This window comes from Arabidopsis lyrata (assembly GCF_000004255.2).
Source record: "Arabidopsis lyrata subsp. lyrata unplaced genomic scaffold ARALYscaffold_6, whole genome shotgun sequence".
NCBI classification, from domain to species: domain Eukaryota; kingdom Viridiplantae; phylum Streptophyta; class Magnoliopsida; order Brassicales; family Brassicaceae; genus Arabidopsis; species Arabidopsis lyrata.
Genome location: NW_003302550.1, coordinates 19,315,140 through 19,387,228, shown reverse-complemented (window position 1 = coordinate 19,387,228; position 72,089 = coordinate 19,315,140). Strand labels below are relative to the sequence as shown.

Sequence of the window (72,089 nt, the reverse complement as noted above, 5' to 3'; positions counted from 1 at the left end):
ATTTGTACGTTTTAGTCTTACACTGATGCGTTGTTATTGTATTTTATAAAATAAAGGTCACATTATCTTTATTTTGGTTAGAGCATTTGAATCCAGAGAATAGAATATCTCAAAACGTGTCTTGTATTTTTGTGTAGGTGTTCGTACGGGACTTTGTACCGAGTGCATTGGCATTTCTGATGAATGGAGAACCAGATATAGTGAAAAACTTCTTGCTCAAGACACTTCAGCTACAAGGTTGGGAGAAACGGGTTGACCGATTCAAGCTCGGGGAAGGAGTTATGCCAGCGAGTTTCAAGGTGCTTCATGATCCAGTCCGTAAAACCGACACGATTGTTGCCGATTTTGGAGAAAGCGCTATAGGAAGAGTAGCACCGGTGGATTCAGGATTCTGGTGGATAATACTTCTCCGTGCTTACACGAAATCTACCGGAGATTTGACTCTTTCTGAGACACCAGAGTGTCAGAGGGGGATGAGGCTTATACTCTCACTCTGCTTATCTGAAGGGTTTGACACTTTCCCTACGCTGCTTTGTGCTGACGGTTGTTCTATGGTTGATAGGAGAATGGTAAGAACTACCTTCTAGCAAACTAGCAAAAATCATTTTTCACACTAAAACCAAATATTGATTTGTACTTTGTAGGGTGTTTATGGATATCCGATAGAGATTCAAGCTCTGTTTTTCATGGCGCTGAGATGCGCCTTATCGATGCTTAAACCTGACGAGGAAGGTAGAGAGTTCATAGAAAGGATTGTGAAGAGACTTCACGCCCTGAGTTTCCATATGCGCAGTTACTTTTGGCTCGACTTTCAGCAACTCAATGATATCTACAGGTTAGTAAGCAACCTCAAAATGATCTTGAATATGTATAATATATAATTTTACGTGACTATAATGATAAAATCTCTTTTAAGGTACAAGACGGAGGAATACTCACACACGGCGGTGAACAAATTCAACGTGATGCCGGACTCGATACCAGATTGGGTTTTCGACTTCATGCCTCTCCGTGGAGGATATTTTGTCGGCAATGTAAGCCCGGCCCGTATGGATTTCAGGTGGTTTTCCTTAGGAAATTGTGTCTCCATCCTCTCTTCTCTAGCAACTCCGGATCAGTCAATGGCCATTATGGACCTACTCGAGCACCGTTGGGAGGAGCTAGTTGGCGAGATGCCGCTCAAGATATGTTACCCTTGCATTGAGAGCCACGAGTGGCGGATTGTCACTGGTTGTGATCCTAAGAACACTAGGTGGAGCTACCACAACGGCGGATCTTGGCCAGGTTAGCATTCTTTGTTATAAACTAAAGACATTATGTGAAACGCTTGGTCCTTATCACTATCTTTATGTATGCAGTATTGTTGTGGACGCTGACAGCGGCATGCATCAAGACAGGCAGGCCTCAAATCGCGAGACGTGCGATTGATCTAATTGAGTCACGGCTACACCGAGATTGCTGGCCGGAATACTATGATGGTAAGCAAGGAAGATACGTTGGAAAACAGGCCAGGAAATACCAGACTTGGTCAATCGCGGGTTACTTGGTTGCGAAGATGATGCTTGAAGATCCTTCACATATCGGAATGATCTCTCTTGAAGAAGACAAACAGATGAAACCAGTTATCAAGAGATCTGCTTCTTGGACTTGCTGATTTTTGTTTTCTTGCTTTTCTTGTTTTGTATTATAAATTTCATTTTGTGACATCGCCGTTAATCAAGATTAAGAGTTGCAAAAGACCTTTAATCAGCCAGAGAATAGTTCTGTTGCACTTCTCTTTGATCCAACTATGATTTATTTTAACTTGAGGCTTAATATAATCTCTTTCTAGATCAAAGAATAAATCTTGAAACATATAATCCGACTAGATTACGATCCTACATATCAATTTATGACTATTATTTAGTCTTAGAAAGTTAAGAAATTTTTGCCTTTAAATTGAAACATCTGAGATCAATAATCTTGAAACATCTGAAAATTGTAATCTTTGTTTTTCTAAAAAAATAACTTTTAGGTAAAGCCCAAATGTTTTGCTCAAAAAAAAAAAAAAAGAAAAAAAAAAGGTAAAGCCTAATGTCATCAAACATAATTAAGTAGATAAAACCTTAAGAAATCAAATTAAATTTTATTCGGGAACTGAATAGAGTTTTAATCTATTTGGCGTATCGTCTCAAATGGGAACTCTCTTTGGGTTAAGTGGATTCAAACATATCTCCTAAAACAGAACTCAATCTGGTCCATTGGCAACAGTAGCACATCGGGTTCTTGGTTATGGAAGAAATTGATCAAATACAGAGACATGGCTAAACAGTTTTGCAAAGTGGAAGTCGGTAATGGGGAGACTACATCCTTTTGGTATGATAACTGGTCGTCTCTAGGCAGGTTGGTGGAGACTGTTGGCGCTCGGGGTTATATAGATATGGGGATTAGCAAGTCAAGCTCTTTGGCGGCTGCCTGGACAAACCGGAGACGTAGAAGACACAGAGTTGATCATTTAAACGCTATTGAAGAAGCTTTGCACCTGCAGCGTCAGAAGCGAAATGACAGGGATGACAAAGCTCTTTGGCGAGGGAAGAAGGATATTTTTCGACCCAAATTCTCAACCAAAGATACGTGGAATCATATCCGTACAACATCTAACACAGTCTCTTGGCACAGAGGAGTTTGGTTTGCTCATGCAACACCAAAGTACTCATTTTGTGTATGGTTGGCAGCTCATAATCGACTCTCGACGGGTGCACGTATGGTAAAGTAGAATCAAGGGGCGTCAGGTACCTGCATCTTCTGTCAGAATCATTTGGAAACAAGAGATCACCTTTTTTTCTCTTGTCAGTACGGGTCTCTAGTTTGGACAGCCCTCGCAAAGGAACTCTTGAAATCTAACTTCACCACAGATTGGTCTCTCATTCTAGACTGTCTCTCAAACCAGCACCTTGACCGAGTGGAGGCTTTCCTCATCAAATATGTGTTCCAAGCCGCAGTTTACACGATTTGGAGAGAAAGAAATCAAAGAAGACATGGGGAGGACTCGCAACTGGCGGACAGACTCATCATTTGGATTGATAAGCAAGTAAGGAACCAAATATCGTCAATCCGTAAAGGAGATAAGCGATATGAGGCAGCCTACCAAGCCTGGATCACAGCTCACAGCTAAATTGTTTTTTTTTTCTTTAGAAAGTTTAAGCTCTTATTAGCATATGTATCTCAGAAACCCGACGCACAAGTTGCAAAACCGTTGTATTTTTTCTTTTGAATATAATTTAACATTACATTCAAAAAAAAAAAAGAATAGAGTTTTACTCTATACCTATGGAACTCAGAACTATCAATGCATATTGAATTTAAAGAGCTTATATACATGAGAAGTGGAGACAACACTCTAGTCTTCTAAATTGAAATTTACAAATCTCTTAAGAAAAAGGACTTGCCTTGAGAAAATTTATCACAAAAGATAAGGGAAAGTTACTTAGATGTCATACAAATTAGGTGAAATGACCAGAAACATACATATTTTTTTTTTATTACTATCATATCTCGGATATATTTTGTATACCCAGCGTGTCTCTGTTAAATATTATAGAAAATAACGTAATTACAAAAAATGTCATTGCCACGACAGACAAACCGCGTCGCCACGTCCAAAATTGCTTACGTGTATTAATGAACTCAGCCGTAACAGCTGAGTTACGGTATGTTGCGGCTGATTTAAGGAAAATGGCTGAGTTATGAAAAAACGGCTGACTTACGAGTATAACCAAGCCTAGAGTTACGGCTGACTTAATGAAATTTGTCTGAGTTATGAGAAAACGGCTGACTTTCGAGCATAACCCAGCCTAAGTTACGGCTGAGGTTTTACCCGATGGTTGATTTATCAAAATTTGGGCTGAGTTATTGCTTTGACACGGCTGAATTAACTTTCTCCGATTGGCTAAGTTATCAAAGACGGCTTAGTTATGGAATGTCGTTACGGCTGATTTATGTTCGAGTGTCATAAATCAGCCGTAATGTGCTGGATTAACGGAAAACTCGGTCTAATTACGGCTGACTTAGTAGCAAAAGATTAATTACCAGAATAACATGTAATTACGGCCGACTTATTAAACGATACGGCTGAGTTAAAGATTTTCAGTTGAGTACGACATTAAACGGCTGAATTTGGCAGTCGTTTTTTCGTTTTTTTAATTACTGTAATAATATTAATGATGCGACTGACTTAAAGTTTTGTTTGATGGCTGGTTTAATTAGGCTGATTTACATGTTCGTTTGGTGGCTTACTTGCCACTTCATCAATTAAAAAATGACGTCGGATACGACATTCCATGTCATCATTCTATGTCATCATCATAAAAAAAATACGTCGAAGGATGTTCTTCACTATGTTGTTCTTCATTTGTGCTTTTCACATGACCAGAACTTAAATTTTGAATATTCAATTCGTCATCGTCTTCGTCTTCCTCATTCTTCTTCATTTTCGTTCATCTTTCTCCTAATATGATTGATCCGGTTCCGGTAATTGGGTAAAGAAACACAAATATGTATTTAACACCGACGATAGAGGGTGTAGAGTTGTGCAGATAGATGAGGAAACAACGCACGACAAGCTTGTGAAGTTGGTTCTTGTGATAAGTCAGCCGTGAAACATTATAATTCAGCCGTAATATCTAAATTTACGCAACCTTTCGTCTTCCGTGAAACATTATAACTCAGCCGTGACATATAAATTTGCCGCGAAACAATAAGTTACGTAACCTTTCTCTTTTTACGTAACTCAATTGTGGCTTTAATTTTCTCTCTCTTAATGACGTGGATTAAACTAATTTTTCATTAATCATTTCTTAATTAAAAAAACATAAAAAATCTCAATTAAAAAAAACTAATCAAGGGTGGTAATTATAATTACATAAAGACAGTAAACATATGAGTAATTTTTAGAAAATGTATGATATGCTAGTAATATTTCAACATTTTTATAACATCTAGGTAAATATTTCAAAAGATAATGTTGAATCTTTTAGCAAGATCCTAAAACCATGTCAGCTTTTAAATTGGGTTTCGCATTGGTATTTCTCATGATATAATGTAGCCTCTCATTATGCAAAATCATGATTCAAATATTTGTATGAAAGAACAGCAAAATTCACAATAAATACAATATAGAAAATTAAGTTGTCGAGGCTGCAAAATATTGTTAAAGAGAAGCAACAACCTGCTCAACAATCTCTAGCTCTTGATCGCCATTTATTAGGAGAGTCATCACTAAGGAGTTAGCAATGCTTGAAGGAAGGTAGACAAAACTTATACAAAAGAATTGCAAGGAGGGAATCTTAAATAAGTTCTCATTATTTTTTTTCGGTCTCGTCCAACCAATTATAGAACCTTATTGAAGCATTCTTATTAAAACAAATAGAAATCATTTTTTTTTTAAACAATTCGAAAAAAGGTTAGAGACAAGCCCACTAAGAGACAAGAATAATAAGTAAGCGAGTCTTAAAGACACATTCACTAGGGGACACACATACAACAATAAACAACCTACCCAAGCCCTAGCAAATCACCTGTTTCAAATGAACCAAAGCCCACCTCGAGCAACAAGACATGTGGTCAAAAAGACATGTGATCAAGAAGACATGTGAGCGATGGGTTGAATGATCATGTATTGGTTGACAAAGCTCAGAATACATGTGGTAACAAGAGACAAAGCTACTGAGTACGCCATCCAATTACTTCCACCAATAAGACCTTCTAGCCTAAATATACGAGAGGTAAAGTAATGCACTTGCAGCACAAACCACCAAAGCAGTCTCGTTATATTATAATATAGCTTATAAATTATTAGAGTGTCCTCATAAATCATAATCAAGTAGCTTAAAAAATATGTTTTTTTCATATACTATAAAAATTCAAAAATAATAGTAATATAAATAAACCCCACATATACCAACTATATGAAATCATTGGTCTACTAAAGACATATGGAACTTTGAGCTATGTTATCATTGGTCTAAAATAAGAAACGATATTTTTTTGACATATGGATACTCTATTGGTCTTTGTTTGTTCGATTAAAGAAAAGGTGAATTTAAATGTGAATATATAATGAGTATTTGTTTTGTTTTAGAATATGCAGTGGTATATACCACAAGAAACTAGGGAATCCTGATGATATTAATGCCCTCTGTAGGGATGTGACCGATTTGATGCCGAAACAACGTGGCGAAGATGCTCATGTCATCCCTTGGGACACCTGTATGAAATGGGTCGACAATGTCTGTGACCATGTAAGTTCACACACTCGAATCTCTCCTGGGTTGTTGAGCTTTCAGTTGTACTGATCAATGAGCTTTCAGTTTATACCCTCTGAGAAGATGCATGAGCCTTGTTGGAACAACTTATCACTTAGAGAGAGAGAGAGTAGTAAATAAACGAGTATTAAAGACACATTCACGAGGAGACACACAACAATAAACAACATACTCAAGCCCTAGCTAACAAAGCAGTAAGACATGTAATGAAAAAGATATGTCATCAAGAAGACATGTGAGCAGTGGATTGAATAATCATGAATTCATTTACATAACTCATCAGAATGCATGTGGTAGCAAGAGCGAAAGCTTGGGAGTACGCCATCCAAATAATTTCACCAATAAGACCTTCTAGCCTAAATATACGAGAGTTAAAGTAGTCTCTTTATATTTTAATAAATTTTATAAATTACTAGAGTGTCCTCATAAATCACAATCAAGTTTAGCATTGTCCACCTTATCTTGTTAAAACCATGAAGATTATCACATAAATGTCTTATCCATTTTGTAAATGTAGCTTTTCGTTTCTTGTTTGGTATCCACATATAAATTTACTATGAATATGACTAATATTAAGTGTGTACATACCATGTACAAAAGAATTAATTTAACTTAGTTGGTTGTAAGCCTTGTATGTGTTATATTGCATAAGTTAGTCAACAAGCTAATTAAACTTCTAAAAGAGCGTACAAAACTAGAATTTTGTAAATAAATTTTGAGGCGATTACGCAATGACAGGTTAATCATGTGCCGAGGAGGAAAATTGTCGAATAAAAGGATTTGTCAATTTGGTTAGTGTTTATTTGGAAAAAAACGTTTGAAAAAGTGAGAAAGAAATATGATTTCTTGTTGATTAAACTGTGAGAGATGATATGTGATATTTGATGAGGAGAGACACATCACCAATCCGGGGTTAATTTTTAATAACCAATCATATGGCAATAGGCCGTTATTTGACGCAATTGTGCATGTGTTAAGCAAATTGTGTTGTTGTAAAAAAACAATCAAATTGTTGGCAAAGTAGTTGTATCTTGTTAGGAACTTACATTTATATTCCTAAAGACTAAATACTAAAAAAAAGAATTTAAGTTTGTGAAAAAAATAAAAGATGTAAATATACCTTAGGTCATGGTCATTGAACATTTGTTGAACAAGGACATTATGCACCTGAGAGGCTGAGATATATGCATGATGCATCATATTGGTTTTGTCGTTGTCTTGATCATTGAACATTTGTTGGAGAGTTGATGTGGTATTGTTTGCGAAAGCACCGAATAAAATTACAGTCGTATAGTAGACCCTCTCCATTGGGGCTATTTTTTTTTGTATGAATGTAAAATTGTATCCATAAAAATATTTGTTTTACAATAAATGTAACATTAAAATAAAAAAAAATTGGGGCTATTTATGTAGTACAATGAACCTTTTAATCCTCAAAACTCTTTAAAGCCTATTAGTTTGTTAAAAATGAATAAAATGAAGATTTGACCCGTACGGAAGCAGCGGATTAATGATGTTTTGAATTTTTTGGATTCAAATCCATCCTATCATATAACCATGTCTTGCAATATAACTCTCCCGTGTTATTTTAACTATTTATATATGTTCAAATGTTCTTAATATTATAAAAAATTTATGATTTTAAAATTATAAATTATAAAATTTAAAACTTCTTGAAAACTCGTCACACCACATAACCCCGTCTCGCAATATAACCCGACCCGTGTTATTGTAAGTCTTTATATATGTTCAAATGTTCATAATATTATAAACTTTTTATTGATTTTAAATATATGAATTATATTATTTAAAACTTTTTCAAAGTCTAAAATTTAATATTTCCAGTAAAATTAAGCAGTTAAACTAAAAACTGAATTAAGCGGTATACAAAGTTACAAACTTTTAAATTTGGATGTTTGTTAAGTTAAGCTTCATGTTCATTCGAATTTGAATTTTATTTTGATCTTATTTATAATATGATTCTGAATAATTGCCTAAATATTTTAGCCAATATGAGACGTTGAATACAAACATTTTTCATCAATTGGGTAATATATACCCGTATTAAAAAATTTTAATCACAATTTATGTAGAAAAAATAATTGAGATTTTTTTTTTTTAACTTTATGTATTATATGATGACTCAAAATTGTTAAAAGAAAGTTCAAACAAAGATGATAGGTGAATTGTAATTTTAAATTTTAACCAAATCTTCTATATATATATACTAGGGGAGGTCCCCGCGCCCAGCGCGGGGTTGTATGTTGATTAAGACCAGAATTAATAATCAATATTTAGGGTTATCAAGTTAGGGATATTTATTGATTTAATTTTGTCAAGAGTCTAATTTTTATAACGACATTAATATAGAATTATGGTAAAACCCTATAACTTTTGATATATATTATTAGTAATCAACAATTAATAGTGTTTTTGAATCACAAACAATTATTAGTGTTTATATCTTGATATATATAATAGAATTAAATATAAAAAATCTATATATTTAAACCAACAATATATTAGCAACGCCCCGACGGCCGCCACTGTCCATGGGTTCCCACGTCCAGTCTCGGTCTTTAGGCCCATCTTCTTTGTTTTGTCGTACTCTTGATTTTATGACATATTCATGCTTACTCGTTTCTTTCATATTAGCAACGCCCCGACCGCCACTGTCCGTGGGCTCCCCACGTCCAGTTTCGGTCTTTAGGCCCATCTTCTTTGTTTTGTCGTACTCTTGATTTTATGATATATTCATGCTTACTCGTTTCTTTCATATTTGTAATGCCACGACCGCCACTGTCCGTGGGTTCCCACGTCCAGTTTCGTTCTTTGAGCACATCTTCTTGGTTTTGTAGTACTCTTGGTTTTATGACATATTCATGCTTCCTCGTTTCTTTCATATCTGTAACGCTCCGACCGCCACTGTCCGTGGGTTCCCCACGTCCAGTTTCGGTCTTTAATTTGGGCCCATCTTCCTGGTTTTTGTTGTATTCTTGATTTTATGACATATTCATGCTTTTAGATTGTATGTCGCTGGAGTTTTTCGTAGTTGGAAACAAATAATTGAAAAATATAATCTCTTACCATATCTCTTACCTATCAAGTCATCTTGCTCTCTGAAGTAGTTATGTACGTAAAATTTCAATGGTATAGAAACAGGCATCTCCTTTGTATATATCGTGTCATATTTATCGTCCCTATTGTAGTATCTTTGTCTCTACCTTCGCCATTGGTCGTTGCGTAACCCTTCAGTTGATCTCTTGTTTATAAAACCCATATAAAAAGTTGTAAGAGAAATATCATTTTCTTAACTGTATCGTATATGTATTTGTAGTATATTGATCTGAGATTGCAAAGATGTATGCCTATCAAGAAGCTCTTAGCAAAGTAAACACTGAAGATAGGTACTAAAAATGAGAGGGTTACAGAGAACAAGTATCTATCCCTTAGAAACCACTATGTGCAACTGAGAATAATTCATATATGTACATACATACACATGTATACAACGTATTGAAGCTTTTAAATTTAAATATCGAATGCTACAAAACTGGAAAATTGCTTGTGGAGAAAGCAATATGAACATGGCCACATATATAACAAATAACCGATTATGCTTGTCGTAGATCATTCTCTTTCAAACCAAAAGTTTTACCTAAACAACATATCAAGTGACTCACAAGAGATACATAAGAGCCATATCCTAAAAATATCCGGCAAAGCAAAAACGCTCCAGGTTCGAGAAGGAAGTCATTGGAAAATTTGAGTATATACCAAACTGGAGAGTAATTCGGCTACAAAGAGAGATGTGTTGGCTTTGAAGAAAAAGCTATGTGATGTTCTACCTTTTATTTATGAATTTTATGCTATGAATATATGTTTTTGTTAGGGTTCAACTTCAGTCTCCGGATTAGAGACTTATATTCATCCGACAAACAATTCGATGTCACAATCAACGCTATAAAATTGGTGGGTTCTCTCTATTAACAAACAAAAAAAATTTCTGGGGTATATATATTTTTTTTGTTTTGTTAGATCCATACGACGAAGAACATGACGAAGAACACCAAAAATTCTCATCAATCCGGTACGTTTGATCTTATTTTTATTAGTTTAACAATTACGGTTATGTCCGAATCTGAAATAACCATGGCTCCAGACTCCTTCACACCATGGCCACATATCACCGGAGTGGAGACGATTTCAAATTCGGAGCTTCTCTTCGCATATAAAATCATACATATGGTCTCTTTGTTTCGGGTTCCCTCTACAATAATTAGTACATATTACAAAACTGAGCTACAAAAGAGCACATTGGATTTTGGTAAACATCAAGATTGCTTCCTACCTTCCAAGAAACATGATAGACTAATTCACATCCAAGACCAAACATTAGCCGCCACATAAAGCCTGAATCAAATTAAACGATCTTAGGATGCTCTTCATAATCCGTAAGTTAAAGAGACTTGCATTAATATTGCAAATTAGACTCTAGAGGTCCACAATGGTTAATCGGAGTGTATCAAAGACGGCGAATAAAGCATGAATTAGAATATCAGCAGAGGAAGCACACAAATATTCAATAAACGTAATCAATCACTGAGAATAGCATGGACCCAACTTTTGAAAGATTCATAAAAAAGGAAGATTTTTCCTATGCAACAATATTCAAACAATGAGAAGATCAATGATTGATGACTAACCATACAACCGCATCAAAGCCATAAACAGAAACGAAAGTACTAAAGAGCCACAACAGCAGTGATACGACATTTGTTTCCTCACACTGGAAACAATGACGTGCTTCCATAAATCCAATCTAGTTTTTATGGAAAACAAACCTGCATTCATAATAAACACTACTATTAATTAATATTTTTTATGCAAGAATTAAATGGCAGTATAAAAAATTCAATGGTTAGTGCCGAAAAAAAAAGCAAGGATTAGTTATGATATCAAATCAAAATTAAATATCAAGCAAGGTATTTACATAAAATTAAGGCAGTGGAGGATCTAAGAATTTCTTATATGACAATATCTACAACTAAACAAAGAAAATTTATATATTTTTAAAACAGAATCATTATTTGTTTTTTGGTAAGATTAAAACCGAATCATTATCATATTAGTAAAATTATCATTTCTTTATTATTATCCACGTTAATTTAAAAGTTTAAGGGAATATCTGCTTTTTTCTCATAAAAGGATGGAATAATAACATAACTCTTTTAGATTTATAACTATATTTGACATTATCTTATTAAATCTATTAAGATAAATATATTTCTTTTTGAAAAATATAAATAAAATGATAATATAATTATTATAGATTTACAATTATATTATTATCCATGTCAAAATTTTAAAACATTTTACTTTTTTCTCACATACTCTAATGGGAAATTAGAGTTATCTTGTGATTAAAATACTAAACAAACAAAACTAACCGAAACAAAACAAAAGTCTTCCTTTCAAAATCATTAACGTGACGGATTGCTGACTGATTAAGTTGAAGTTTTAGGCATTTAAAGATCTAGAAAGATGATTAAGGTTAAACATTTTTATTTATTTTAAACAACGTTTGAATGTTGACAAAAAAAGAAGAAGAGAGTGTTGGGACCATCGGGAGAGACAACGTTGAGCAGCTGCGAAAGAAGCCAACGTTGTCTATTATATTCCTCACAGTGTTTGATTTGACTTTTGATGACATTACACTCCTGTCCACTTGTTGTCTCGAAAGTTCATGCAATGGAAAATTATTAAACAAAACAATTTACTTTTATGTATAAATCCTAGGGAAGAACCGATCAAGCTAAGATCAATGGTTGTGGTTTTAGTACCGTATACTTCTCAAATATACCCGTTGAATAACGGAAATCCGCAAGACGGGGAGGAGACGAAGTCAACCTAGCTGGCAAAGGAGCTAACCCAGCTCCTTTGGTCTTATTTATGGTCATATGTATTTAGCAAAATATGGTATACAAACCGAACCAATCAACAACAAAACCTGGTTTTAAATTGTTGTATATTTCTCAAAAGTCAAAACCCATAATAACCAATGGAACAGAAGAAGCTAATGCAGAGCATACTTACGCTTGGAGTAAAGAGTGATGCAAGCTTCCATTGGCACACCCGAAAATGCATCAGAGCATGGAAAGAAACCTAAAAACCAATAAATTAAACAATAATTAAATCTTAGTGCATGGAAAACGAATCCTATACATACCAAAGTCCGAATCTCAGTGCCTTAGAATGACCTCGATACCAAAAACTTTAAGTTACTACTTCCATATATGTAATATTTTAGTTTGGGGAGAGAGATTGGCAACGAAGAGTAATTCCTGAATTTAACAGCCAAGTTTGTTATCCCGAATCTAAAGAGAGGAATACTTAAAATGTATTAACGACAAAAATTAGCCTCCTCTGAAGATTCATCCCTGAAATAAGTCATCTTTCTGACTTTGTGGCAACTGTGTTATCAAAAGTTGAGTGTTTCTTCTAAAAAAGACATATTTGAAAATAATAAGAACATGTACCTCAACAAAATCGGGAGGTACCTCATCTTTTTACAACAAAAAGAAACATACCAAACCATCGATGATTACCTTCTCAAAAGTTGAAACCAAACTTTTTGATTATAAAAATTGATTAGTGGTGAAAATAGTGAAACCATAAATACAAAAAAAAAAAAAATCAAATTTGTACATATAAACTATAAGATCACCTGTTTATTCATTGAATTAGGTCCAAATTTTCCATACACCAGTTCACATCGTCCCCTCCATACATCCACCCTACAATAAAAAGAAAAATTAAAATTAGGTAGAAGCAAAAAAAAGTTTGAAAAAAAAGAACAAAAAAAACAAGGGTTAGTTATGATCTGAAATTGAATACCATGAGCAAGGTATTTATATTGAATAGGAGGTTGTGCATGATTTAGGGTTTCTAAATTTTTCGACGATAAATACAAAAAAAGAAAAGAAAATTTACATATTTTAATAAGCAAATCACTATCATAATAATAAATATTTGTAAAACTGCCATTTATTCATTGTTATCCATGTTTATTTAAAATAATATTTACTTTTTTCCGTAAAAATATGGAATAATAACAACTATTTTAGATTTACTACTATATTGATACTATCTTATAAAATATATTAAAATTTAAGGGAAAATTCATTTCTGTTTCAAAAATAAGGCGGAACAATAATATAATTTTTGATTTACAATAGATAGACATGCATGGTATCCATATGCGTCATGTCACGCTGATCCATATTTTTTTCCAAAACTCGATCTAATTGCTATTATGTGCAAAAATCACCGCCGTTCACGTTCATGTTCACGTTAGCACTCCATACCTTAATTCACACGTAAACCTTTCTGCCTATCTCTGACTTCAGCTCTCTCATCTTCGAGTCTCCCCAAGAAAGTTTTTACACCACACCAACATTTCATTCGTCAAAATTAAATCGAGTTTGCACAAGGTTACAACCGATTAATAGGTGGTCTTCTACCTTCTATTTACGATTTTATGCTATGAATATATGTTTTTGTTAGGGTTCAAGTCAATCTCCGGATTAGAGACTTATAATCATCCGACGAACAATACGATGGCGTGATAACCGTTTCTAAATTGGTGGGTTCTCTTTCATTGATCTACATATTATTTTTTTTGTTCGTTTTTTTTTTCAAATATTTAGATTGAAACGACGACGAACACGACGATCATACCAAAAAATTTCATCTATTCCGGTACGTTTGATCTTTATTTTAATTAGTTTAACAATTAATAGCCGTTTATGATTAATTTCGGATATCTAAATCTTATTAATTTGAGTAAGGTTAGAATAGTAATTTTTTATGTTTATATTAATGCTCCGATTAATAATTTTCGGATATTTGACATTATCATCTTAAATATATCAATATTATAATAAATATTTTCCTTTTCCGATTTTTTTTTTTTGGTATAATTCCTTTTCCGATAAATTATGAAACGGATCTGTTTACACAAAAGGTAAAAAAGAAAAAAAAAAAAAAAAAAAAAACAAACCCATCAACCGTCTCCATTCACACGTTTCTTCATTATGATCACGAATTCACGTTCATGGAAGCTTCATCATACATTAACACTTACAAGTTTCTTCGTCGAGTTTTTATCCAAGGTTTCTTCGTCAACTCTGTATCCAAAGGTAATAAATATTTGTTCTTTTCATTGGTTAGAATTATATGGTGCAAGATAGTATTGACGTCTTAAAGACATAACATGGGCAAGATACTATGAGACGCTTGACTATTCTGCTTCGACAGATCAACAGGTGAAATTCTATCACTAAATTATTAGATCTCTGTTATTGCTATGAATATATGGTTTATGTTAGGATTTCAAGTTTTGCCTTCGTTTAGAAGAATTATATTCACACGACGAAGAACACGATGAATTCGATTAAAGCTTCCTAACTGGTACTTCGTTGTTCCTTTTTTTTTTTTTTGGTTAATTATCATGTTTATTGTTTCCAAAATTATTTTTTCCTAGTTAATTCCGAAATTCAATTTAATTTTTCCAAAATTAATTAGATTTCATTAAGGGTAATTAAGGGTAATTAAGTAATTACGTAAAATCAAGGACTCAACAAGAGCCGAGAGTCCGACACGTCAGCAAATATTGTTATTTAAATTTTAACCAAATCTTCTATATATATATATATATATATATATATATATATATATATATATATATAAGATTTTGAAGTAAACTTTGTATCGGATCGGGTACCAAAAATCTCGGATAAATTTTTATACCACCAGATACAAAATGTATTTCAAAAATACTAGTATAGATAATATTTTTACATTATTTAAGAAAATAATAAATACAAATTTATATATGCATTGTATCACAAAAATATTGTATCATAATATTTTTATAATATGCATTGTATCACTGCTTGTCGAGATGATTAGCGGCTGATCCTTCGGATCTGGGATGGCTAGATGTGGAGAACGGCGGTTGGGGGTTTGTTTGAGCCAGCGACTCTAATCGTTGCCGCCTTTGGTTTTCGTCTGACCGGATTGAACTATGACCGTCACGGAGGAAGCTTGTGTCGGGAACGGCGCCGGAGATGAGGGTTCGTTCTAGGTTTCTGGTTGCTAGGTCGGGACTAGATTAAGCGGGTCGGTCGTCTATGGCTATTATCTTTTCTGGGAGAGGAGTTTCAGGTCGGCTCCATCGTTGACTTCGGGTTTGTGGCGGGAATCGATAACTCCGGCCATGTCGCTTGAGTCACTGCGGAGTAGCAAAGAAGGGCCTCTTGTTATCGCCGGAGCTTGGAGGTGGTGCCGGTGCTGCCGAATTCCACCCGGGGCAGATCTCCGATCTGGTGCTGTTTCGGTTTGCTTCTTCCTTTTTGGGCCGATGGGCCCGTGTAATACCCACCATCGTTAAGCCCATTTTGGATAATTAATATAAGCAGTTAAAAAAAAAAAAAAAAAAATTTGCAGACCGCATGTACATATGTTAGCACATCCTCGCATGCAAGATGTCATTCTTTCTCCCCCTTTTCTTTAGCTACAAGTCTCATAAATTAGCTTTGAAAGATGGTTTGGAACAGTAGATCTTTTAAATGCATAGCATTTCAAAAAAAATAACTTTGTTTTAATATTTATTTACAAGATTTACTATTAGAAAATAGTTACCAACATATTCAATTAACAAAGAATACAATAGTTTTCCGACCAAAAAAAAAATAGAATACAATAGTTTTTCAAACTACAAATTCAGAATCTGAGTCATTTTTTCTTCCATTTTGCTCAATCTTTGTAACCAAAACGTTATATTTTAACATATACTAGATTTTAACTCGCGGTACACCGTGAGATGATTTATTTTTCAAAGTTAGTATATATAAAATTTTGCAAATTGTATCTTATTTTATAGTTTATAAATGTTATTAAGTAACGATATACCACGAGTCTACGGGACAATTGTTAATAAACTGAGGATTTAACCCATATTAAAACGGCATGTTAATGATATTTTAAAATTTTATATATATTAGTTCAAACCCGTCTGCCATATAAACCCGTTCCGAAATATAATCCATCTCGTAATTTCTTAGTCCGTCCCGTGATTTGTTTCTAAAAGTAGTGATTTTAAAATTTTATAATTATATATTATATATAAAAGTTTACAAATTGTATCATTCTCTAAGACATTTATATTTTAATAAACTGAAGATTTTATCAGTATTGAAGCGGCATATTAATAATATGTTAAAATTTTATAAATTTTACTTCAAACTCGTCCACCATATAACTCCGTTCTGAAATATCACATGTCCTGTAATTTTTTAACTCCTCTCTTGATTTGTTTTCTAAGAGTAGTAATTTTAAAAATTTAACGATTATTTATTATATATAAAAGTTTGAAAATTGTATCATTTTCTAAGACATTTATATTTTATAATTTATAATTGTTATTAAGTAACAATATACCACGAGACAATTTTTGGTTCTATACAATCTTTTTTAAATGAGACTGATTTGATATGTCTAATATTGGTGGTATTAAATTTTTTTTAAGGATTTAATCTGTATTGAAGAGGGGGATTAAAGATATTTTAATTTTTTATTATTGTTGATTCAAAAACATTTACCGCCAAACCCGTCTCTCCAAAAAACTCATTTATTTTATTAATACTAGGTTGTTTAGCCGCGAGTATCGCGGCTTATTGCATAATTGTTATGTTTTGGGTAAACAATAAGAAAGTTTTAAAAATATAAAAATAAGACAAAATTACATATTAAACAATATTTTCAATAAAAGATAACTTTTACCTTTTTCTCTCTTTTTCATATTTCACATAATTTAAGTAATAGTGATAGATTTATTTTTTTAACTACTAATTCAAATTACCAATTATATAACGGTTTTTGGTAAATTTATTTTGCTGGAAACATAATTATATCAACTACAACTTTTTAGAAATAGATATACTGATATTTATAAAATTATATGTTAGATCACAAAACTAAATATATTTACTATGATTATATTAAAACAAATGTAAGAAAAAAGGTTTATTCTTACAAAATTTATTTCATTAAAAGACCACATAATTTTAGAAAATATATACATGAATATGTAAGGAAATAATCAAAACTCCATAGTAGAGAATAAGAATGCTATCATTTCTTATAAAATAATATGAAATTCAATCTAAAGTTTTTTTAAAAAGAAACCCATGGATAGAAGGTTTTTTTTTTGTAATTAAAATTAAAATTAAAATTCTAGTGCTAGATTTCATACTAATGGTTCATGTTTATAGGATTAAATAAAAAAAAATTGTTTTAATTATAGTTTTTTTCTTTCTATATTTCCCTTGTAACACCCCGGTTTCAGGAATATAGTGGTGCATGCGGAGAAGTTTATAAGAATTGATTTGACCACATATGTCACAAAAGTGCACTTATCTTTTTGGTCAACCGTCATGAGAGAACTCCACAGTTAAGCATGCTTGGGCTGGAATAGTTTTAGGATGGGTGACCTTCCGGGAAGTGATTGTCGGAACTGTGTAAGTGAAGACAAAACACAAGGAAAGATCATGTGGTGTTTTGTAGGGTCGGTAAACAAGTCTTTAAAGCCTCCCAGACGTAGCGGACCGGCTGTTGGACAGGGGTGGGCCCATGGGCCCGAGAAGAGAACGTGGAGTCCACTGGTAGGGACGGTCGCGGAGTTACAAGTGGTATCAGGGCCGAACCAAGACGAGTGTGGAGTCAAGAGTGCTCACGTCGTAGGGGATGACGGTCTTGGTGCGCAACGTCCAACGAGGACGTTGCGATCTGTTAGTGGGGGTGAATTGTAACACCCCGGTTTCAGGAATATGGTGGTGCATGCGGAGAGGTTTATAAGAATTGATTTGGCCATCTATGTCACCAAAGTGCACTTATCTTTTCGGTCAAACGTCCTGAGAAAACTCCACAGTTAAGCGTGCTTGAGCATGAGCAATTTGAGGATGGGTGACCTTCCGAGAAGTGATTGTCGGAACTATGTGAGTGAGGACAAAACACAGGGAAATATCATGTGGTAGTTTGTAGGGTCTGTAAACAAGTCTTTAAAGCCTCCCGGATGTAGCGGACCGGCCGTCGGACAGGGGTGGGCCCATGGATCCGAGAGAGGATGTGGAGCCCACTGGTAGGGGCGGTCGGGGCGTTACAAATTGTATCAGAACCCAACCCAGGCTGAGTGTGGAGTCAAGAGGGCTAACACCGCTGGGGTTGATGGTTGTAGTGCGCAACGAGGACGTTGCAATCTATTAGTGGGGATGAATTGTAACACCCCGGTTTCAAGAATATGGTGGTGCCTGCAGAGAGGTTTATAAGAATTGATTTGGCCACCTATGTCACAAAAGTGCACTTATCTTTTCGGTCAACCATCATGAGAGAACTCCACAGTTAAGCGTGCTTGGGCTTGAGTAGTTTCAGGATGGGTGACCTTCCGGAAAGTGATTGTCAGAACTGTGTAAGGGAGGACAAAACACAGAGAAAGATCATGTGGTGATTTGTAGGGTCGGTAAACAAGTCTTGAAAACCTCCCGGACATAGCAGACTGGCCGTCCGACAGAGGTGGGCCCATGGACCCGAGAGAGGACATGGGGCCTACTGGTAGGGACGGTCGGGGAGTTACATCACTCCATTCAAGTATGAGTGCTATGTTTCATTCTAATTTTCTACTAACTAAATATAATTTTCATTAAACATATGATGTCATATTTTTTCAATCTAAAGGACGAAATTTGTTTTAAAAAAAGAACTGTTTTGAAAAACACTTAAACCTCAAATTTTAAATAAAATAAATATTATAATAATCTTAATAGAATTATCTATTGGATCACATAAACTAAATATAATGACACATATATTAAAACTGAATTACAAAAATTTATTCAAGATAAGAAAGAGGTAAGAAAATATTTGGTAAATGTATTAGAACAATTTATTATTTTATATATTGAATAACTAAAAAAAATACATGAATATATTAGAAAATAATCAAATATCCAACGTAAATAATGGAAATGGATCTTTTCAACTTTATTCCCTTGTTGTGTGATGATTAGAATTGAAATTTTTAATCTTCCATCACCAATAAATCTCACTACAAGAAAACAGTCGTTTTACGACTACGACAATAGTCACTACTTAGTCATAAAACTGGATAATACGACTAGGTTACGACTAATACCCGTAGTCGTAAATATTTAGTCGCTAAAATAAATAGTCGTAAATTTAGTCGCCTTTTAACGACAAACATACGACTAATATATATGAATCATATATTAGTCACTCATTAGTCGTAACATTTGATGACTATTTGGCGACTATGTTACGATTAATCAACACTCATATAAGGTCTGTTTAGTGCAGTCGTATACATAGTCGTTAATTTGTAGTGACTAAATGGCATCTATTTTACGACTATAAATGCGACTATTGTAAGACAGTCATTACTTAGTCGTTAATAAAAGCGACTATATTGCGACTAATATACGACTTTTTTATGACTAATTGGCGACTATTGTTGCGACTAATATAAGAATTTGGCATTTCGGATTTTGTTTTCAAATTGTTTGGATTCCGATTTTGTTTCATTTCCGATTTTGTTTTGAAATTGTTTGGATTCCGATTTTGTTTCATTTCTAAGTTTGATTCCATAACCCAAACAACATTAATCTAAAACCAAATAAAAAAAAAGAACTCCAAATCAAATAAAAGCCAAAACACATACAAAAGTACATCATTCACTATCAAAGTACACATACACACCATTCACAATCAAAGACACTTATCAAAAACTGAGAGAGTGATAAAGTTTTTGTTCATGATAAAAGAGAGATGAAAGGGAGAAACCTATGGATCATTTTGAGGAAGAGGCGAGAGAGGGTCTGTGGTTTCTTGAGGAGCTGAATGAGTGGCCATGAAGTCCAGGAAGTGCGGATCGGTTTGCCGCAGATACTTCTCTACCAAAGACAAGTGCGCGAGCTTCTCCTTTTGCTCAGCCGCCACTCGGGTTTGCTCAGCTTTACGGGCAGCTTCCTCAAGATCTCTCTTTTCATTATATGCTGCCTGCTCTTCTATCTTGCGTTGAGCTTCCTTCAGCTGTTCTTGCAGATCCAGAAAGGATGTAGATGAAGATGAAGACTGTCCATAGCGCTTGCGCTTGCCAAGAGTCTCTTTGAGGCTTCCAATTCCATACGGAATTCCTCTAGAATCTACCTCAGTGGACTGTAAAAAAGTAAGAGAACAGCTGAGATTAGAGAATGAGAATTGAACTCCAGATTATATAAATGTAATTTGGAAAATTGAAACTTAACCTGCAGAAAGATGGTGGTGCAGTCCTCTGCTGTGAGCTCCCGGGGACGTGACTCGCCATCTGAAACACTCGAAGCATCTGCCTCTAGCTGAGACAACCTCAGTTCCAAATTCTGCTGGTATGTTGTTGCTATTTTCTCCGCCTTCCGATCAACATACGTACCATCTGGCCTAGTATGGGTCTTGATGAAAACCTCACCAAGACTGACCGCTCTTCCCAGTTGCTCTTCCTGCATTGTAACCAAATAACATGTGTTAACCAGTCATAATGAAAAGATAAATAAATAACAGATATATGAAGTCACTGACCATTTCATCTTTGATTTGTTGAAACGACTTAGGGCCTGAGAAATGAACGTGAGGACCAAGTCCGCCACGGTCAGACTTGCGAGCTTTTGAATATGTTTCACTCCTCTTCTTCGCTTCTTCAGTGTCCCAGTAGGTGCACATTGTTTCCCAGAGAGTGTCACCAATCCATGGAGGTCGCTCTCGACTTGTCCTCGCTCCGCTAACCATATCTTTCATCCGGCGCTGACATATATCCTCAAAATAATATTGCACGGTGCCTGTTATCAAGGGATCCCAATGGTGTGTTTTCTACAAAAAAAAAAGAATTGTAAGTGATATTAAAAACAAGAAAAGTACTCTATATTAGAAGGATAAAGACAGAGAAAGAAAACAGTACCGCGAATTCGAGAAAGTATCTCTCTCTTCTGTCCACAGGCACCAAAGTAAAGCTATAGTAGGGAGCATCAAATTTGCCAGTCCAAACTTTAGTAATCTTCCGAACTAGTGCATTCCCATGGTCACGAGTAAACCTCCATAAATATGAAACAATCAAAGAAGAAAAGAGGTTAATATAGTATATGAAACTTAAAAATAAACAAGGATACAACAAGTCCATATATTTCAAGTTCATCACCCACCAAAGAACAAGATACAACAAGTCCACACAAAAGTCTGCAACAAGTCGACATTATTCAAGATTATTACCCATCAGAGAAAAAGAAACAACTAGTCCACACAAAATTTAACTATGCAACAGGTCTGACGAATAAGTCAAGTAAATTAGCCATCATAGAACAAGAAACAACAACTCTATAAACCATAAAATAAAGGCAGAATAAGAAGTAAGCAAGAATCATACCATGAGGTGTTTTCCACGGGTTCGGGACAGAGCACGGTGGTCCACTGTTCCCTACCAGGCACACTAAGCAACACATTCAATGCCCGCAGCGAGTCCTCCTGCAGCTCTGGCAACTCGTGAGGAATCTCGTCCTGGAAGTTGTTGCCTTGCGAGGAAGTCGTGTGGGGATGAGCCTCACTATGAGCCGGAGAATCCTGAACAATTGGTGAGGTTGGAGCCTCTTGCTGAGGAGTCGCTTGAGGCTGTGGGTTGTTCTCCACTTCTTCTGAGTGAGTCGCATCAACTCCACGTGGTTGAGTTCCGGAGTTCTGGAATAGTTGCTGAGGCGGTGGATAGTCCCGGACTGTCGTTGCCTGAGCTTGTAAATTAGCAGGTGGTACTTGAGGAGACTGCGTCGGAGGCACTTGGACCGCCGGAGTGAAGTTGTACTGACTGGGTAGACTATTAGGTCGTAGACCAGGCGTCGTCCCTACGACTCTCTGAGAAACGTTAGGCACGTTTCTTCTCCTTCTTCCTCGGCCACCCATATGAGAGATCTGAGAGAACTGGGGAAGAAGATGGAAGTAAATCGATCGATTTCAGTGAGAACTGGGGAAGAAGAAGAAGAAGATCGAAGTAAATCGATCGATTGGGGAAGAAATCGATCGAACAGAGAAAGAAAAAATTAGGGTTTTCAGAGAGAATTGGGGAAGAAGAAGAAGATCGAAAGAGGCAAAATGAGGAAAATTAGGGTTGTGTCGTTTTTGTTCGGGCGGTTCCGTCTACTGATGGGCTTGGACCGAGTAAATTGGCCCATTAAATTGATTTTAGTCGCTACTTAGACGTCAATTAGTCGCATAAGTTAATATATATTCTGGGTTGTGTGTTATTGGGCTTGGACCGAGTAATTGGCTCATTTCATTTTTTTTAGTCGCTATTTAGACGTCAATTAGTCGCATAATGTGATATATAGTCGTTTAAAAGACGGTAAAATGTCGCATTTTTATTTAAAACATAATAAACATAAGTAGATAACCTTAACATATAAACAAAATTAATATCATACAAAGAAACACAAGTACGAACATATAGAAAATATTTAGTAAGGTTCATCGGATTCTGGTTCTTCCTCATCAGAAGACGATAAATTGCATCGGAATTCATCTTCTGGTTCAGCATCGCAGACATCGTAATCGAGGACTATTGGGTTTGATCTCTCTACCGGATTGTCTAGTACAAGATCTTCAATTGTAGTCATCAAAACAGCATCATCATTTTCTGTTTGCAAAAGAGTCGGATCATTGGTTTCATATTCTCCTGAAATGTTTCCTCTTGGATTCACTTTTAGAACATTGAGCCAAATTTGCTTCGGTTTCTTTGTATATGGATATGGAATATAACAAACTTGATCTGCTTGAGAGGCTGTAGACATAAAAATTTGCATGAGATTTATAGATATATATATATATATATATATATATATATGATATCAAGAATAAATGGTTGGTATACATAAGTACATACCTAGAATAAATGGCTCGTATTTATTGTATTTTCTCGATGATAGAACGTCTACTACGCCACCATTTCTCCTCCGAGTACCTCGACCGATTTTAGGGTCATACCAGTTACACTTAAAAAGAGTGATCCTCAAATTGACCATGCCTTCATACTGGAGTTCAATAATATCCGTTAAGGTTCCATAGAAATCTGCCTCATCTGATGCATCCGTGTAATTTTCACCTTTAACACACACACCATAATTACATGTCTTTCGTCCAGCTCCGTGCTTCTGCGTATGAAACAAATAACCTCTTGTAAAGTACATTGGCCAAGTTTTGACCTTGTTCAAAGGTCCATGGACTATCTCTTGAACCCAAGTAGGAAATGGATTCGTCGAGTTCCAATATGTAACCTGCATATAAATATAAACCAACATCAATACAAAAGTTGAAATCCATGCATGTAGAAGTTATTTAATGACGTACATAGTCTTTCACCCATAAATGATATTCTTCAGCTCTTTTCGTGGAGAGTTTTTTTTTGGTCAAATCTGGATATTTTGTAGATAAAAAATCCTCGAACATACTATGCAAAACAGAAACAAATATATTAGAAATTATCATGTATATTACAAATTAAAGAGTGATTTTAGGAGAGATATCAACTTATATACCTCTCAATTGGTTGAAAATAGTCACAATTTCGTAAAACATATGCATGTGCGCATTGATAGTCTTTTTCGGAAAGCCATTCTTCATGCATTTCCCCACTTGGCCTCCCGACGTGAGTAAAAATAGTAGGTACTCCAGGGACATGATATACAGGTACTTCGCCTTCATCAAATCTTGTTAACCTGATCCAAATGAGTTAATTAAAAGTAATTCACATCAAAAATAGTGATCAATGCATTAAATTACCTTGATTTTGTTTGTATATGATCGGCAAAGTAGTGCTCTGAGAAATAAGCAATCTCGTCATTTATATATGATTCAACAATTGATCCTGCCGCATATCTTTTGTTCTTTGCTTTTCCTTTCAACTTTTTGAAAAACCTCTCAAAAGGATACATCCACCTATATTGGACAGGTCCACCCAATTCAGCTTCGTACGGGAGATGTATAGGCAGGTGCTCCATCACATCAAAAAATGATGGTGGAAATATCTTCTCCAAGTTGCATATGATTAGGACAATATTCTGCTTTAAAATCTGAACGCGACTACTCTGCAAAGTCCTCGAACATAAGTCCCGGAAAAATGCTCCAATCCCTATACATACAATTAAGAGGTTAAGTGTATCATCAAAACATGTTTAAAGATAAGTAGAATAAATACTATATGGAATGTGTGATTATTAGTACCTGATAACGCAATGTGGACGTTCCGGTCTAGGATTTCTGCAAAGATAAATGGAAGTAGTCGCTCCATAAAAACATGGCAATCATGACTCTTCATGCCTGAAAACTTGCCATTCTCCATATCAACACAACTAGTCAAGTCTGACGAATAACCATCTGGAAATTTAACCGCATGTTTCACACATTCCAATAAACTTGTTTTGGCAGCTGCTGTCAATGTGTAAGCTGGAAAAGGAGCTTTACTCCGACTATCAATATGTAACTGTGGCCGAGAACAAAATTGTTCTATATCCAATCTTGACATGATGTTGTCTTTTGATTTACCCTTCACATTCATAAGAGTATTCATAATGTTGTCCAAAAAATTCTTCTCTGTGTGCATCACATCAATATTATGACGAAGATTGAGGTCCCTCCAATACGGCAGCTCCCATAGTATGCTTTCCTTGTGCCAGTTATGTTGCTTCCCATAACCAGGCATCTTCTTTTCGTGACCGTTTCCACCGACGTCCTTGGTACATGGTGGATTTACACCATTCAACTTCTCGTAATAAACTTGTTCACCGGTCAAAGATTGAGGTGGATACTCTTTAGATGCGTCTCTTCCTCTTAGGAAGTCTTTTTTGTTCTTCCTCAATGGATGACCGTGAGGAAGAAATCTTCGGTGACAATCAAACCAACACGTCTTCCTTCCCTTAGGTAGATAAAAAGACTTTGTATCCTCCATACAAATTGGACAAGATAATTTTCCATGGGTGGTCCATCCTGATAACATGCTATATGCAGGAAAGTCGCTTATCGTCCACATCAGCACTGCCTTCAGATTAAAATTTTGATTCAAAGATACATCGTATGCATCGATCCCAGTAGACCACAACTCTTTTAACTCCTCAATAAGCGGTTGGAGGAAGATATCGAGACTAGCTCGCGGATGATTAGGCCCTGAATTCAGAATTGTAAGAAACAAATACTCTGTATTCATGCACATACCAGGGGTTAAATTGTATGGAGTTAGGATCACTGGCCACAACGAATGATTACGAGACATGCCAAATGGATTGAACCCATCTGTGCATAATCCAAGATAAACGTTACGAGGTTCTTCGGTAAACCGGGGATTGTTGGTGTCGGATCCCGCACCAGAAGTCCGCGACCAACCAAAGATTGCCACGTAGTCAAAATAATGGCCCATAAAGGACAAAGCCCAATGGACCCATGAGTCGAATGAAAGGTCGAAGTGGTCGTCACCACTTCGAGAATCCGAAGTGAATGCACTATGACACAAGTTCGAAGTAGAAGACACGGGTAAGTCGGTTCAAGGACACTTGGGCCAAAAAGGCGAGGCCCGTGAAGATCAGAGTCAACTCAAATTCAAACGTTGAGCATTGAAGTCGAAGAATCAAAACGGACACATTTAAGAAGGAATAATTGTACTTAATTACTCATTTTAATGTCGTTTCCCTATGTATAAATATAGAGGTCAATGGCTATGTAAAAGGGACCCTTCCTCTGGAGAGATAAAGAATATAGCAATTTTCGTAACAATTCACAAGTTTTTATACATTCATTTTTGTCCCTCAAGAATAATCTTTCCCACCTAATAGAATACTTGAGTGTGTGAATCCGACATCCACATTTTGGCGCCGTCTGTGGGGATTTTAGGTTCTTGAGTGGTCAGATTTTTTCTTTATCACACTTCCGAGATAAGCAACAATGTCCGGAGGAGACGCCGCTGAGACATCATTGGCCGAAACCCTCAAAGCTATGCAGCAAACCATGTCGGACATATCACAAAAGTTCTCGGATGTGGAAAAGGCCGTCGATACGTTGCAAACATCCCAGGTATCTCTTAGTCAAAACGTCAATACTATACAAACTCGTGTTCGCTCTTTAAGTGCAGGAAACCCGGTGGGAATCCGAAGAGGGATATTCAACTCGCCAAGTTCCGCTGCACGAAATGAAACAGCGGACAAACAACCCCCGGTGCTACTAATAATGTAGCTCAGACGTTGGAGGAAGAGACGCAGCTCGGGGATGAAGAACAACTTGCAGCTCAGTATGAGCAGGAGAACCTCGACCAGTTCGAGACCATGAGGAAGGTTAGCCAGGAATTAAAAGAAATGAAATCAAAATTTCATCAAGCTACAAGTTCAGAGCCAGACATCAATCGAGTCATTGAAGAAGCTAGGCGAACACCTTTCATCTCGCGAATTGCGAGTTTGAGGATCAAAGATTCCCGGAAACTCAAATTGGACCCTTACAGCGGATTGGAGGATCCAAAAAGCTATCTCGCAGCTTTTCTGATCGCTGCAGGAAGAGTTGAATTGGATGAAGCTGATGAGGACGCAGGCTATTGCAAGCTGTTTTCGGAGAATCTATGTGGCCAAGCTCTAATGTGGTTCACCCAATTAGAGCCGGGTTCGATCAGCAATTTCGACGAACTATCGGCCGTATTCTTAAAGCAATACTCCATCCTTATGGATAAAAGCGTTTCGGATGCCGATCTTTGGAACTTAACGCAAGGATCTAATGAGTCACTTCGAGTTTTCATCACCAAATTCAAAGGAGTGCTGTCAAAACTCCCAAGAATCTCACAGCAATCAGCTTTATCTGCCTTACGGAAAGGATTGCGACATGATTCAAGGTTTAAAGAAGACTTAATACTTCATAAACCAGACACAATTCAGGATGCACTCTTCCGCGCGAACAACTGGATGGAGGTAGAGGACGAAAAAGAAAGTTTTGCCAAAAGGAATAAACAAGAAAAGTCGGCGATCACCGTCCCTACCAGGAAGTTCGAGCCTAGGGAGAGCAAGGGACCAAAGAAGTTTGGGTCGCAACCCTTCAACAATACCGTCGGGAAGCAATTCCAAGGGAAAGGAAGATCAAACACTTGGGTCCGTGATGAAAGTCTATATTGCGACATTCATAAAGTAACCAGACATTTAACCAAGGATTGTAGCGTTCTTAAAAAGCACCTCGCAGAGCTTTGGGCTAGTGGCGATCTTTCTAAATTCGATATAAAAGATTTTGTGAAGGAATACCACGAAGCAAAGGAAAACTCCAAAGATCAAGATTCCAAAAGACCAAGGTTATCCAACGAGGAAGAACCAAGAAGATCGAAGGGTAAGATCAATGTGATTCTAGGAGGTTCCAGATTTTGCGGAGATTCAATAAGTTCCATCAAAAAGCATAGACGAAATGTCTTACTCAAAGCAAGCTTGAGCGAAGAAATTGATTTTCAAGGTGCCTCAATATCATTTAACGAAGAAGAAACACGGCATCTCGAAAGACCGCACGATGATGCTCTAGTCATTACCCTTGATGTCGCTAACTTCGAAGTATCAAGGATCCTTATAGATACAGGCAGTTCGGTCGACTTGATCTTTTTAAGTACTCTAGAAAAAATGGGAATCAGCCGAGGAGACATAGTAGGACCCCCATCTCCGTTAGTTGCGTTCACAAGCGAGTCAGCCATGTCTCTCGGAACAATCAAGCTACCGGTCCTTGCCAAGAAGGTATCGAAGATCGTGGACTTTGTTGTCTTCGATAAGCCCGCAGCTTACAATATTATCCTCGGGACTCCCTGGATTTATCGAATGAAAGCAGTCCCCTCTACATATCATCAATGTATCAAATTTCCAACATCAAATGGGGTGGAAACAATTCGGGGAGATCAAGAAGTTTCACGGACGTGTTACTTAGCTAGCCACCGTTTGAAGATCCAATAGCAATTAACAAAGCCCGCAAAAGAAGGACTAAGGCAGAAATTTCCTAGTGGGCAGGAAAAAGAGGATGTGGTAGTCGAAGTGGTATTGGAAGAAGACAAACCATATCGGAAAATTCGAATTGGAGCAACTTTGACTGGCCAAATAAAAGAAGCTTTGATCGAACTCTTAAGGAAAAACAAAGCATCATTTGCATGGTCAGCAGCGGACATGCCTGGCATAAATCCGAGTGTAATTTGTCATGAACTAAACGTGGATCCAAGCTTCAAACCGGTGAAACAAAAAAGAAGAAAGCTCGGAGTGGAGCGAGCCAAAATAGTAAATGACGAAGTAGATAAACTTTTGAAGATAGGATCCATAAGAGAAGTGCAATACCCGGAATGGATAGCAAACACTGTCGTCGTCAAAAAGAAAAATGGGAAAGATAGGGTTTGCATCGATTTCACAGACCTAAATAAAGCATGCCCCAAAGATAGTTTCCCGCTCCCACATATAGATCGCCTTGTAGAGTCCACCGCTGGGAACGAGCTGTTAACATTCATGGACGCTTTTTCGGGTTATAATCAAATAATGATGAACCCCGAAGATCAAGAAAAGACGTCATTCATCACTGATAGAGGTATCTATTGTTACAAGGTAATGCCTTTTGGTTTGAAAAATGCAGGAGCAACTTACCAACGGTTGGTTAACAAGATGTTCCATTCGGGAAAACAATGGAAGTCTACATAGATGATATGTTGGTTAAGTCATTAAAGAAAGAGGATCACGTTAAGCATTTAGAGGAATGTTTTGATATTCTCAATAAATATCAAATGAAGCTGAACCCGGCGAAGTGCACATTTGGAGTCCCATCCGGAGAATTTCTTGGCTATATCGTGACAGAAAGAGGGATTGAAGCCAATCCAAATCAAATTAACGCCTTTCTAAATATGCCGTCCCCAAGAAACTTCAAAGAAGTACAACGGTTGACGGGGCGGATTGCGGCTTTGAATCGTTTTGTCTCAAGATCAACAGATAAATCGTTACCCTTCTACCAAATTCTAAAAGGGAACAAAGGATTCCTTTGGGATGAGAAGTGTGAGGAAGCTTTTGGGCAGCTTAAGGCATACTTAACCACTCCACCTATACTGTCCAAACCAGAAGTGGATGAAAAACTTTACTTGTACGTATCAGTTTCAGACCACGCGGTTAGTGGAGTCTTGGTTCGGGAAGACCGTGGGGAGCAGAAGCCAATTTACTACGTGAGCAAGTCAATGACGGATCCAGAAACCAGATACACAATGATGGAAAAGCTTGCACTCGCGGTGGTAACTTCAGCTCGGAAGCTGCGTCCATATTTTCAGTCCCATCCGGTCGAAGTATTAACTAACCAACCACTCAGAACAATACTTCATAGTCCAAGTCAGTCCGGACGTTTGGCGAAATTGGCGGTGGAATTAAGCGAGTACGACATAGAGTTCAAAAGCCGGATCAGTATGAAGGCTCAGGTCTTAGCAGACTTCCTGACCGAACTACCAATACCTGGAACGACAGAGCAATCGGAGAACCAAACTTGGAAATTACACGTGGACGGGTCTTCAACAAAACAAGGATCCGGAGTGGGAATCAAGTTGGAATCTCCAACATCAGAAATTCTAGAACAATCATTCCAATTGTTATTCAATGCCTCCAACAACGAGGCAGAATACGAAGCCCTTATTGCCGGACTTCGACTAGCACAAGGAGTTGGAGCTAAGGAAATTATGGCTTATTGCGATTCGCAATTAGTAGTTAACCAATTTAATGGAGACTATGAGGCCAAAGATTCAAGAATGGAAGCGTACCTCGAAGTGGTGAAGGATCTATCTAAAAATTTCTCGAAATTTGAATTAATCCGCATACCTCGGGGAGAGAATACAACTGCGGATGCACTTGCCGCATTGGCGTCAACGTCAGATCCTGAGTTAAAGAGAGTTATTCCAGTAGAATGCATCTCGGAGCGAAGTATTCAAGACAGCAAGGAAACCCTCGTCGTTACAAGGTCTCGAGCAGCGGCACGCGACCGTGGCGAACCAGAGATCGAGCCGCCACCCAACATACGCAGGAAGTCAAGGGGATCAAATGCGTCTAACAAGGAACCAGTTGTCTTAGCTGAAGAAATGGTTCCAGAAACAATGTTAGAAACCGAGCCATTAATCGAGGAGGATATTCTTAAACCAAACGAGCATCCCGAACCAGAGCCACGAATATTTCACAAAGTTGGCCAAATTCCGGCTAAAGACTGGGGGGCTGACTGGAGGGAGCCAATAAAGCACTACATCATGACGGGTGAGCTCCCAAAGAATAAATGGCAGGCCAGGAAAATGAAAGTCGTTAGCGCGAAATTTTGTCTGTCAAAGGATGCGTTATATAGACGAGGTGTCAGTGACCCTTACCTATTATGCATTTTTGGGCCCGAAGTCGAAATCATCATGAGTGAGGTGCATGAAGGATTATGTGGGAGTCATTCATCAGGAAGAGCTATGGCTTTTAAAGTTAAAAGAATGAGGTATTTTTGGCCCACTATGATCACAGATTGTGTTAAGTTCGCCCAAAGATGCAAGCGCTGCCAACTCCATGCACCATTGATCCATCAGGCGTCGGAGTTATTCTCCTCCATTTCCGCCCCATACCCGTTTATGAGGTGGTCAATGGACATCATTGGACCATTGCACAAATCAACTCGAGGTGTACAATACCTTCTAGTCCTTACGGACTACTTTTCGAAATGGATTGAAGCTGAGGCGTATGTTGGTATCAAGGATTCGGCGGTGAAGACCTTTATTTGGAAAAACATTATATGTCGACATGGAGTTCCGTACGAAATAGTCACTGATAATGGACCACAATTCATTTCACACGAGTTTGATGCCTTTTGTGCAGACTGGGGAATCAAAGTTAGTTATTCTACTCCACGATATCCGCAAGGAAACGGTCAAGCTGAAGCCGCGAACAAGACAATATTAAGCAACCTCAAGAAACGCTTAAGTCATCTGAAGGGAGGATGGTATGAAGAACTCCAGCCCGTCCTATGGGCTTATCGTACAACCCCTAGGCGACCAACAGGAGAAAACTCCATTCTCTTTGGTTTACGGCATGGAGGCGGTAGTACCAGCTGAACTCAATGTGCCCGGACTTCGTCGAACAGAAGCACCATTAAATGAGGAAGAAAATTCAGCAATGCTTAATGATTCACTAGATACCATAAACGAAAGGCGTGATCAAGCTCTAATTCGGATCCAGAATTACCAACAGGCAGCAGCCCGGTATTACAATTCTAAGGTTAAAAGTAGGCCGTTCTTCGTGGGAGATTATGTATTAAGGCGCGTCTTTGACAACAGAAAAGAAGAAGGTGCCGGTAAACTCGGAATTAATTGGGAAGGACCTTACATTATTACCGAGGTGGTTCGAAACGGTGTTTACAGGTTGAAAGATCTAGAAGACAATCCAGTCAAGCGACCTTGGAATGTGATCAACCTAAAGAAATTTTATGTTTAAAGCTACATGCATTGTTCATGAACTACGGTGTGGCTTGATCCCGAGATGGGTACGTAGGCAGCTCGAAAACGAGTTCAGCTATTAATAAAATTTGTTTTATTTCTTTATTAAAAGAAAAAGTTTCGACTGTGCGAACAAGTGAAGCAAATAGAAGGTTCGGCTAAAGCGAACATACAAAAGATTGGAAATAGAGCGTTATTTAAAAAAAACGGAATGTCCTTCATCGTACACTTCGGATTATGGAAATCTTGTTGATGAGCAGAACACTTCAACTCCTTGACCAGCAAGATCGAGGATCGACATCATGCAGTCCGGAATTCGAGCAAAGTCAGAAATTCCAAGCTCAATCCACTCTCCGGGGTGAGATTCAAGGATGTGAAGACTTCTTGACACTGTAGTAAGCCTGCGTTGCATCCGGTTAATCCTCTTCCGAAGTCTCCTCTTTTCCGACGTAAGCTTCCGGTGTTGAAGCTCGAGCGCCTCTATGAACGCCGTCGCCGTTCCTTGGTCTCTGATTGGGAGATCCCTGATCAAAGCACATGGGGCTCGGATTTGAGATCTCAAGAAGCCGCGAAGTGGAGGAGGCTGCCTGTTGGGCTCATTTGGAACATCTTCATTCATCATTCCGATTCTGGAGAAGTCGGGCATAGATTCTGAACAGCGTAGATTGAACTCCATACCTGCTAAAATAAAAAAAAAGAGAGTGGTGAGGAGTAAAGGGGAATTGAACCTATAATTTATAGGAACCTCATATCCCTGGCAAGCTGCGGATTCTATCCAAGGAATGGAATGATTCGCGGAGAGATTTATGCCCTCGAACGGATCCTACATTAAAAGACGCATCTCCAAGAATATTTGGAAAGAAAGGAAAGTAGCAAATATTTCCATAAATAAAAAGGGGCCGAAGCCCATTACGAGTTTTAAAAAAAAAAAAGAAGAAGTGAAGAAATTAAAGAACATTTATGGGAGAGGCTCAGGAACAGGCTCCTTCATCGCCGGTTTAGTCTTCGAAGTGGACGCCTTGTTTTTGGCATCCACTTCGGAACGATCCCGAACGCGTTTCCGGCAGTTGCTGGCCTCCTCCTCCAAGTCCTCTTCCTCTTCACTGTCGGATGGAATGGCGAAGACAGGGGCGTTCACGGGACCCGGGACTCCTCTAGCACGGAGATACATCCGAAGCATCTTCGGGATCTCAGCAACGGAATCGAAGTTCCGCCACTCCCATTGAAAGGGATCACTCTCCAAAGCCCGTATCTTCCTTTCCACCCGAGCGATGCGAGCCTCGAGCGTCTGCCTTTTGAGTCCCAGCCGCTGCCTCTCTTCACACAAGCGACGGTGCTTGTCGGCGACCTAGCATAAAAATGAGTGAATAAGACGAAAACAAGAAGTTTTAAATCAAAAGCTTTAATATTTACCTTGTCAATAAAATCGCAAGCCTCTTTCTTCTCCTTCGGAGGAAAGTGAAAGACGGCGTGAGGGAAGAGAACGCCGGCCGGTTCAAAGCCGTCGCCGGACAAGAAGAGTGGACTGTCGGGATCAACGGGGGCTACTGTTTCGTTTTCCATTCTTAAAATATTTCTCAAGTAAGATTCTAGAGTCATGTTTAATAAAGCCTAGAGGTAGGTAAGCCTTTATTTATAATGATTTAGGGTTTGTCTTGGAACCATAAATCCATTAATGGTAGCGTTTTCGAGTGGGTTAAACCATTTTTGGAAAATCGAGAAAAGGCAATTATTGCATTAAAAGACGAGCCGTTTTCCTTGAGAAGGGAAAGAGCAACCGTCGCATTAACTACAAAAGTTTCTAAGGCCCAAGCCCAACAAGTTTACCGAGTTGACTAAACCCGAAGTGGGGAACTCGCTTTAAGCCGAGCTCAGCTCTCGCATTCTAAAGAGAAAGGTCTGATCAGCCTAAAAATCTCGAAAGCATTGCCACAAGGCCACAAAAGGTTAAAAGCGGACTTTGCAAACCCGCATATAATTTTAACCAAACCCCCTGGGGTCACAACCTAGAAAGGTTTAAAAGCCTCCTCAGACAAATATCTTGTTCAAAAGAAACAATAAAGCATTCTTAGGCCAAAAATAAGTTCGAAATTAAGTCTTAAAGTTAAAGGGACAATCCCCAATTTAAAGTGGACGCAGCCACTACGGAGTGATCTCCACCCCGGACTCCGGCTCAGCAACCAAAGTTTCATTCACCTCCTTGACTGGTGCTTGATCAGATGAAGCTCCCTGACCACCCTCCGCGGTACAACCAACCTCCGGAGTGACCTCTGGTACCGTAGGAGCTGCGGGCGGGACAACGTCTTCCGTCTCACTTGAACCTAGAAATAATAATTCCAGTCAATCAAAGGTACAAGGTAAGAAAAAGGTAAGCCACAGGAGCCAAGCGTTACCTGCCCAGTCTAAACCCGATTCACTTATAGGAGGTGATTCAGTAAAGAATGCCTCGAAGTCAAGCGGGTTGAAGGCCGAAGTGGGAAGAGCTGCCAAGCGACTCCGTTTTTCAGAAAGGTTAGTCGACAGCTCGGTCCTTTCTTGCTCCTCGGAGAAATCTGCTTCATGGATTTGATCCAGCAGAATCAGGTTGCTTTCGTGCTCCTTGATGTCTGACTCCAAGTCCTACCTAGCTTTCTCGGTTTGCATGAAGCGAATGGCCCCTTGGATCAATTCCATCTCGCGTCCCTTAACCTCCTTTCTGGCCTTCGATGCCGACCTTGCCAACTCAGAATCACGCAACTTGGCTAGCGCCTTGTACTTCGCGTCAAGCTCGATAAAGTGGTTGTTCAGGAGTGTCGGCGGTTGATTCGGATTCATGAAGTTCTCCCTGAACACCAGACAGTTCGTCCGAGAGTTTGTAATCCCGGTCATAGTAGTCTTGCAGTTCCCCCTTTACCTGCGCCAGTTCGGACGTCAACCTATCGACCTTATCCTCCAAATCGTGTTTAGAGCCAGCAGAAGAGTTGAGTCCACCCTCAAGAGCTGAGAATTTTTTTTTCCACATGTCAATCTCCTTCTCCCGACCAATGACCAACCCTTGGTAATGTTCGATCAGGTCGTTAAATTCGCTAGGAGCCGGGCATTATACATGAACCAGGGATGGTGAGTCAATTCGCAGAAGGGCAATGCAAAAAAAAAAAAAAAAAAAAAAAAAAAAAAAAAAAACGGAACTAACCCGAGATGAGTGATGCGCGTGAAGCAAATAGCGTTCACGAATCGCAGGGCGCCATTTGTCGAAATCTGGCAAGATCGAACCTGATCGGGTCTTGAAGCATCGGAAGACGCTACCCTCTTTCTCCATAGCTGCGAAGAAAGAGGAGTTGTAAAAATCGGAATCTTAATGGAAATATAAAAAAAAAAAACGTTGAATACTGTATGAATCACCAAACCTGAAAGCGATTTGACTTGAGGGACAAGAGCAGGTTTTAACCTCGAGGAAGTATCTCGAGATTCAGAATCTCCCTTTTTCGGAGACGCACTCCGGGCGGTCTTTCCACTATCAGGCTGGGAGGAGGAAGACATATCAACCGGTCGTGGAGGACCCATTGGTTCAGGAGGAGGGGATGATCGAGGTGAGCGGTCAGTCCGGGCCCTCGACTTTTCCCTCCGCGGAGAAGAATCGCTGCGAGAGGACTTGTCTCTCTTCCGGCGAACCAAGTTCTTAATTGGTTCGTTACTAAAATCATATCGGGGAGGACGAGGTGAATCACGGCGAGGAGATTGATCCCTCCGAGGAGAACGTGAGTCGCGACGATCGCGACGAGGAGTTAATCTGAAGGAAGCGACAAATCGAGCTCCCTCGGTGCTGCCATCATCAACCAGCAAAGTTCTACTGTAGTCCTTCTTGTCTATAGAAGTCGCGAGAAACTTTTTCTTCTCCTCGCAAGCCTCAGCCATCGGCTTGGAAAGCAACTTACGCTTGGCCGCAAGGGCCCGAGATGACATTCCCTGAGTTGAGGGAGGGGGAGGAATTTGGTGAAGATGACCAGGCGGACTCATCCTGAGTCTGTGGTTAGCTTCTAGGAATCGTTCAAGAGTGAAGGAATTCCAAAGGGTTTCCCCTTCAAGAATTATTTTGAAGAATTCGATGAACTCTTCAGATGGGAGATTGGAAGCGATGAAAGCTGCGAAATGAAACCACGGTGTTAGTCAATAAAGATAAAGAAACAATCGGGAAAGATACGGGCAACCTAATCACTACCGGGTTTCGCAGACCACTTCGAAGGGAGAAAATCTGCGAGATTTCCAATCGAAGCGGGAGTTTTCTTAATTAGAAACCAAGGATGATGCCAATTTTCATCCTTGTTCGAAAGATGTGAAATGATGTTCCTGTTGGCATTAGGATATGCTGAGAAATACCCCGTTTTCTTCGATGAACTTCTCACGCTCAGAAGCTCATTTAGTTCAGCAACTCCGATAACGTAACCGGCCTCCGCCGCGATTGTTATAATTCCAAGAATAGTACGGAGAAGATTGGGGGTTAATTGAGGAAGAGCGATTTCAAGAGCCGCTAGGTATAAAACTAGGGCTTCGGGAAGAGGAAAGGTCAGCCCGCAACCCTTGAAATAAATCTCGTACACACAGAAGTAACCATCGCGATGGTTCTCCGGGGATTCTGTGGGGGAAGCTATTTGTGCTTCCGCCATAATTTCCGGTGGAATCCGGCAAAGCTCTTTCAACCGCTCGAGGGATTGAAGAGTACAAGTGGACCTATAGTGCGAACCGGCAATATCATCAGAGCGGGTGCACTCGTCATTGCTAGAACGCCTCTCATCGAAAGACGGAGACTCGGGTCTATCGGAATCGGAAGTCATTGGGAAGAAAGAAAAATTCAAGATCCGGCGAAGAAGGGTTTTGGTGAAGGAACGAAGAGAGAGGTTTTGATTAAAGTACAAAAGTAAAAGAAGAGAGTAATGGTGAAAAGAAGTTACCTCAGGCTAATGATGAAACCGTCTCGGAAGTCGTGTGGGAAGTGGGAAGGTTTTTTCCCATTTTAATAGTAATTAATCAATATACGGTCATAATGATGACAAATGTCATTTGGTTAAAAATGGCTAGCGCCGAAATTAAAAGAATGATGAGATTTTCGGCGGGAAATCAGAAAGATTCTCGAGCGCAATCTTTGGCCACTTGAGCATTTAAAGTCCTCCGAATTGGAATAGCACTTCGAAGAACTTGGGGGGCTAATTGTTGGTGTCGGATCCCGCACCAGAAGTCCGCGACCAACCAAAGATTGCCACGTAGTCAAAATAATGGCCCATAAAGGACAAAGCCCAATGGACCCATGAGTCGAAGGAAAGGTCGAAGTGGTCGTCACCACTTCGAGAATCCGAAGTGAATGCACTATGACACAAGTTCGAAGTAGAAGACACGGGTAAGTCGGTTCAAGGACACTTGGGCCAAAAAGGCGAGGCCCGTGAAGATCAGAGTCAACTCAAATTCAAACGTTGAGCATTGAAGTCGAAGAATCAAAACGGACACATTTAAGAAGGAATAATTGTACTTAATTACTCATTTTAATGTCGTTTCCCTATGTATAAATATAGAGGTCAATGGCTATGTAAAAGGGACCCTTCCTCTGGAGAGATAAAGAATATAGCAATTTTCGTAACAATTCACAAGTTTTTATACATTCATTTTTGTCCCTCAAGAATAATCTTTCCCACCTAATAGAATACTTGAGTGTGTGAATCCGACATCCACAGGGATGTTGCTCTTGGAAATATTTCCACTCGGCCGCATCAGAAGGATGATTCATTTCTCCCTCCTTTGATTGATGCTCTGCATGCCATCGCATTGCCGCTGCTGTCTTGTGGCTCTGATACATTCTCTTCAATCGGTCACCAATAGGTAGATACCACATACGACTATATGATACTTTGGTTCTTCGACGGTCATCCTTAGGCTTCCATCTTTGTGCACCACAAAACCGACATTGATCTTCCTTTTCATTTTCTTTCCAGAAAAACATACAATTGTTCATACAAACATCAATTGTATGATAAGGAAGACCTAAATTGCGCATCAATTTCTCGGTATGGTAATGCGAACTGGTTGCCTGGTTTCCTTCTGATAAAAAATCAGTCAACATTTGGCAAACCGAATCCACACATTTTTCACTCATATTATGATCCGCTTTGTTTTGCATGACTCGAGCAGCTAACGATAACTGCGACTGGCCTTCACCACAACCATCGTATAATGGATTTTTTGCACCTTCTAACAAGTCGTAGAATTTCTTCGAATGGTTTAGTACCGGTTCTTCCACATTCTGATAACTAACATCCTCATAATAGTTATCATCAACCCCCACATTATAACGAAATGCATCATTCACCATATCCACATATGGATCTTCTGCTACATTACCCCCTACTTCATAATTCTCACTTACATACGTCCTATCAATGTAACTTGGTCCTATATCCATATTGAGTTCCTCTCCATGTTTATACCAAACATAATAATCTACCATAAATCCATGACTAAACAGATGACTCATAACTCTTCTACCCGAGATATGTTTGTTCTTGCAAACACTACAAGGACAGTGAATTACCGCGATTACTCTGGACTATAGGCTGGCTATTTGCAAACGTCAAGAATTCCTCCACACCCGCTTCAAATTCTTTTGAAAAATTTCCCGTTGCTTCATCGAACCTCTTGTACATCCACTCTCGATAATTACCGCCGTCATTACCGCCATAATTGTAATTTTCCGCCATTCCTCTAGAATAAATAACTATAAACGTTTTTTTTTCTTATAAACGCTCTGTTTTTTTTTTCTTTTAAGTGTTGATTATGTTTGTTGTAATGAAGAGAAGAGAGAGTGATTTTTGTTATATAGACAAATTTGGTGACTAAACAGCGACTAAAATACGACTATTACTTTTACTCGTCAAAAACCGGTACACCAACCCCATCTACCTCTTCATGAAAAAACATGTTTTTTACCGGCATTTTACGACTATTTACCGACTTTTTAACGACTATTATGCGACCCGCCGAATCAGTCGCTAAATAGTCGCCTATTTAGCGACTACAGTCATTAGTCATTCAATATAGTCGCCAATTTAGCGACTACAGTCATTAGTCATTCAATATAGTCGCTAATTTAGCGACTAAAATACGACTATATTCGGGGTTTTAATTGTAGTCGTATAATAGTCGCTAATTTACGACTATTAGAATGACTACAGTATGTAGTCGTTAATTAGCGACAATACGACGACTATATAATTGTAGTCGTAACATTAGTCGTATAATAGTCGTATATTAGTCGTCTAATTTAGCGACTATACAATTAGTCGCCGATCGTAGTCGGTAATCGCCTGTTTTCTTGTAGTGTCTAAAAGTTTTGTTATAGCCATCAAAACTTATTTTATATATGTTAATTTAAAATTAAAAATATAAAAAAATAAGGAACAAATAGGTATAATCTAGTATGGTGTTAGGAACAAAAAAATTGAGAAAACAATTAGAATCAAATTCTTACAATAATGTTTTCATTGATTTCAACCCATATAACAAAAACAAAAAAGATACATGAATATAGTAGGAGAGGATGAGAGAATGATTACATATAAGATGATAATCTAAAATAGAAAATGGAGATGAATCTTTAAAAAAATCAAAAAACTAATGTAGAAATTAAAATTTAGAATTAGCTTTTACAATGATATTTAATTTGAGTTTTTTAGCCCATACAACAACAACCACAACAAAAAAAAAAAATATTAAAAAAAAAAAGATTTGAGATATAGTGGAAGAGGATGAGAGAATGGGAGAATGAGAAAATGAGAAAATGTGTATTTATAGGATGAGTAGTGATAGGAGTTACAACGTTGAACATATATATTTCGTCAATTGGATAATGTATGTCCGTTTTTAAAATTTCGAATCACAATATATGTAGAAAAAAAATTGATTTTGTTTTTTAATTTGATGTATTATATGATGATTCAAAACAGTTAAAAACAAATCAAACAAAGATGATTGGAGAATCATAATTCTAAATCTTAATCAAATTTTCTAAATATCTAAATTATTAAATATAGAATATCCAGTGTATAAGTTGAGTTAAATATAACTCGACCCAAAAAAGTTTTTAGGACCAAAATTTGTAAAAAGGTCGGATACCTATGGTATCCAAATGCATTTTGCCCCACCCACTAAAAGCCTAAAAATGTATTTCAAAAATACTAGTATAGATTATTGTTAAAATAAAACAAAAATTTCATTTTTGGAATTATTTCTTTTTTGGTAAATAATATCATTGACTTTTCCAATTTAATATTATTTGTAAAATTATATAATTTAAATTTAATGTCTACTAGAAAAACGGAAACCATCATATTTAATTTAATATCACTATAAATTTGATAATTATGCTACGTAGATGCATTACTTGCAAATTTATTATACTACGAAAATTATTATCATCAACAATCTTCAACATAATCAGATCAAATCCTCTTGCAATGCCTCAACAAAGTTATCCACGTAACCGGTCAATAATCCAGGACTAACTAAAATCTCCTTCAACTTGGTGTGGTTACTCCTCACTAGCTTCCCGAGGCCACTCTCTTTATACATCACAGACTTGATCGCATATCTCAAGCTCTCCTTTGAAAACCATCCTGTTTTTTCCCTATACACTTCTACAGAGACCTCGGATTCCTCGGTCATCAATTTTGTGGAGAGTAGTTGATCACTTAAAAATGGAATCAAAACCATTTGGCAATCACTCACCAAAGCCTCCCATATTTTTCCGGGACCACAATGGTTCACAAAGCAGCCTATTGATGGATGAGCCAATATCAAAGGTTGATGTACCCATCCTCCCCATACCACACCACGGCCTTTCACCCGCTCCTCGAACCCTTCTTGGACTGTTAATGATCCTTTCGGTAGCTTTACTGCTAAAAGAAACCGAGAGTTCTTGTCAGCTCCATCCCAAAACAGAGTTCCTTGGAATTGATCCTCTCACTAAACGAGATAGCTACACATGCTACGGAAATTCACACTCTTGGCTCCATACTCTCTAACTATATCCGGAATCCAGTGCGCATAATTAAAGGAAAATCAGATTCGGTTAACCTATAGAAACCGCTTCTTCTCCCTGATTGTGTGTCCGATCCATATAGCCGATGCAAGGAGGCCATCCATATGGGATATGATTAGAGCATGAAAGAAAGGCAGTCCGGCAAGAGATGGAGGATTAAAGTTGCTTAGAGCTTTCTTGGGGAGCAAGAAAGTAATTTTGTCACATAGTTTCTTAAAATGCAGTCATGTGACCGAAACGGAACCATTTCTGTTTATGAATTCCTCTGTTCTATCTTCTAATCTTGTTCTTAGGATTCTTATCTTTCTGTTTATGAGAGAATTCAGTTGTACATACCTAGGGGTGTCAAAATAGATTAAAATTGATGGATCAATCCAAACCAATCCAATCAACATAATGGATCTATTAATGGATGAAAAATTTGGATCTTAATGGATTAATTGATTAATGAGTTTAATGAATTGGATTGAAATGATTTTGATTAGAATAGATTAGTGGTTACTCATAACCAAACCAATAGAAATTAAACATTTCAAATCAAATGTGTAATTAACCGAATTAAATGTTTAAACCGATTTGATAAACCGAAAACAAGACCTGAATTTCTCGTAACTCTCTAACCATCATCGATCTAGGGTCTCTCTTTCACAGCCTCACAGCTCTCACATTCATCGATCTCTCACCACCATCAATCTCTCTCACCATCGACCTATCTATCTTCGCCATTAAAGGGTTTTCGGAAGCTTCGATACTTAAAGGCCTCGTTCTTCTCTCTTGCTGATCAAATCTCCGGCTCCACCGCGACTCTGGTTATTCTTAAGGTTTGTTTTCGTTTCCTAGTGTAGGATTATGCGGGTAAAATTGAGTTGAGTCTATGTTTGAATAATTTTTATCAATATTTATAAATGTGAGTATTGGTAGCTAGTAGACTTCTATGTTCTATTGTTATTGCAAATACACTACATGATTGTGTTCATCTTTGCAAATATCAAGTTCACTTGAGAGCAATTAAGTCATGTGAGTTAAGAATTCATAAGCAAATGATTTTATATTTTTCTTCCAAATTTGTGACTATAGTCTTGTGTATACGTTCAAGACATTTACGAAAGAAACTTAAGCTCATAAAATAGAGAGTTCATCACCTACGTTCCCATCAGCAAGTTAATTACAACTAGGAGATGCATCATAAATTAAGAGGCTTGTTAGAGAATTTGTTTAATTTTTGTGTGACTTGTTCTTCGATTCTAGTTAGACTAATAAAAGGGAAAAATATATTTACCACTAGACCATGAAACAACTACCAGACTAAAATGATGTCCCTAATATATATAGGATATTTTTGGCGCCTAAAACCCTTGCATCATGGTCTTTAGCCCAGGACCGGCTCTGGTAATTGTATTTGCAGATTCTTTCAGTAATTTTATTCGAAAGAAGTATTGGAAAGGACCTCTTCCCTTAATACATTGCTATTGTTTCATTTGTGCAACAAACGAGAGAGTATATAGAGGTGTCAATTGGGCGGGCCGCCCGCGGGCTTGCCCAGTCCAAATGCACGCGGGCGGGCTATGGTCCAGACCAAAAACGAAACGGTCTAATTGGGCTTACGACTTGTTTTGTCCGCGGACATAATGGGCGCGACCAAATGGACATTGGGCTTGCCCAAATTTGTAAAAATCAAGGGTTTTAAGATTTGGGGAAAATTTTCCAAATCCCTAACTCTCTTCTCATTTCACATCTCCGCTCTCTATCGACTTCTTCTCTTCATCGAATTCACCTCTCCATCTCTTCATCTCTCTGCTCCATCTCGAATTGCTTCATATTAATCTCCATCTCTTTATATATCTGCTTCATAGCTCCTCGATCTCTACCACTTCCTTTCCGAAGCAAGTCTTTTTCGCAAAAGGGTAGTCTCTTTGTCTTGCAGGTAATGATTTGATGGGTTTTTTCTCTTTGTTTCTCTCTCTAAGTTTTGTGTTTCTTCTACTGGTTCTTCATTCTTCTCCTCAAAGCTTTTAGATTCATGAGCTTATTCATTTGTCTTGGTTTATTCATTTGCTCGGATTTGACGATGTGGGTTTGCTGGGATTCAAGTCTCTTAATCGTGCATTTGTGTTAGCAGAACATTAAGTTACATCAAAGCTAGAGCTACATTAAGTTTTTATCAAAGCTAGAGCTACATTAAGTTATATCAAAGCTAGAGCTACATTAAGTTTACTGGTAAACATATTCAATTGCTGCATGTGAGTTAATACTGGTGAAGATTTTGGTCTTATTCTAACTTTACTAATCAAGACTAGATTACCCTTTTATCAGTTTTTGCTACTCTAAGCCAGAACCTCCAAATTTGATGACACAATAGCTGTATTATTTTGATACTAGTTGTATTATTTTGTGTTGTATAAACCGTAAATTAAAACAATCAGATTAAACATAAGTTAATACAATTAAAAAAACTTGAGTATTGACCATATATAAGACTTTTGTCAACACAATAAAAGATGGGCGACCATGGGCATGCCCATTGGACATGGTCCTTATTGGGTTTGGGCGAGGTTTTGGACCATTGTCCATAAAGAACCGACCATTACAGCCCACAAAAAAAAAACGGACCAAATGGACAAGACCATTGGGCGTTGGACAGCCCATTTGACAGTACTAAGAGTATATAATTGCAGTAAGTATCGATCACTTTCTCCTGCTTGGTTTTATTTAGACTATCGTGTAGAAAGAGGGACTGAATGTAGAAGCAAATTTAATCGTAACTTTTGTTAGAAGTGATAAACGAAGAAGAAGAAAAATCGTGAATTTGTGTTAATCTTCTTAATCCAATCTTGTTACATGAGAGGCTCTTATATAGCCGATACAACTGATTTTACAATGACTAAACCAATATAAACCAATGCTAAACCGGTACATATTTGATTACTCTAATAACTTTGATATCTTAGGCTACTATACTGGTTATTTTATAGGTAAAATGACTATGTTTGTTTACATTTTCATGACTGACTTACGCATTATTTTCCTTTAAGGTTATCTCGTGTGCCCTTTGCTTTAATTCTTCTTTGTTCATAGCAAGTGTGTGTGATGTCTCTCTTCTTACTAGGTCGGGGAGAAGAGGTCCTGGGTCTCGGTTGTGGCGGTTCTACCTTTCCCGAAAGGAAAGTTCTAGGTTCGGTTTGTTCTCGGCGACAGGTTGCGACGGGATTTGCTAGCTCCGGTCAATGTCTCGATGTCGAGGACTTGTCCGCAAAGGAACCGTTCTTGTTAGCATCGGATATGGAAGGCGAGGATCGTGTTTTCCGGTGTACTGCCTTCTTCAGATCTTACTTCGCTGTGTTTTTCCGATTTGGGCCGTTCCTTTTTTGTAACCCGTTTATTTCTCTTGGCCCATCAGCCAAAACCCAATTTTGAGATTTAATAATATATATATATAAAAAAAAAAAAAAAAAAAAAAAAAAAAAAAAAAAAAAAAAAAAAAAAAAAAAAAAAAAAAGTGTGTGTGATGTTCAGATTTCGTAATCTTCGACTGGCTAGATTTGTAGTGTATAACAGAGAGGAAGGATGATGTATCATTTCCACTCTCCAAACTCTATGATGTTGTGTTTCTTTTGACTCAAACTTTGTTGTCTTTTTTTTTCCATATATTTATTGGTTGGTACCCACATACTTATCCATAAAGTAAGATTTATCTGGTATAAAAACCATTGATTCTAGAATCTTGTATTGAACTGTGCGATGATGATGATGATGATGATTATGAGATGATGATGGTGGTATGATGATGATGATGATGATGATGATAATGGTAGTAGTAGTATGATGATGATGATGATGATCATGAATGATGATGGTAGTATGATGATGATGATTGTAGTATGGTAGTTATTAATTATTAATTATGATAATTATTTAGATTATAAAATATTATTAAATGGATAAACTCATTTAGTCCAATTCAATTCAAATGATTGACTTATAATGAGTCAATCCAATTCAAATAAGTTATGGTTTCATCCAAACCATTTGCTAAATGAATGCTAAATGAATTGGATTGATTCATTATTCATTAGTCACTAAATTTATATCGATATGGATTGGTTTGGTTTGGTTTAACCAACTTGACACCCTTAACATACCTGAAATTTAGGAGAGTAGGGGTAAGAATTGAATGATTCAAGTCTGTTACGAACATTCCTAATCGTTAGTTTTTTATTAAGGGAAAATTAGAAAAAGCATGTTATTGATCAAAAATGTCCATCTAAGTTATTATTTACCATCCGGAAATTATTCCCTAATCTACGGTATAATTATATAAAATTTACCAGCTATTCCTTAATTCTATAATTCTATTTTTTTACTAAATATTAGGAAAAATGAATATGCCCCTAGGGTTAACAAAACAGACGTGATGAAGAGAGGAAGCGAAAATAACAACCACGAGACCAAACCATCGCCAACACGACGTCTTCGCTGCAGTGAAATCTCCCCCGGGGAAAATTCCGGCGATATCACTATTCCTACGGATCTAGCGTTTATGAAACCTATATGTGAAAAAAGGACAGGATCAATCGGTGGTCTTGGTGTACGGAAGCTTAATACTAAGGTAATTCTCGTGTTGTTTTTCTTTTGTTCTGTCTTAGATTAAAATGTATCTTCTATCTAATTGATTACTAGGTAGGTTGAGGAATCGTATGAAGCAAGAAAGAAGTTTCCAAACGCCAAGTCCATATCCTCTGCTCAGTTTTTGGGGGATCAGAATAAAGCTTCTGATCTTGAATCAGAATTTACACTTGAGAAGTTGTCGGTAAGTAGAATTACATTTGCTAGTATGATTTTAAACACACATTGCGATAAGAATATTGATGAATGTTTGATTTTATATTTTCACAAGTGAAGAATGATTTCTCATCATTAGTGTGCAAAACGAAGGAGAGGCTCGGAACTTTGGGCTCTGTTATCACTGGTCTAAAAAAGTAAGAAGCGAACGGTACCTTTTGTTGGCATATGGATACCTCTATTGGTCTTTGTTTGTTCGCTGAAAGAAAAAGGGAATTTAAATGTGATTATATAATAAGTATTTGTTTATTTTTGGAATGGGAAGTGGTATATTCCCCAGGAAACCAGGTAATCCTGACGATATTAAAGCCCTTCGTAGGGATGTGACAGATTTGATGCATAAATTACGTAGCGAAGATGCTCATGCCATCCCTTGGGACACCCGTATGAAATGGGTCGAAAAAGTCTGTGACCAAGTAAGTTCACACACAATCTCTCATAGGTTGTTGAGCTTTCAGTTGTATTGATAAACGTACTTTCGATTGGTTTATTCTAACAGCTCGTAGAAGTTACATTAGGCGTTGATCTAGCAGGGGGTCTTGGACCGACAGTTTATACACTCCGAGAAGATGCATGGGATTTGTCGGAACAACTTATCATTGAGAGAGATAGAGAGCGCGCGAGGCGAGAGAGAGAGAGTTCAAACTCGTGTAGTAAATAAACCGAATCAAAACGTTTCTAAGAATGCTTAACAACTTCTAGTGTATTTTCTTTTTTCTTTTGTTTGAGTCAAAGTTTCCAGTTTACTTCATATTCGCTATTGTGAACAGGAATGAGAACTAATTAGCATCTGCAAAGTTTCTGCAACAAGATACCAAAAGTACCGCAAATTTTAGTCTTAAAATTTTAAACAAGTTCAGCATAACTACCACATGTTTTGCTTGAAAAAAAAGCATACCTTTTAGTAAGTTCTTCCACATGTTAAGGTCGCAGCGATTGAATCTGCAAATATAGTGACAACAAAACTGCCCCAAGATAGAACCACTCTGGTATAAAAAATCACTAACCACTTCTGAGTCTTAAGAAGTTAAAATGGGCAGACTCTGTCCATTTAGGCCCGCTTATTTAGTACAATGAACCTTTTAAGTCTATTTAGATCAAAATTATTTTAAGCCTAGTTTTAGAGGATTGTTTCGTTTAATCCCGCCATAGTGGATTTTGGTTTTAATGATTTCTTTCTAATGATTCAAAATATTACTTTTTATATTATTAAAGAAAATAATAAATATAAATTTATGTATGCATTGTATCACAATAATCGCAGACCACACACATTAAATAGAATTTATGTTAGAACATTCTCGCTCTCGAATGCAAGATGTCATTCTTTCATGCCTCAGTTTACAGCCTTTGGAAAGAAAGAAATTCGAGACTACATGTATCTGTTTCGAGGCCTCGGACTGCTTTGATTGGTGAGATTAAAAGCATCTTCCGCTGTCATTTGGATCCGGTTGCGAGAGCTCAGCGTGTGAGACCAAATGGTCTATCTGTCCTCGGATCTTGGCTAGCTCTATTTGAACATTAATGTGCTCTGTTTTTTCTTTGTGTTAGGTGTTACTCTCTATAGGAGGCACTGTTGTATTTGGTTCAGTTCCAAGGTTTCTTGGTCTTATTAATGAAGCTATGTGTTGTTTAAAAAAAAAAAAAAAAAAGATTTCATTCTTTCTCGCCCTTTTCTCTAGCTTACAAGTCTGAGATCTTAGCCCTGAAAGATGGTTTCGAACTGTAGAACGAGATTTTTCAAATGCATAGCATTTTAAAAAAAAAAAAATCAAAAAAAAAAAACTTTCTTTTAAATTTATTTACAAGATTTGCTATTAGAAAATAGATTAACATATTCAATTGACAAAGAATACAATAGTTTTTCAAACTACATATTAATAATCTTTGTCATTGTTCTTCTATTTATCCTCCTTTCTTTTCAAATTAGATGACCCAAAGTTACAAAAATATTTCCTAAGCTATTTTACAATCTTAACCACTAATTTAATCAACACTCTCTTAACCATAACTTTGTTCAACTCTCTCTTAATCACTCATTATTTTATTATAATATCAAATATATTATTTCCCCTTTCAATTATACTTTGAAAATTATTATCATCAACATCTTCAACATAATCAGATCAAATCCTCTTGCAATGCCTCTACAAAGTTATCCACGTAACCGGTCAATAATCCCGGACTAACCAAAATCTCCTTCAACTTGGTGTGGTTACTCCTCACTAGCTTCCCGAGGTCACTGTCTTTATCCATCACAGACTTGATCGCATTGCTCAAGCTCTCCTTTGAAAACCATCCTGTTTTTTCCCTATACACTTCTACAGAGACCTCGAATTCCTCGGTCATCAATCTTGTGAAGAGAACTTGATCACTTAAAAATGGAATCAAAACCATTTGGCAATCACTCACCAAAGACTCCCATATTGTTCCGGGACCACAATGGTTCACAAAGCAACCTATTGATGGATGAGACAATATCAATGGTTGTTGTACCCACCCTCCCCAAACCACACCACGACCTTTTACTCGCTCCTCGAACCCTTGTGGTAACCCTTCTTGGACCGTTGATGATCCTCTCGGTGGCTTAACCGCTACAAGAAACGGTAAACCTGTCAGCTCCATCCCTAAACAGAGTTCTTGGAATTGATCTTTTTCAAGAATGATTTGGCTGCCAAATGAACAAAACACTACTGACTTGGGCGTGAACCCGCTTAGAAAATGACTCCAGTGTTCTTCTAGTGGTTTAGTTGTGTCTGGCTCAGGGAACATTGGACCAGTCAAGAGAACTTTCTTATGGTATTGACGCGATATATAGTCGCAGAACTTACCTTCTATTTCTTTGCAGGTCCTCATTGCAATGACATCACAGTTCTTAAGACCTGTAGTGATCTGATGATAAAGTCTCTTGTAAAAGATCGACAAGGTTGCTAAGGCATGAGCATCGTTTTCACGGAAGAACACCTTCGATGAAGGATAACTTGATGGAGGAACACCTAATTTACCACCAGGGACATGTGTATGAGCTATAGTTGTCGCACATACGATGATGTAACTCACACTCTTGATCATATGCTCTTTAGCCATTTCTGGAACCCATTGAGCAAAATCGAAGAAGATCATGTCCGGTCTCAAAGCACGAACCGCAGCTTCAACCTGATCGCGAGTGAGATCCAAGGCTTCGGACAAGAAGTTGTCCATCGAGATTGGGATATCCGAGGTTGTCTCGGCACCAGCAGGGAGGCCATTGACAGGAGGAATTGTGAGAGGGTGAAAGACAATACTGTCTGGGAACAAGTTGTGATGTTCCAACTGTTTTTGAGCTTTCTTAGGTAGCAAGAAAGTAACCCGGTGACCTTTCTCAGCTAGTTTGTTTGCAAGATGTAGAAAAGGAATCATATGACCAAAAGCAAACCAGGGGAACATAAAAGCATGGAACTTTCGCTTCATTTCCTTTCTCAAATTGTAAAAACACAAAATAAAACAAGTATTTCAAGAACTCAAAAAGAATTATCTTTTTTTTTTTCCTCTGTTTTTCTTCGTCTCTTGCTTTGATTGTTGTTGACAACTGAATACAACCTTATATGAACTTAGAGACAAGTTAGGTGAATTGAGATATTTAGTGAGGAGTTAGTGGATTAGAGAAGCACATGTGTCCCAAGAAAAAAAAAAGAGATAATTAAGAAGAAGACTACAAAAAACAAGTCACGAGAGAAGAGAGCCAATAATTCAGTACAAAAAACACGTGTCACATGAAAAAAAGACATAATTAAGAAGACTACAAGAAAACAAGTCACGAGAGAAGAGGCCAAGAAAAAACAATTCACTAAAAAAAAATAAGTTACAAGAGGCCAAGAAAAAAAGAAGTAATTATGAAGAACAATACAAAAACATATGTCAGAAGAGAAGTTAACGTAGACGAATCAATTACAAAAATCAACTATATAAGTTTGGGGGCTTTTGCTTTTATTGGTTTCATAAGAAGCGTTACTTCTTTGTTTTTGTTTTTCCTTGGTCCCTTGCTTTGATTCTTCTCCACTGAAAAGGGCCAAGAACACAACTGATTCAATTCTCCACTGATCGAGAGTCTTCTGCAAATTTTAGAAATAATGTTCATTGGAATCAAATAGTTGATCACACAGTTAGTACCTAGGAAGCACGGAAGCTTCGTCGAAGGTCCGCTTCCCGCTTCAGAATCTTAGTCGGAATCGGAAGCTCTTGGAAGCTTTTGGAATCTCGCTTCCATAACACTTCCAAAAAATTCACTTTGGAAGCTCGTCAGAAGCTTACGATTCCATTTTGGAAGCTCGTCAGAAGCTTACGATTCCATTTTGGAAGCTTGGGTTTCCATTTAAAAAATTTGAAAGTCACATATTAATAAGAAACATAAAATTAATTTAAAGTATTTTTACAATAAAAAAAAAAACCAAAACTAATTTTGCAATTTAAAATTTTTGCATACTTATTTTTGTATTTTATTTTTAAAAGTTCTTGCTTAACAAAATAACCACGACATAAACATTTATTTGAAAAATATTGGAATGATTAATTGAATTGTGGAGGAGATTTTGAGATAAGACCACATCCACATTATCTCAAACTCTCCTCCACAAAATTTCATTTGAATGCTACCACTAAGAGAAACCTTAAAATTTGTTTTTCCAAATAGATATAACCCAAAGAAGACCATTAAAACAATTATAGCTCGAATATTTTCTTTTCTTAAAGGAAGAGTATTCATTCAGATGGAAGCTCATAGAAAAAAAAAAAGGGGTTAGTTAAATATATACATAGAAGACAAAGATAGTAAAAGTCTATACATACAAATAAGATAATTAGTTCTCTTTTTTTCTTTATGCAAAATTGATATGACAGACTACCCCTACAAGACAATAAAATTGATATGACAAAAAAATAATTCATTAATAATACATGCATCAGGATAGTTAGCAGATAACGTATTATCAGGGTAATATTGTAAGCGAAACAGTGATGGAGGTTTGATAGATGGATGAAAAGACTTAAGTAAGAACCTACTTAACATGTTAATAATACACCTAACGAGATAAACATATTTTCAGTTATCAAACCAACAATTAGATTTCAAAGATTGGATTATATATGCGAAGATAATAACATTATTATTAATAAGGTAACAAAATATTTAGCGTGATGAGCAAAAATGTTGACTTGCGGCTGAGTCATATGTAGGGAATAATACATGGTGTTATCAGGATAATATCGTTAGCGAAACACGGCTAGCGGTTTGATAGATAAATAAAAAGACTAAAGTAAGCACCTACTTAACATGTTAACAATACATTTATTGAGATGAACAAATTTTCGGTTAACGAACCAACAATTAGGTTTCATGACTTGGATTAGATACGGGAAGATATGTTAACAATATAAATACAATTATCAATTTATGAGTCCTCTAAGATTGTTCCTTTGTTCATGTTAAACAGGTTTGATTTTCAAGAATAAAAAATTAAATCAATTTAAGTAAAAACTATATATATATATATATATATATTGTTATCAGAATTCTAGTATTTTTATTTGACATGTCTTAAAGGTTTCCAAAGTATTTCTTATAGTTTTTACTTTTTAGAAGATCGAAGAGTCTTTACAGGTGTTTTAAGGAAAAAGCTAGGCAATAAAAGGAGCGCCAATATGGCTTACAAGGACAGCTTCGTACTGTAAGAAGTTTGGCATATGTTGAAAGTCCTCCCGTGCCCTAAATCTAACTTTCTTGGTGTCATTTGAAAGCTAGAAGAACCATCTATCACCTTGAAGAAGAATCAGACAAAACCGCGAAACCATCGATGGACACATCCATGTCACCACCGCGCTTGAAGAGAACCATGCCACGGGCAAATTCTTGTTTACCGTTTCCTTCAACATTTTTGATGCGGCCAAGCTCTCTTCCACTATGCCACCAAGCCCGTAGGTGCGGCCAAACCCTTTCGAGTTAACTTGTGAGAAAATGACGGGGTTTGACGATAGAATCCATAAATCTAAAATCGACTCCTCGAAGACTATATGTACTTATTCTTAACAATATTTTCAAAGAGAGCGAGATAAAAACGAATAACAGACCTATGATCCTCCCAAGTGCCCTCCGACTCGCCTCCACACTTTTGCTTTTGCTTTTGCTTTCAAGGGAAGAACTTTTTACTCGATATCGAGAAGTAATCTATGAACCCTCCTCTTTATTTTCATACGTATTTTGACTTATGACTATGCAATTCTCTTCTAATGCTTTAATGTTTTCTTTGCTATGATTGAGTAGTTTATTAGTTGGGTTTAAGGGTGATTTAAGGATCATGATCGATTAATTAAAGTGGCGATTTTAGGATAGCTTTTCCAAGAATTCACTGTTCTATACTTGATTTAAATGCATGTGGGTAGTTTCATGCACTATCTGCTGATCTCTGGAGAAGTAGACCCGCCAAAAGCTTTAAAAAACATTTATTTCTCCAAACCTAGACTTAGACGGGCTTGATCCAATAACGTATGAAAGTGGAGTTATGGTGCATCTTTCAAACCGATTGGACCGAATCAATTATTAATGTCTTGTTGTGTCGTTGCCAACGATTGTTACGTAACACATTAGTTAGACTATTCGAACCGTGAGTCTTTAGTTCATTTTTGTTCTGACCGAGTTCTAGAATTTGTTTAGTAACTGATCGATTAGCTTAGAGTCCTAGAATGAAGCTTTTAATAAATCTCTTGCAAACTCGTTGAATGCTCAACGCTTCACTTTGTTAACTTATTTTCCTGTTTACTTGCTTACTTCTCTTGCAATCTTTTATTTTTGTCATAGCATAATTCTTTTCTGATTCCACTACAAGAAAATTCCACATTAATAGCATAAGAAGATAGCTCATTTTTCCCAACTGCTATCAAAGATGAGTTGTAAATTTTGTTTTTCTATAACAGCTTTTAGTAAACGCTAAGATAGAAAATCCCTAAGCGGGAATATGAAATCATTTATTCCGCCTACACTAAACTAAAATAATTCACTATACCGCCAACACTTAAGACATATTTCCCCCTTTCACCCAAAAAATCATCTCTTTGTAACCTAATTCTCTCATCTTTCTCTTTGCCTCCTTCTCCTCGTTCTCCTTTCTCCTTTCTCCTTTCTCTTTTGGCTGTCTCTCCTTCATTCACTTCTCTTCCCTTCCAACAGTGCAAGCATCGACATCAGGTCCACCGTCGATTGTCAACTTTCTGGTCGCCAGTGATAGCTTGTTTTTGTTTCCAGTAATCTCCAACTCGTCGGTGAAGAAAACGCTCTCAAGTCCAGCTAGGTATCTCTCTCCTCTCCTCAATTTCCGATTGATCTATTAGGTTAGATTGTTTGATTTACTTCTCCATCTTCTCCGTCCTCTCTCACTCTCCTTCTCCGTCTTGCTCCTCTGTCTTATCTCTCTCTTCTTTGCTTTTTTTTTCTTACCATCTTACCGTCTTTCTCCTCTGTCTTATCTCTCTCTTCTCCATCACAATATGGAATTTCTCCAAGGTAATTTCGTCGAACACTTGGTGTGCATACCTAAATGTTTTCGTCGAACACTTGTTTATTCTGGTTTTGTTCACAGGGAAGATTATTGCAATCTCCACAATTGCCCACCATTGAGAAGATCAGAGATTGAGTACTACGCAATGCTTGCTAAAGTTGGTGTTCACCATTATGGAAGTAAGTTAGTTTCTTCTTTAGCTCGTGTAGTTTTTAAGCTTCATTGTCCCCTTCTTTATATTTAGGTTCCATTGGGTATATTAACTGAGAATGTATTATCCTAAGTAGATGAAAGTGTAATAATCTGCCTCTATGGACCACTAAGCTGATTATGCAAGTATGATCCTAAGTAGAGTAGACTGTTGTGTTTAATTGACGTAAAGTGTTGATCTTTCGCAAGATCAGGAACTGCTTGAATTGATATTGTTATCTCTGTATGTGTTTCAAATTGATTGTTGTGTTGGTCTATGATTTCGGATTGCTAGAGTTTTAACTCTTATACAAAACTTTAACTTTATCTTGCTCTTTGATATAACCTGAAAGAGCATTTTAACTCATCATGTTGATGATTTCGATGTCCTTATGTTCTCTTGGTCCACAAAATCATGTCCTTATGTTCTCTTGGTATATATATATATAGACAAGAGCTGCTGATATTCTAAGTTGCTTATTAATTTCTCTAAGTTTTTTATCTTCTAAGAAGATGATGATTGTTAGTGACACTGAACAGATTGATGTACAACGTGGAGTATTTGTTGCTGGTCTTAAAGAAGAAATTGTTAATGACGCTGAACAGATTTTAATGTTTATAGATTCTGGATAAGCTTTTAAAGGCAAAGCTTTACTAAGAAGTATTTTTTTTCCTGCATTTTTTATGTCTAATGTGTATTGACTTGGTCTTGTTCAATTAACAGTTAATAGGCACTTTGGCGAGACAAACATGAATGTTCATAGTAGCAGATCTCACACCATCTTCAGAATGGTATGCATAAGCTATCAACAGAACCTTCTAAATTTTAAAGTTTTTAATCTGATACAATCTCTATGGTGTGATAGGTGATTGAGAGTAGGGGAAAAGATAATAGTTTTTCAGATGCTATCCGCGTCTCAGTCTTTTCTTTAACTTATTTATATGCTACTTTTTCTTGGTAAGGTTTTATGTAGACTTACCTTAAGCGTTATTATTTTCAAGGGTGGAGGCAGGTCTTTTGCTAGAGAGACCATTGGAAGAGTTGCTCCTGAGCTTTGGCAAGAAAATTTTGAAGCAATTTGCAGAATTTGAGGTGTGTTTACTTTCAGTCCATGAACGTTGTTGACTGTATTGGTTTCATTTGCTTTGTTTTATTGTAAAACAGGTTAAGAGAGAGAGGATGGTTTCAAAGACTTGTTTTCGTCATGTGATAAGAATGTTGTGAGGCTTAGTTACGAGATAACACATTCCACGGGTATAAAGAAGCTAGTATAAGAAGATGATGATTTTGAAGGCGTTAAGAAGTTTTTTTATTTTCTCCTTAGGATGTTAGTTTTAGTTTGTTTAAGAATAGGCAGCATTTTAGTAATTAGTATAAGACTTATTAATATGATGTTATGTATGACTTGTTTGGTTAATGTAATAAAAGTTATATATATATGTGTTCAATTAAGTAAATTTTACAAAATTGGGTTCCAATATAAAATTTATTTTATAAATCAAATTAAATGTATTTAGCGAAAAAAAAATCTACGACATTATATAAAATAGCACTAAATTTGGTTTACAATAAAGTATATTATAGCGTTTGATTAGCGCAATAGTATGAAAATGCTATCGTATGTAGGCGTTTACCATAACATACCGAAAATGCTATCGTATGTGGGGGGTCTATAATAACTGGGGCAGAAACAGCGTTTATGAAAACGCTATGAATGACGTATTATAGCACTTCTGTCGTGTTAAGAATGTGGATTTTTCTTGTAGTGTTCGTAACGCATTCTCTATCTTTCTGTGGGATCAATCCTTAAATACACATAAGATTAGTTGTGGACTTGCAACTTTTCGTATGGTTTCTAAGGTACAACCTTGAGGTGAAAAATCACACACATCATTATTCCACAAGATTCTCAAGCCGATACGGTCTTAGATACATTTGACGATCATACTTGTGGGACTCTTGCAAAGTCTTCTCTCTCAAGATTTTAAGAAAATCACAAGAAAATTTTGTTGCATGGCTGCTAAAAGTTGGAGATGGAAATGCACCCACAAGTGAAGAAAAATATATCAACGAAGATTATGTTCAGATGGTGGTCGTTGATCCTAAATTCATAATGCAATCAATTGGACATCATTTGCAATTTTGCATGTTATATTTCAAGCCACAAATGGAGAGAACAATTTATCAAAAACAACCTCTACAAGCATTACAGAGAGCGAGGGATCCTAACTCCATGAAATGAGACAATTGATGAGATAAATGTATACATGTTAGCACAACTGCCATTAACATCAAAGGAATATCTCTGCTCAGACACTATACGTGGAAAGGAATATATTTATCTATATAAAGTTATGGTTTATATCATATACACTATCCAGGCATTACAGAGAGAGCGACCCTAACTCCACGAAATGATACAACTGATGAGATTAAGGGAACTTTACTCAGATGTATAACATTTTATATGAAATTACCAGAAACATACAGATCTTTTTTTTATTACTATCATATTTCGGGTATATTTTTTATACCCAACGTGCCCCTGTTAAACGTTACAGGAAAAAACGTAGTTACAAAGAATGCCACTGCCACATCAGCAAAGCCGCATTGCCACGTCAGAAATCGCTGACGTGTATTAATGAATTCAGCCGTCAAGCGATATAGCGGCAGTGACGGCTGAGTTACGGTATGTTGCGGCTGATTTAAGAAAAATGGCTGAGCTATGAGCAAACGGCTGACTTACGAGTATAACCCAGCCTAGAGTTACAGCTAACTTACTGAAATCTGTCTGAGTTATGATAAAATGGCTGACTTTCGAGCATAACCCAGCCTAAGTTACGGCTGAGTTTTCACCCGATGGTTGATTTGTCAAATTTTTGGCTGAGTTATTGCTTCGACACGGCTGACTTAACTTTCTCCGGCTGGCTGAGTTATCAAAGACGGCTTAGTTATGGGATGATGTTACGGCTGATTTATGTTCGAGTGTCATAAATCAGCCGTAATGAGCTGGATTAACGGAAAACTCGGCCTTATTACGGTTGACTTAGTAGCGAAAGATTAATTACTAGAATAGCATGCAATGACGGCCGACTTATTAAACGACACGGCTGAGTTAAATATTTTTGGTTGAGTTACGACAGTAAACGGCTGAATTTGGCTGCCGTTTTTTTCGTTTTTTATTTACTGTAATAGTATTCATGTTGCGACCGAGTTAAAGTTTTGTTTGATGGCTGGTTTAATTAAGCTGATTTACATTTTTGTTTGGTGGCTTACTTGCCACTTCATCAATTAAAAAATGACGTGGATGCAACATTCCATGTCATCATTCCATGTCATCATCATTAAAGGACAAAAAAATAGGGCCAAATTTTTTCAACTCGTCTTCTTCACCTGAGTTTTTCACATCACCGGAACTTCCAATTTCTCATCGTCTTCCTCATTCTTCTTCAATTTCTTTCATCCTTCTCTTGATATGGTTGATCCGGTTCCGGTAATTGGGTATAGAAACACAAATATGTATTTAACACCGATGAAAGAGGGTGTAGAGTTGTGCAGATAGATGCAGAAAAAACGCACGAAAAACTTGTGAAGTTGGTGCTCGATGATAAAGTTAGACGAAATGTTGCGTCTCTTATTATTTCGCGGCAAATTTACATGTCATGGCTGAGTTATATGCTTAAGGGAAGACGAAAAGTTCGGTCAATTTACATGTCACGGCTGAGTTATATGTTCCACGGAAGACGAAAGGTTCGGTATATTTACATGTCACGGCTGAGTTATATTCTCCAGGAAAGACGAAAGATGGGTGTAAATTATATGTTACGGCTGAGTTATATGCCTCAGGGAAAACGAAAGGTTCGGTAAATTACATGTCACGGCTGAGTTATCATTCAGGGAAGACAAAAGGTTGTGTAAATTATATGTTACGGCTGAGTTACATCACGTTACGGCTGAGTTACATCACTTTACGGCTGATTTATAATACAGATCGGAAATCAACATTTTTTGGAGAAGACAATATGAAATTTATTGGTCAAATAACAACAATCAAATTAAGATTCGTAAAAATATGTTTGAAGGAAACATAGGAGGAAGACTAAACCGTATGAATCAAAACATAGATAGATGAAGAAATGTCTCCAAATAGATCGATTGAGAGGAAGATTAAACGAGAGACATGTAAAATCAAAGTAAAAGAGTAGCTATTCTTGATTTCAACTCAAACCTGTAACGAATCATGTAGAATTCCATAGATCTCTTTGATTTGGGTTTTGATTTTTGATGACATTTTTCGTGAGCGAGGTTGCGAGTAGATCTGATGAAGCTTTTGATTTGGGACCCTATGGCAAGCGTTGTGGCTGTGAGGTCTAGGAAGATCCAGCCCAATCCTGCAATTTGAAGATCTCTGTCAATGTTGTACCCAAGTTAGTTGCAGATTATTAGATCTAAAAGCTTTTATTGGATTTGGAGACAAAAAAAGAAAAGAGGAGAAATAACGTGAGTTTGAGGAGTGTGAGATTGGTGATGTGGATTAATGACATGAATAATCAAATTTTTATTTATTATTTTTAATTAAAAACGAATTAAAAATTATTAATTAAAAAAAAAACTAATGAAGGGTGTTAATTGTAATTACACAAATGCTCAAAACATATGAGTAATATTTAAAAGATATATGATATTCTAATAATAAACATACTTTTCTATAACATCTCAGTAAATTTTTCTGAGATTAATGTATACATGTTAGCACAACTGGAACATTAAAGAATATCTCAGCTCATACAGTATAGACGGAAAGGAATATGTTTATCAATTCGGTTTAATATATATATTGCATTCTATATAAAGTTATGGTTTATACAAATGGATTCTCATTCTATATAAATTCGCTAAGCGCAAACATCGAGAGGTGATGCCGTATGACAAATATCATCAAACCTTTGATGAGCTCATTTTCTAGAATTTTCAAGAACTAGGGCGGTCTCATGAGTTGAAAATTCACCATCTAAAAAAAAACCACTTTTCTAAAGTTTTTTATTAATGGAGACAAAAAATAATAGGAATGTGATCGAGGATTTGCAGGAGTGGTTGAGTTACGAACTTATGATGGTATATATTTAATTTGTTGGAGCCTCGTAGTTTAAGTGGTGGAAGAAATATGTTCAGACTAAGGACTAGTCTTTGTCAATAATATTTTTTGGCTTTTGAGGTGCATTTTGGTATTTTCATAACAAAAAAAATTTTATACAATCAAACTAATTACGCAATGTATTCACCAATGGATGATTGTATTTACCAAATCATTTATTATGCATATCAATTAATTATCGAAACCAAATACATATTTCTAAGACGCATATACACATTTACCGAAACTAGGATCGGTAGCAGCAAATGTGCCGGTATTTTTGAAACTACATGCCTGATTGGTACGACCATGGCTCTGATAATAAGAGTTCATCACAAACGAAGCATGATTTACAAGAGTGTTAGGGATAAAACAGGATCCACCGGGTCGGATTGGCCTACAATCAACTCCTTGACTACATCCAAAATTAATATTTGCTTGTAGTTGCGCATTTGTTGCGGTGAGAGTTGCTATACACCATGTTTTGGAACTGGCCACATGGAAGTGGTTGATCATGATGGAAGATAGGATGATGAAAAGGAGTGCCAAAGGTGATGATATTTTGGCCATTTTTAAAATTGATATTCAACTAATTTTGGTTTTTGGATATCTATGTGAGTGTATATGTGTCTTTATATATTATAATACACATCTATACTATATCAAATTATGAGGATATATTTCTATTTTTGTAGACATACCAATTATTAATTCTAGTTGAAGATTTGAATAGAATTGAATAAATAATTTGAAATGATATTAATCACTAGATGGAAGAAAGTACGAGAATTAAAATATTAGGAAAATAGAAACATATCTTTATAATCAGAAATGATATGTCTATAAATACTTTATGACTAGCTAGATAATAGACAATCAAAGATTTTAAAATCTTAGTAAAATAGAAGTATGCTTTATTATTAGAAATATATCTTTATAATTAGTATTCTATCTTTATAATTTGAAATTATTTGTCTATAAAATAAGAAATAAATTTTTATAATTAGAAATGTTTTTTTTTTGTTGGTAAGAATAATTAGAAATGATCTGTCTATAGTAGAAAAACAAAGATTTACGCATAATAAGGAGAAGAGAAATATATCTTTATAATTTGAAAAGACATGCCTATAAAAGCATGTAATAACTAGATAGTAACAAGTGTAAGATTTAGAAATATTTAGGAAACTAGAAATACATATTTATCTATCCCGTGTTTATTATTGAAATATATATATTACTAGATAGTATTTAGAAGATCGTATATGTGTCTTTATATACATATATGTCTATAAAACAATTTAAACACTAGATAATATATAGAAAGCCAAAGATTTTAAAATACTTATGAAAATAAAATATAGATATATTATTAGAAATATATGATAAATTATTAGCATAATTTGAAATGATATATTTATTAAAACAGAAATATAACTTTATAACTTTGAAATGATATGTCAAAAAAAAAGGTAAATGACTAGATAGTAGAAAACCAAATATTTAAAAATATTTAGGAAAATAGCAATATATCTGTAACATTTCCAATCCTCACCCGATTTCTTAACCCGATAAGCCAAACTGCCACCGGGAGCATACTCCAACAATAAATGTAGATTTATGCTCCATTCTCTACTATCATTCTTTCTCTGAAACACTAACACTCCAGAGCTTGTTCATAAGGCCCATTTGAAGCCCAAGCCGACTTATGGGATCTTGGAAGAATAAGAAAATATGGTGATTTAAAGTTCGATTCCGAGCTAGTTCATAAGCCCATTTAAAAGCCCTCTTATGTTAATGTTGCATTCTATATAAAGCTATGGTTTATACTAATGGATTTTCATTCTATATAAATTCACTAAGCGCAAACCTCTAGAGGTGATGCCGTATGACAGATCATCAAACCATTGATGAGCCTATTGTGCTGGAATTGTTAAGGAGTGAAACGATCTCATAAATTGATAATTCACTGTCTAAATGAAAAAAAAACAACGCTTTTCTAAGAATTTTATTTTAATAGAGACTAAAATAATAGGAATGTGATGGTGGATTTGCAGGAGTGGGTGAGTTATGAATATTTATGATGGTATATATTTGGTGGAGCTTCGTGGTTTGAGTGGTCGAAGAAATCTGTTGAGTTTGAATGGTCTTTGTAAATAATTTCTTTTTGGATTTTGAGGTGCATTTGGGATCTTTCTCGTTTTTCATGTCATATGTATACAATCAAATTAGTTACGCATTGTATTCACCAATGGATGATTGTATTCACCAAATCATTTATTATGCATATATTATATCGAAACCAAATAAATATATCTAAGACGCATACACACATTTACCAAAACTGGGATCAGTAGCAGCAAATGTGCCAGTGTTTTTGAAACTACATGCCTTTTTAGTACGACCATGACTCTGATAATAAGCGTTCATCACAAACGATGCATGATTTACAAGAGTATTGGGGATAAAACATGATCCACCAGGTTGGATTGGCCTACAATCAACTTCTGCACTACATCCAAAATTGATATTTCCTTGTAATTGCGTACTTGTTGCGTTCAGAGTTGCTACACACCATTTTTTGGAACTAATTACATGGAAATGGTTGATCATGATGGAAGATAAGAAAATGAAAAGGAGTGTCAGAGGTGATGATATATTGGCCATTTTTTAAAATGATAATTCAAATGATATTCAACTAATTTTGTTTTTGGATATCTATGTGAATATATATCTATACTATATCAAAATATGAGGATATATTTCTATTTTTGTCGACATACCAATTATTAATTCTAGTCGAAGATTCGAATAGAATTGAATAAATAATTTGAAATGATGTCTATAAGAAAATTTAATCACTAGATAGAAGAAAGTATGAGATAATAGACAATCAAAGATTTTAAAATCTTCGTAAAATAGAATTATGCTTTATTATTAGAAATATATCTTTATAATTAGTATTCTATCTTTATAATTTGAAATTATTTGTCTATAAAATAAGAAATAAATCTTTATAATAAGAATTGATATGTCTATAATAAATTAGTAGTAAAAAAACAAATATTTAGTCATAATAAGGAGAAGAGAAATACTCCCTCCGTATTTGAATAAATGTCGTTCTAGCCTTTTTTCTGTGTTTTTAATTAGTTGTCATTTTAACAACTTTTGCATAAAATTTCCTAAATTACCCCCAATTAATTGATCATAATTAATCAGTCTAAATTACCAAAACTACATATACCAAAAATATAATTGTAAATAATCGTTTCTCATAAGGTTAGTTTTGTAATTCTATGCCCTTTCTTAATTCACCCAAAAACAGTTGAAACGACATTTTTTCAAATACAGAGGGAGTATATCTTTATAATTTGAAAATACATGCCTATAAAAACGTGTAATAACTAGATAGTAAAAATTGTAAGATTTAAAAATATTTAGGAAACTAGAAATATATATTTATCTATCCCGTGTTTATTATTGAAATATATATATTACTAGATAGTATATGTGTCTTTATATACATATATGTCTATAAAAAAAATTTAACAACTAGATAATATATAGAAAGCCAAAGATAATACTTATGAAAATAAAAATATAGATATATTATTAAAAATATATTTGTATAATTTGAAATGATATGTTTATAAAAACATAAATATAACTTTATAACGATGAAATGATATGTCAAGGAAAAAGGTAAATGACAAGATAGTATAAAACCAAATATTTAAAGATATTTAGGAAAATAGCAATAGATCAGTAACATTTCAAATCCTCACCCGATTTCTTAACCCGATAAGCCAAACTGCCACCAGAAGCATTCTCCAACAATAAATGTAGATTTATGCTCCATCTCTACTATCATTCTTTCTCTGAAACACTAACACTCCAGAGCTTGTTCATAAGGCCCATTTAATTAAAGCCCAATCCGACCTATGGGATCTTGGAAGAATAAGAAAATAAGGTGACTTAAAGTTCTATTCCGAGCTAGTTCCTAAGCCCATTTAAACCCCTCCTATCTTAATGTTGTCAAAGGCCAAATGATACAATAAAAATGGAATAATCTTATTAACTATATCTAAAACTATAGCAAAATTGAATATTCACAAAGTTCTAGGAGCTATTGGCTCCAAGCTTCATCAATCGATAAGCTCAACGCCAAGAATCAATCTTCTGATTGAGGAGATCCAAGAATTACAATTTCAAATCCCAACAGGTATAAATCCTTCTATGCCACCACCCGATGGTGCACCTACTAACAACAATACATAAACGCTGTAAAAAACTGAGGTCCAAAATCTTTAATCTGAACATTGTCAATAATAATGATTTTCATCAGCCTCCAACCTGGTAACCCGTGGGGAATCATGCACTATGAAACGCTGTAAGAAACTGAGGTCCAAAATCTTTAATCTGAACATTGTCAATGATAATGATTTTCATTAGCCTCCAACCTGGCAACCTGTGGGGAATCATGCGCTACCTCAGGTCATTGTCCTAATGTAACGCTCATTCACGAAGAACTCTGATCTATTGGCTCAAAGCTTCTTAAAGCGATAAGCTTGACGACCGAAAGAGATCTTCTGATTCAGAAGACGATAAAACATCGTTTTCACCTTCGATCCAAGACTTTCAAAAAGTAAAGCTTCCCACTTACATGGAGTAAGGCAACCCAAAGTCCCAATTGACTGTATTTTGAATCATAGTTGGGAAAGTTTATTGAGGCGTATGATGCGTGTGATATTTTGCTTCAATCTTTTACCTTAAAAGATTACACAACTGCTGCAAGTGCACAGCGATCGCTTGTAGTATTTAAGGATCGAATTCTACAAAGAGAGAAAGAAGTTTAAAAGAATCCGTCAGAAGAGAGTAAAGGTAGGACAAGTCAATAAAAGGGGGTATGTTGTTGTTGTCACGATTGCAAAATAAGTAAATAAGAAAGCGAGTAAAAGCGTAAGTAAATTAAAAAGAGATAAACGTTGGGCATTCAAGGGATCGAAGGGGGTTCAATGATCTTTCTAACTAGATAATATTAAGATTATGTTTGTTTATTTCTAACTCGCGGACATACCAAACACTAATGATCGACTAGCCCTAGGCTACATGTGAAAGTCAGCTAAAATCCTTATACTTTGTTACTCAACCTTCATAGGCAACGACGCATATATGAAAACAAGAAGATCAAGTTCGATTCTAGTCCATAAAGCCATATAACTCAACTTCCGCAGGTTATAACGCAATACACATTTGTAAGCTAGTTCGAGTATACTAAACAACTTTTTGTGAGGTCTAGACACTTGAGATCAAGAGTTAGTTCGTGACGCTAACTACAAGCATTAAGATAAAATGTAACTAGAAATAATACAGTATAAACGATCAAACCAAACTCTAAATATTTCCACCTAAATGATCGATCATGACCCCCTTCTCTAGCATGGTTAAAGAATTCATCAAAGTTAGGTTTGATAACTCATAAAAATAAGATGAATAAGAACTAAATAGGGTTTAGTGATTATTTCTTTGATTGTTGAGTACAAGATGTAAGACTTCTCCTTAATAGATCTTAGAGTAAACAAGAGAAAAGAGAAAGGAATTGGTGTTCTTCAAAGCTTCAGATCAAAGAGGTGATGGCTGCGGCTTCAAGGCTTCACAGCGGGCTCTACACAAGTCTTTTGCACGGCGCAAAGAAGGCACACTAAGGTTTATGGTTTAGAACGAGTATTTATAAGTCTTGGGGACCAAACAATCGGTTTAGAGTTTTTAGGGCAAAACTACGTTGTTTCATCAAGTGAATAGGCGAGATGCTTAGCCCAGTCACGAGGCTCTCTAACCGTGCTCCTCATGAGGCTCCAGACGGGTCATGAGATTTGTGACCGGTCCCAATAGGGACTTCGTACAACCGGTCTCGGACACGGCTTCACTCAATCGTCTGTAGACTTTGTTTGGTAGAGTTGATTGGGTTTATTCTTCCTCTATTGAAATCTTGATTCTTTTAGCTTTCCATAGAGTCCAATATCCCTGAATTTTCTTCTTGGGAGGTAATGGTAAAAAAGTCCGTGGATTGTTTGATTGCTATTTGATAGGGTGTGTAATTTACCTCAAGTTCTAACCTCAAACATAACTCAATAATAGGCTGCAAGTGTCCATTTTTCAATCGTAGTACTCGGGATATTGAAAATATTGTGATTTGACAATTGGAGTAAAAACTTCGAGGAACTAAATCAGATATAACTATTCAATAGAGGGGTTGTTGGTTTTTTTGTTTTGATTTATAAACTTAATGACTAAACTAAAACTAAGTGAAACAAATGCGAAAACTAATAAGTGAGAAGGAAAACAAAGTAAACAACTGGGAATAAAATTATAAATAAAAGTGTTGGGCTTTAAGGTTATCTCAGAGAATCATGCAATTATAGAATTACTTAACTTCAATTTCTGATTGGATTCGCAATGGTATTGCTTCGCAATTGTCAAAGCTCTACAACTATGTTATTACTCTAATAGACTCAACTAATGCAGGTTATTACAAGGTGTGAACATGCATACTTTGATTCTTGTCTAATAAACCTCAAGCCAATACGGTTTTAGCATCAATTAGACAATCATAATTGTGGGACTCTGCAAAGTCTTCTCTCTCAAGACTTTAAGAAAAACACAAGAAAATTGTGTTGCAAGGTTCCTAAGTATTGGAGATGGAAATGCACCAAAAAGTGAAGCAAAATATGTCAACAAAGATGCTGGTCAGATGGTGGTCGTCGATCCTATTCAGAATGCAAACAATTAGACATCATTTGAACGTTATATTTCTAGCCACAAATGCAGAGAACATTTGATCAAAAAGTACCTATGTGTTAACTCAGATTTTTAACATTTTGAATAGGTTATATATATATATATATATATTAATCGATTCTTTTTGTCGATAACATATAGTTTTCGATATTTTTTTAGTGTTTTTAGGTTTTTGGACCTGTTTGGGCAAAACGACAAGTTTAGGAGAGGAAATGGAGTAAAATGCATCAAGAGGAAAAAAAAGATTCAAGATCAAGACCAAACGGTTAATCAATTGTATCGGTCGGTACATAAATCTCTCGTAACCGATCGGTTACATAGTTGTACAGATTGGTTTTGCAAAATTTTATTTTTCTTAGTTTTAGGACTTCGGCTAATTGCCTATAAATACTTAACACTCTGTATCCGTAAAGACATAATTTTTTGTGCGATTTTCTAGTTTTTCTAAGGTTGTTCCTCTTTCATTATTTTGATTTAAAGTATTTAAAAAACCTTTGGTAATATCTACACAAACTCTTGATCCCTTCTTCTACAATGTACATTAGTGATGTGTGAGTAGTCCTATCATTGAGTTTAGAGATTTCAAAGGGATGTTTATATAAATTCACAAGATTTTTTATTTATGGATTGTTCGTCTAGTTCTCTATCTTTTTTGTTTAATTTAATGTGAAATTCATTTAAATAGGCTATACAAATCTAGTTCTCTATCTTTGATTGTTCTTCATGGCTTAGTTGAATTAAGCCAACTTAACTACTGATTATAATCGATTCATCAATTCACCAGAAGTGGTGTAGAATCAATGGATCTATCATTAGGTAGGCAAAACTTCTCTAGTCAACCAATAATTGATGTTATTGTGTTTTGTGAGTTTATTGAATTATGATCTTAAAGTTTTCAAACGATAGTTTAGTTCTTTCAAACATATATTTCATAGTTAATTATAACGTGCGAGAGCATGATAATTAAACCTAAGTAATTCAAATTAAAGAATGAACTTTTATACATCCATAATTGATTTACCTGTTTTATAGGATTTCCCTAATGATTTTTCGATTTCAAATATTCTTTGTCAATAATTTTTATATCTATTTAATTTTATTACTAAAATTTCTAACGATTTTCTGTAACTCATATTTTGTTACATCCAAATCTAAGTATATATAGTCTATTGTATGTTTCTTTGGTCTTAGTGGGTCTGATCCCTAAATACTGCTGCATTTGTAGTGTGCACTAGCGGACTTTATTAAGGGTTTAAACCTATTATATACACTACCCAGACATTACAGAGAGAGTGACCCAAACTCCATGAAATGATACAACTGATGAGATTAATGTATACATATTAGCAAAATTGTAACATCAAAGAATATATCAGCTCATACAGTATAGGCGGAAAGGAATATGTTTATCAATTCCGTTTAATATATATATATATATATATATATATATATATATTGCATTTGATATAAAGTTATGGTTTATACCAATGGATTTTCATTCTATATAAATTCGCTAAGCGAAAACTTCGAGAGGTGATGTCGTATGACAGATCATCAAACATTTGATGAGCTTGTTGTTTTGGAATTTTCAAGGACTAGGACGATCTCATGAGTTGACAATTCACCATCTAAAAGAGATGAGTAAAAAAAACACTTTTCTAAGGTTTATATTAATGGAGACAAAAAATAATAGGAATGTGATCGTGGATCTGTAAGAGTGGTTGAGTTACAAACTTATGATGGTATATATTTGTGGAGCCACGTGGTTTGAGTGGTGAAAGAAATATGTTCATACTAAGTACTAGTCTTTGTAAAAAAAATTTTGGATTTTGAGGTGCATTTTTGTATGTTCATATCTTTTGTATACAATCAACTTTGTTCAAAAAAAAAAAAAAATTGTATTCAGCAATGGATGATTGTATTCAGCAAATCATTTATTATGCATATCAATTAATTATCAAAACCAAATACATATTTCTACGACGCATAGACACATTTACCGAAACTAGGATCGGTAGCAGCAAATGTGCCGGTATTTTTGAAACTACATGCCTGATTGGTACGACCATGGCTCTGATAATAAGAGTTCATCACAAACGATGCATGATTTACAAGAGTGTTAGGGATAAAACAGGATCCACCGGGTCGGATTGGCCTACAATCAACTCCTTGACTACATCCAAAATTAATATTTGCTTGTAGTTGAGCATTCGTTGCGGTGAGAGTTGCTATACACCATGTTTTGGAACTCGCCACATGGAAGTGGTTGATCGTGATGGAAGATAGGATGATGAAAAGGAGTGCCAAAGGTGATGATATTTTGGCCATTTTTGAAATTGATATTCAACTAATTTAGTTTTAAGATATCTATGTGAGTGTATATGTGTCTATATATATTATAATACATATCTATACTATATCAAATTATGAGGATACATTTCTATTTTTGTAGACATACCAATTATTAATTCTAGTTGAAGATTTGAATAGAATTTGAATAAATAATTTGAAATGATATTAATCACTAGATGGAAGAAAGTACGAGAATTAAAATATTAGGAAAATAGAAACATATCTTTATAATCAGAAATGATATGTCTATAAATACTTTATGACTAGCTAGATAATAGACAATCAAAGATTTTAAAATCTTAGTAAAATAGAAGTATGCTTTATTATTAGAAATATATCTTTATAATTAGTATTCTATCTTTATAATTTGAAATTATTTGTCTATAAAATAAGAAATAAATTTTTATAATTAGAAATGTTTTTTTTTTTTGTTGGTAAGAATAATTAGAAATGATCTGTCTATAATAGAAAAACAAAGATTTACGCATAATAAGGAGAAGAGAAATATATCTTTATAATTTGAAAAGACATGCCTATAAAAGCATGTAATAACTAGATAGTAACAAGTGTAAGATTTAGAAATATTTAGGAAACTAGAAATACATATTTATCTATCCCGTGTTTATTATTGAAATATATATATTACTAGATAGTATTTAGAAGATCGTATATGTGTCTTTATATACATATATGTCTATAAAACAATTTAAACACTAGATAATATATAGAAAATATAGATATATTATTAGAAATATATGATAAATTATTAGCATAATTTGAAATGATATATTTATTAAAACAGAAATATAACTTTATAACTTTGAAATGATATGTCAAAAAAAAAGGTAAATGACTAGATAGTAGAAAACCAAATATTTAAAAATATTTAGGAAAATAGCAATATATCTGTAACATTTCCAATCCTCACCCGATTTCTTAACCCGATAAGCCAAACTGCCACCGGGAGCATACTCCAACAATAAATGTAGATTTATGCTCCATTCTCTACTATCATTCTTTCTCTGAAACACTAACACTCCAGAGCTTGTTCATAAGGCCCATTTAAAGCCCAAGCCGACATATGGGATCTTGGAAGAATAAGAAAATATGGTGATTTAAAGTTCGATTCCGAGCTAGTTCATAAGCCCATTTAAAAGCCCTCTTATGTTAATGTTGCATTATATATAAAGCTATGGTTTATACTAATGGATTTTCATTCTATATAAATTCACTAAGCGCAAACCTCTAGAGGTGATGCCGTATGACAGATCATCAAACCATTGATGAGCCTATTGTGCTGGAATTGTTAAGGAGTGAAACGATCTCATAAGTTGATAATTCACTGTCTAAATGAAAAAAAAAAACAACGCTTTTCTAAGAATTTTATTTTAATAGAGACTAAAATAATAGGAATGTGATGGTGGATTTGCAGGAGTGGGTGAGTTATGAACATTTATGATGGTATATATTTGGTGGAGCTTCGTGGTTTGAGTGGTCGAAGAAATCTGTTGAGTTTGAATGGTCTTTGTAAATAATTTCTTTTTGGATTTTGAGGTGCATTTGGGATCTTTCTCGTTTTTCATGTCATATGTATACAATCAAATTAGTTACGCATTGTATTCACCAATGGATGATTGTATTCACCAAATCATTTATTATGCATATATTATATCGAAACCAAATAAATATATCTAAGACGCATACACACATTTACCAAAACTGGGATCAGTAGCAGCAAATGTGCCAGTGTTTTTGAAACTACATGCCTTTTTAGTACGACCATGGCTCTGATAATAAGCGTTCATCACAAACGATGCATGATTTACAAGAGTATTGGGGATAAAACATGATCCACCGGGTTGGATTGGCCTACAATCAACTTCTGCACTACATCCAAAATTGATATTTCCTTGTAATTGCGTACTTGTTGCGTTCAGAGTTGCTACACACCATTTTTTGGAACTAATTACATGGAAATGGTTGATCATGATGGAAGATAAGAAAATGAAAAGGAGTGTCAAAGGTGATGATATATTGGCCATTTTTTAAAATGATAATTCAAATGATATTCAACTAATTTTGTTTTTGGATATCTATGTGAATATATATACATATAGGTGTCGTTATATATATAGATATATATAATATGTGTCTTTATATGCATATATGTTTATAAAAAAAAGTCTAACCACTAGATAAGGAAAGCTTAAGGATAGCTTAAAATTTAAAAGTACTTATGAAAGTAGAAATATATATTTATTATTAGAAATATATCTTTATAATTTGAAATGACATGCATGTCCAAAACCTTTTAAGCACTAGATGGTTGAAAATCAAAGATTTTAATATATGTAGGAAGACAGACATAAGTCTTTATAATTAGAAATATATCTTTATAATTTAAAATGTGTGTTTATAAAAACTTAAATATAACTTTGAAATGATATGTCTATAAAAATGGTAAATGACTAAATAGTAGAAAATCAAATATTTAAATATATTTTGCAAAGAGTTAATTTATGCAGAGGTAATATTGGGGTAGTAAATTAGCTAATAGACATTACGGTTTTTTGTGGGAGAGCAATGGTAAAAAAAAATATAAATAGGTATGGACTTCACAATATTTACAAAAAAACCAGTCTCTATTTGGTCATGCACGTGGGAGAGACGGGTTTGACTTTTGACGCGAGAGTACAATTGAAGTGACATGTAATAAATGTTTAAATGCTCATCAGGTAAACTGACTCTTACGTGGTCCACCACCAAACTTCCAGTTGTGCATATCTAATATAAGATGTGCTTAGACATCCACATTATAAGATTCACGTCTATGTAATTATTTGTATGCTCAGTTGGAAAATTTACAATTTTCAAACTCGGTGAATAGAGATCTCTAGTAAGTCGGGTGATCCAACAATTGTTCTTGGCCGTAGAGGAGCTACCATACTGGTTAAGAACAATCACCGAAGACCAAATAAAAACTTGAATTAGTACTAAAAACATGAGTAACACTCACTGTATATATAGTTGTACATAAGCAAGTAGACGTGCATATATAAATATGGATACCTATAGCTAGTGAATGAACATGTATATAAATATAGAAGTGTATAAAATGCCTCATCTTCTCTATCCATGTCCCATACTTTGTCTAAATTCAAAGAAAATACATGAAAGACAGCTTTAACTGAAAGGATGAGAGATAAACTTTAACCTAATACAATAACAACTTGAATTAGTACTAACAACATGAGTTATATTCAATGTATATGTAGTTGTACGTAAGCAAGTAAACATGTATTTATAAATATAGTATATATGGCTAATGAATGAACATGTATATATATATAGATGTATGATATACAGTAAGAGCTATCCCCGAAGACAGAGATAGTGGGATTAGGCAATTGTGTAGTGAAGCTTTGATTGGTAGTGAAGTAAATGTCTACATCCAACAAGGTTTGTCTGAACCTACACCGTTTCCTCTGTCTGAGCCTAGTGAACACATTGTTGTTGAAGACCATGAGAAGTCCGATGCAGAGGTTGAAGAAGATAGAACCGCTGAGGAAGAAAGAGTACAAGATGATGGAGTTGATCCAGTAGAAGAAGTTAGGGAAGATGACGTTGATCCTCGGTTTAGTGCCTTCTATGAAGAAATTAATGCAGAAGTTGGTCAGGAAACTCACCAAGGTCAAGGTGCAGAAGTTGGTCAGGAAACTCACCAAGGTCAAGGTGCAGAAGTTGGTCAGGAAACTCACTAGGATCCAGAAGCAGACGTTGGTCAGGAAACTGAAGGAGAAGCTGCGGGCCAAACTAAGGAAGAAGCTGCGGGATAAACTGAAGTAGATGAAGAAGAGTTTGAGAGGCAATGCATGGATGCTAAGAGACTTGACCCTGCTATGGATACATATGAAGAATGGGATGTCTTTGACCGTGAAAAAAGGGAGATATCAAGAGCAAAATACTCAAAGGATAAGCCACCTTACTTGTGGATGAAGCAAATATTCAACAGTGTAGAGGAGTTCAAGGATCAGCTGTTGAGGTATGTTATGAACATAAATTTTGATGTTAAGTTGTGTAAATGGGGTCAAACACAGCTGGCGGCTATATGCAGCCATGAGAAATGCAAATGGAAGATTTATTGTTCTGTGGATAAGCGGGTAAAGAAATGGGTAGTCAAAACATATGTTGATGCTCATGCACATGTTTTCAGTGGTAAAGCTAGGATGTTGTATCCAGGTGTAATTGCTAGACTATTCAGAGATGAAGCAAGAAGGAGGC

At 36.0% G+C, this 72,089-nt stretch overlaps 7 protein-coding genes and 1 long non-coding RNA gene across 13 annotated transcripts in view; 3 read left to right on the top strand and 5 right to left on the bottom strand.

The window, feature by feature from the left end:
- Positions 1-1,803, top strand: part of LOC9310637 (alkaline/neutral invertase CINV2) — a 2,963-nt gene extending 1,160 nt beyond the window's left edge. The window contains exons 3-6 of the mRNA XM_021023181.1: positions 138-569; positions 645-835; positions 917-1,284; positions 1,359-1,803. Of these exons, the coding sequence (XP_020878840.1) occupies positions 138-569; positions 645-835; positions 917-1,284; positions 1,359-1,654 (1,287 nt within the window). The 3' untranslated portion in view covers positions 1,655-1,803. The remainder of the gene's footprint in view (positions 1-137; positions 570-644; positions 836-916; positions 1,285-1,358) is intronic.
- Positions 1,804-42,490: 40,687 nt separating this feature from the next.
- Positions 42,491-46,564, top strand: LOC9308516. Of its 4 annotated transcripts, none has more exons than XR_002331338.1 (6): positions 42,491-42,896; positions 45,365-45,578; positions 45,650-45,779; positions 45,872-45,948; positions 46,077-46,227; positions 46,311-46,564. XR_002331338.1 is itself a non-coding variant. In XM_021022622.1 (6 exons), exons 2-6 carry the CDS (start codon positions 45,384-45,386, stop codon positions 46,470-46,472), a joined length of 657 nt encoding a protein of 218 aa, XP_020878281.1. In that variant the 5' UTR covers positions 42,491-42,896; positions 45,365-45,383; the 3' UTR covers positions 46,473-46,564. The 4 variants fall into 4 exon arrangements, 3 of the variants coding, with proteins under 3 accessions (XP_020878281.1, XP_002874568.1, XP_020878280.1); XM_021022622.1 differs by having other exon boundaries at positions 45,654-45,779; positions 46,131-46,227; XM_002874522.2 differs by having other exon boundaries at positions 45,654-45,779.
- Positions 46,565-47,669: 1,105 nt separating this feature from the next.
- LOC9310635 (UDP-glycosyltransferase 79B7) lies at positions 47,670-49,441 on the bottom strand. The gene is made up of 2 exons (XM_021022620.1): positions 48,643-49,441; positions 47,670-48,405 (listed from the first exon to the last, which is right to left on the bottom strand). The coding sequence occupies exons 1-2, from the start codon at positions 49,259-49,261 to the stop codon at positions 47,933-47,935; spliced, it is 1,092 nt and encodes a 363-aa protein (XP_020878279.1). The 5' UTR covers positions 49,262-49,441; the 3' UTR covers positions 47,670-47,932.
- Positions 49,442-52,717: 3,276 nt separating this feature from the next.
- LOC9308515 lies at positions 52,718-54,788 on the top strand. 3 transcript variants are annotated; one of them, XR_002330975.1, is made up of 4 exons: positions 52,718-53,130; positions 53,419-53,516; positions 54,251-54,318; positions 54,529-54,788. It is a non-coding gene; the product is annotated as an uncharacterized LOC9308515 (long non-coding RNA). The 3 variants fall into 3 exon arrangements; XR_002330974.1 differs by having other exon boundaries at positions 52,718-53,342; XR_002330976.1 differs by having other exon boundaries at positions 52,719-53,130; positions 53,424-53,516.
- A 4,016-nt stretch (positions 54,789-58,804) lies between these two features.
- On the bottom strand, positions 58,805-59,286 carry LOC9308514 (major pollen allergen Ole e 10). Its single transcript, XM_021023467.1, has one exon. The coding sequence runs from the start codon at positions 59,229-59,231 to the stop codon at positions 58,881-58,883; it is 351 nt and encodes a 116-aa protein (XP_020879126.1). The 5' UTR covers positions 59,232-59,286; the 3' UTR covers positions 58,805-58,880.
- Positions 59,287-60,974: 1,688 nt separating this feature from the next.
- On the bottom strand, positions 60,975-61,325 carry LOC110227296 (glucan endo-1,3-beta-glucosidase-like). Its single transcript, XM_021021132.1, has one exon. It carries the CDS (start codon positions 61,323-61,325, stop codon positions 60,975-60,977), a length of 351 nt encoding a protein of 116 aa, XP_020876791.1.
- A 6,049-nt stretch (positions 61,326-67,374) lies between these two features.
- LOC110227731 (major pollen allergen Ole e 10-like) lies at positions 67,375-67,835 on the bottom strand. Its single transcript, XM_021023139.1, has one exon. It carries the CDS (start codon positions 67,782-67,784, stop codon positions 67,434-67,436), a length of 351 nt encoding a protein of 116 aa, XP_020878798.1. The 5' UTR covers positions 67,785-67,835; the 3' UTR covers positions 67,375-67,433.
- Positions 67,836-69,296: 1,461 nt separating this feature from the next.
- On the bottom strand, positions 69,297-69,892 carry LOC110227148 (glucan endo-1,3-beta-glucosidase-like). Its single transcript, XM_021020504.1, has one exon. It carries the CDS (start codon positions 69,848-69,850, stop codon positions 69,500-69,502), a length of 351 nt encoding a protein of 116 aa, XP_020876163.1. The 5' UTR covers positions 69,851-69,892; the 3' UTR covers positions 69,297-69,499.
- Positions 69,893-72,089: the final 2,197 nt, after the last annotated feature.

What these genes read in the sequence shown, in the direction of transcription:
- LOC9310635 (XM_021022620.1), bottom strand. Translation starts at nt 49,261, where the DNA reads ATGAAGCGAAAGTTCCATGCTTTTATGTTCCCCTGGTTTGCTTTTGGT. An exon ending in GACCTGCAAAGAAATAGAAG is followed by an intron (nt 48,406 to 48,642) that starts GTAAGTTCTGCG and finishes CGTTTCTTGTAG; the next exon opens with CGGTTAAGCCACCGAGAGGA.
- LOC9308514 (XM_021023467.1), bottom strand. Translation starts at nt 59,231, where the DNA reads ATGGCCAAAATATCATCACCTTTGGCACTCCTTTTCATCATCCTATCT.
- LOC110227296 (XM_021021132.1), bottom strand. Translation starts at nt 61,325, where the DNA reads ATGGCCAATATATCATCACCTCTGACACTCCTTTTCATTTTCTTATCT.
- LOC110227731 (XM_021023139.1), bottom strand. Translation starts at nt 67,784, where the DNA reads ATGGCCAAAATATCATCACCTTTGGCACTCCTTTTCATCATCCTATCT.
- LOC9308516 (XM_002874522.2), top strand. Translation starts at nt 45,384, where the DNA reads ATGAAGAGAGGAAGCGAAAATAACAACCACGAGACCAAACCATCGCCA. An exon ending in TACGGAAGCTTAATACTAAG is followed by an intron (nt 45,579 to 45,653) that starts GTAATTCTCGTG and finishes ATTACTAGGTAG; the next exon opens with GTTGAGGAATCGTATGAAGC. An exon ending in GTTATCACTGGTCTAAAAAA is followed by an intron (nt 45,949 to 46,076) that starts GTAAGAAGCGAA and finishes TGGAATGGGAAG; the next exon opens with TGGTATATTCCCCAGGAAAC.
- LOC110227148 (XM_021020504.1), bottom strand. Translation starts at nt 69,850, where the DNA reads ATGGCCAATATATCATCACCTTTGACACTCCTTTTCATTTTCTTATCT.